General features: G+C 39.4%; 1 protein-coding gene across 1 annotated transcript; it reads left to right on the top strand.

The window, feature by feature from the left end:
• Positions 1-31,040: 31,040 nt before the first annotated feature.
• Positions 31,041-40,570, top strand: CD200R1L (CD200 receptor 1 like). Its single transcript, XM_054480830.1, is given in 5 exon segments — positions 31,041-31,089; positions 32,731-33,048; positions 33,172-33,420; positions 40,445-40,499; positions 40,501-40,570. Coding segments are annotated over 5 exon segments (741 nt in total).
• The last annotated feature ends 31,519 nt before the right edge of the window (positions 40,571-72,089 follow it).

Here is a 72,089-nt window from a genome sequence, read left to right as displayed (position 1 = left end):
TCATAATGACCATACAAATGAACTATGCTCTATTAATGGAATGGTGGTGACTAACATGTTAGCACTAATCACAAGGGCTGTTGACCGCTTAAAATGAGTATAATCATAACTGCAGTCAGAAATTTGGAGAACTGGGGTGGGAGATGTGGTGACAGTGTGGTAAAACCTGCCCTCTGCAGCTAATGGGTATGAAAAATGGCATTGCTAGTTTGGAAGTGTATTAGTTTGCTAGGGCAACTGTAATAAAGAGTATTAAGAAACTAAATGGCTTAAGCAACAGAAATGTATTGTTTCACTGTTCTGGAGGCTAGAAGTCTAAGATCAAGGCGTCAGCAGGGCTAGTTCATTCTGAGAACTGTTAATATAGTTGTTATTGCTGTTTTTAATGCTGTCTTGACTCAGTTTAGAGGTCCTGGTTGGCTACATGCCAGAAAGTTCCCCTTCTTGAGCACCCAAATGAGGCCAAACCTCAACCACTTCCTTTATCTGGGCTGTCATATCCATGGCCATTATCTCCCCAGACAGTCTGTTTAATTGAGAGACATAATGGTTTCCTTAAACAACTTTTTAAAAGTCCTCTCTGGCAAATAAACCCCTAAATGGGTCTATCTTGCCTCAGACTTTAATCTTCCTTAATTCAAGTCTCCTTAGCCAATTTATACCTCATACCAATTTTTAAAAAGTTTTCAATCACCCTTTCCTATATTTAATGGGGCTATGTCTCATATCCTAGTATATGATGACTCATTATATCTGAGACCCTTTAATAATGTCTTCCCCACCTCTGTCTTTAGGGATTTTTGATCCTGTCCACATCCCATAAGGGCTGGAAGCCAGATGGAAGACATATACTCTCCTGGGGCCTATTAATCATAGATTGCCCCAAGTGTCAGGTACCTACGCATCTGATAGGGGACCCATTTATGCCTGAACTTCCATCACCCAAAAAACCCTCCTTAATATTTGAGTCATAAGAGGTAATTAATCTAGGCTCTTTGTCTGTTTCCCTTCAGGGAACTGATACTAGTTTCCAAGGTTATTCTCACAGTGTGCATTGCCAAGAAGGGAGATAGAAAACTCTAGTTAGTAAATAAAAATCACATCTGGAGATAGTAATAAAATTAACCATATCCTATAATTATAAAACCAGACAACCCCTCCTTCGTGATAAAACATGCTGAAAAAATTAAAATCAGACAACAAAAGACTTTCAAGGGCAGCTGCACACCATTCTGTTGACTGTTGGTCTTGTTAATACTGGTTTGGTGCTTTTGGTAATGAAAAGACCTAAACCCTTCAAGTAAGCTATTGTTTCAACCAAACATGACAAATACTGAGGCCTACATGCCACTGAGTTTGGCTAATGCAAACCCTGTAGCCCCAAAACCTCACTGGCTTGCCCATCACCAACCAAACTGAAAACTGAGGCAAAGGTCCCATAGTAATTGGCTAAATGGAAGGGTGTCACTACGGTCTGCAGCTCCAATCTCAGGCACAGATACTTTGATTAGCAAACAACCTGTCCTCTATTAAAAACATGCACACAAGTCAGACCATATGATTGAAAATCTTTTTTTTTAACTTTCATTTTAGGTTAAGGAGTATGTGTGCAGGTTTGTTATATGTGAAAACTCATGCCATGGGGGTGTGTTGTACAGATTATTTCATTATCCAGATACTAAGCTTAATATTTAATAGTTATTTTTACTGCTCTTCTTCCTCCTCCCATCCTTAACCCTCAGGTCAGTCTCAGTGTCTGTTGTTCCCCTCTTTGTGCCCATGTGCTCTCATCATTTAGCTCCCACTTACAGGCGAGAACATGCAGTATTTGCTTTTCCATTTCTATGTTAGTTTGCTAAGGATAATGGCCTCTAGCTCCATTCATGTTCTTGCAAAGGATATAATCTCATTCTTCTTTATGGCTGCATAGTATTCCATGGTGTATATGTACCGCATTTTCTTTATCCAGTCTATCATTGATGGGCATTTAGGCTGATTTCAGAAGTCTTTGCTATAGTAAGTAGAGCTACAGTGAAAATACGTGTTCATGGGTCTTTATGATGAACATGTTATATTTACTTTATGTTCCTTTCGGTATATACCCAGTAATGGGATTGCTGGGTTGAATGGTAATGATGATTTTAGCTTTGTAGTGAATCACCACACTGCTTTCCATAATGGTTGAACTAATTTATAGTCCCACCAACAGTGTATAAACATTCCCTTTTCTCTGCAACCTCATGAGAATCTGTTATTTTTTGACTTTTTAATAGCCATTCTGACTGGTGTGAGATGGTATCTTATTGTGGTTTTGATTTGCATTTCTCTAATGATAAGTAGTATTGAGCTTTTTTTCAAATGCTTGTTGGCTGCATGTATGCCTTCTCTCTCTTCACGTCCTCTGCCCACTTTTAAATGAGGTTGTTTGTTTTTTGCTTGTTGAAGTACCTTATAGATGCTGGATATTAGACCTTTGTCGAATGCATAGTTTGAAAATATTTTCTTCCATTCTGTGGGTCATCTGTTTACTCTGTTGATAGTTTCTTTTGCTGTGCAGAAGCTCTTAAGTTTAAATAGATCCCATCTGTCAATTTTTGGTTTTGTTGCAACTGCTGTTGGTGTGTTTGTCATGAAATCGTTGCCAGCTCCTATGTCCAGAATGGTATTACCTAGGTTGTCTTCCAAGGTTTTTTATAGTTTCGGTTTTTACATTTAAGTCTTTATTCCATCTTGAGTTGATTTTTGTATGGGGTGTAAGGAAGAGGTCCACTTTCAATCTTTTGCTTATGGCTAGTCAGTTATCTCAGCACCATTTATTGGGTAGAGTCCTTTCCCTCATTGCTTATTTTTGGCAGCTTTGTCAAAGATCAGATGGTTGTAGATGAGCGGTCTTATTTCTGGGTTCTCTATTTTGTTCCATTGGTCTATGTGTCTGTTTTTATACCAGTACCATGCTGCTTTCATTATCGTAGTCTTGTGGTATAGTTTGAAGTCAGGTAGCATGATGTCTACCGTATTGTTCTTTTTTCTTAGGATTGCCTTGTGTATTTGGGTTATGTTTTGGTTCCATATGAGTTTCAAAATAGTTTTTTCTAGTTCAGTGAAGAACGTCATTGGTAGTTTGATAGAAAGATCGTTGAATCTATAAATTGCTTTGGGCAGTATAGTCATTATAATAATACTGATTATTACCCATTCTCTTATCCATGAGCATGGAATGTTTTTCCATTTGTTTGTGTCATCTCCAGTTTCTTTGAGTGGTGTTTTGGAACTCCCATTGCAGAGATCTTTCACCTCCCTGGGTAGCTGCATTCCTAGGTATTTTATTCTGTAGTGGCAATTGTGAATGGGATCACATTTCTGATTATGCCTCTTGGATTGGCTGTTGTTACTATATAGAAATACTAGTAATTTTCATATCCTGAAACTTTGCTGTTTATCAGTTGTTTATCAGCTTAAGGGTCTTTTGGGCTGAGACTGTGGGGTTTTCTAAATATAGAATAATGTCATCTACAAATAGGGATAGATTAACTTCCTCTCTTCCTATTTGGATGTCCTTTCTTTCTTTCTTTTTTTTTTTTTTTTTGAGATGGAGTCTCGCTCTGTCGCCCAGCCTGGAGTGCAGTGGCATGATCTCGGCTCACTGCAAGCTCCGCCTTCCGGGTTCACGCCATTCTCCTGCCTCAGCCTCCCAAGTAGCTGGGACTGCGGGCGCCTGCCACCATGCCTGGCTAATTTTTTTTGCATTTTTAGTAGAGACGGGGTTTCACCATGTTAGCCAGGATGGTCTTGATCTCCTGACCTCGTGATCTGCCTGCCTCGGCCTCCCAAAGTGCTGGGATTACAGGTGTGAGCCACTGCGCCCGGCCTATTTCTTTCTCTTGCCTGATTGCCTTGGCCAGGACTTCCAGTATTATGTTGAATAGGAGTGGTAAGAGAGGGCACCCTTATTTTGTGCCGGTTTTCAAGGGAAATGCTACCAGCTTTTACCCATTCGGTATGATGTTGGCTGTGGGTTAGTCATAGATGACTCTTATTATTTTGAGTATATTCCTTCAATACCTAATTTCTTCAGAGTTTTTAACATACAGCAATGTTGAATTTTATCAAAAGCCTTTTCTGTATCTATTGAGATGATCATGTGGCTTTTGTAATTAGTTCTGTTTATGTAATTAATCTTGTTTATTGTTTACTGTATGTTTTTTTTTTTTTTTTTTATCTGCAGTTTAATTTATTTTATTAAAAAATAATAAAAGCCTTGCTTTATCTTCCCTTTCCTTTTCTTTTATTTTTTTTTTTTATTTTTTTTTTTCTTTTATTATTATTATTATTATTATTATACTTTAGGTTTTATGGTACATGTGCGCAATGTGCAGGTAAGTTACACATGTATACATGTGCCATGCTGGTGCGCTGCACCCACCAACTCGTCATCTAGCATTAGGTATATCTCCCAATGCTATCCCTCCCCCCTCCCCCCACCCCACAACAGTCCCCAGAGTGTGATGTTCCCCTTCCTGTGTCCATGTGTTCCCATTGTTCAATTCCCACCTATGAGTGAGAATATGCGGTGTTTGGTTTTTTGTTCTTGCGATAGTTTACTGAGAATGATGATTTCCAATTTCATCCATGTCCCTACAAAGGACGTGAACTCATCATTTTTTATGGCTGCATAGTATTCCATGGTGTATATGTGCCACATTTTCTTAATCCAGTCTATCATTGTTGGACATTTGGGTTGGTTCCAAGTCTTTGCTATTGTGAATAATGCTGCAATAAACATACGTGTGCATGTGTCTTTATAGCAGCATGATTTATAGTCCTTTGGGTATATACCCAGTAATGGGATGGCTGGGTCGAATGGAATTTCTAGTTCTAGATCCCTGAGGAATCGCCACACTGACTTCCACAAGGGTTGAACTAGTTTACAGTCCCACCAACAGTGTAAAAGTGTTCCTATTTCTCCACATCCTCTCCAGCACCTGTTGTTTCCTGACTTTTTAATGATTGCCATTCTAACTGGTGTGAGATGGTATCTCATTGTGGTTTTGATTTGCATTTCTCTGATGGCCAGTGACGGTGAGCATTTTTTCATGTGTTTTTTGGCTGCATAAATGTCTTCTTTTGAGAAGTGTCTGTTCATGTCCTTGGCCCACTTTTTGATGGGGTTGTTTGTTTTTTTCTTGTAAATTTGTTGGAGTTCATTGTAGATCCTGGATATTAGCCCTTTGTCAGATGAGTAGGTTGCGAAAATTTTCTCCCATTTTGTAGGTTGCCTGTTCACTCTGATGGTAGTTTCTTTTGCTGTGCAGAAGCTCTTGAGTTTAATTAGATCCCATTTGTCAATTTTGGCTTTTGTTGCCATTGCTTTTGGTGTTTTAGACATGAAGTCCTTGCCCATGCCTATGTCCTGAATGGTAATGCCTAGGTTTTCTTCTAGGGTTTCTATGGTTTTAGGTCTAACATTTAAGTCTTTAATCCATCTTGAATTGATTTTTGTATAAGGTGTAAGGAAGGGATCCAGTTTCAGCTTTCTACATATGGCTAGCCAGTTTTCCCAGCACCATTTATTAAATAGGGAATCCTTTCCCCATTTCTTGTTTTTGTCAGGTTTGTCAAAGATCAGATACTTGTAGATATGTGGCATTATTTCTGACGGCTCTGTTCTGTTCCATTGATCTATATCTCTGTTTTGGTACCAGTACCATGCTGTTTTGGTTACTGTAGCCTTGTAGTATAGTTTGAAGTCAGGTAGTGTGATGCCTCCAACTTTGTTCTTTTGGCTTAGGATTGACTTGGCGATGCGGGCTCTTTTTTGGTTCCATATGAACTTTAAAGTAGTTTTTTCCAATTCTGTGAAGAAAGTCATTGGTAGCTTGATGGGGATGGCATTGAATCTGTAAATTACCTTGGGAAGGATGGCCATTTACCTTGCATCCCAGGGATAAAGCCTACTTGATCATGGTGGATTAGCTTTTTATTGTGCTGCTGTATTTGGTATGCTAGTATTTTGTTGGAGATTTTTGCATTTATGTTCATCAAGGATATTGTCCTGAAGTTTTCTTTTTCTGTTTTTCCATCCTGTCTGCCAGATTTTGGTATCAGGATGATGCTGGCCTCATAGAATAAGCTCGAGAGGAGTCCCTCCTCCTCAATGTTTTAGAATAATTTCAGTAGGAATGGTACCAGCTCTGTTTTGTTACATGGGGTAGAATTTGGCTTTGAATTCTTCTGGTCCAGGGCTTTTCCTGTTTTGTAGGCTACTTATTACTGATTTAATTTCAAAGCTTGTCATTGGTCTGTTTGGGAATTCCTTTTCTTCCTGGTTCAGTCTTGGGTGGGTGTATATGTCCAGGAATTTATCCATTTCTTCTAGATTTTCTAGTTTGTGTGCATAGAGGTGTTCATAGTCGTCTCTGATGGTTATTTGTGTTTCTATGGGGTCAGTGGTAATATTCCTTTTGTCCTTTTCGATTGTAATTTTTTGTGTCCCCAAGGCTATTTTCAGTTCAGCTCTGGTTTTGGTTATTTCTTGTCTTATGCTAGCTTTGGGGTTGGTTTGCTCCTGCTTCTCTAGTTCTTTTAGTTGTAATGTTCAGTTTTTGAATTGAGATCTTTCTAACTTTGTGATATGGGCATTTAGTGCTATAAATTTCCCTCTTAACACTGCCTTAACTGTGTCCCAGAGATTCTAGTATGTTGTAGTTTTGTTCTCATTAGTTTCAAAGAACATCTTGATTTCCACTGTAATTTCATTATTTACCCTAATGTCATTCAGGTGCAAGTTGTTTAATTTCCATGTAATTGTATGGTGGTGATTGATTTTCTCAGTCTTGAATTATATTTTTATTGTGCTGTGGTCTGAGAGTGGTTGGTATGATTTTGGTTCTTTTGCATTTGCTGAGGAATGTCTTATATCCAATTGTGTGGTTGATGTGCCAACTGGTAATGGGCAGAGTATATATTCTGTTGTTTTTTGGGGAAGCGTTCTGTAGATGTGTGTCAGGGTCATTTGGTTCAATATTGAGTTCAGGTCCTGAATATCTTTGTTAATTTTCTGCCTTGAGGATCTGTCTATTACTGTCAGTGGGTATTGAAGTCTCCCACTATTATTATTTGGGAGTCTAAGTCTCTTTGAAGGTCTTTAAGAACTTGCTTTATGAATCTGGGTTCTCCTGTGTTGAGTGCATGTATATTTAATATAGTTAGGTTAGTTAAGTCTTCTTGTTGAATTGAACCCTTTACCATTATGTAATGCCCTTCTTTGCCTTTTTAAATCTTTGGTGGTTTAAAGTCTGTTTTGTCTGAAATTAAGATCACAACCCCTGCTTCTTTTCTGTTTTCTGTTTGCTTGGTAGATTTTCCTCCACTCCTTTATTTTGGGCCTATGGATGTCATTGCATGTGAGATGGATCTCTTGAAGACAGCACACCATTGGGTGTTACTTCTTTATCCAGGTTGCCACTCCATACCTTTTAATTAGGACATTTAACCCATTTACATTCAAGGTTAGCATTGATATGTGTGGCTTTAATGCTGTCATTGTGTTATTAGGTTGTTATTATGCTGGTTTGTTTGTGCGGTTGCTTTATAGTGTCACTGGTCTGTGTACTTAAGTGTGTTTTTGTAGTGGCCGATAACCAGTCTTTTCTTTCCATATGTAGTGTTTCTTTTAGGGGCTCTTATAAGCCAGGTCTTGTGGTACCAGATTCTCCCAGAATTTGCTTGTCTAAAAAGGATCTTATTTCTCCTTTGCTTATGAAGGTTAGTTTGGCTGGATATGAAATTATTGGTTGGAATTTCTAAGAATGTTGGATATAGGCCCCCAATATTTTCTGGCTTGTAGGCTTTCTGCTGAGAGGTCTGCTGTTATTCTGATGGGCTTCCCTTTGTAGGTGACCAGTCCTTTCTCGCTAGCTGCCTTTAACATTTTTCTCTTTCATTTTGACCTTGGAGATTCTGATGATTTTGTGTCTTGAGGATGATCTTTATGTGAAGTGTTTTGTGGGGGTTCTCTGCATTCCTGAATTTGAATGTTGGTCTCTCTAGCTAGATTGGGTAAATTTTCATAGATGATGTCCTGAAAAATGTTTTCCAAGTTGCTTCTATTCTCCCCATCTCTTTCAGGGATGCCAGTGAATTGTAGATTTGGCCTCTCTACATAATCCCATTATGTAGAGGTTTGTTTGTTCCTTTTCATTCTCTCTATTTTTATTCTTGTCTGTCTTACTTTAAAAAGCCAGTCTTCAAGCTCTGAGTTTCTTTCCTCAGCTTTTCGTATTCTGCTCTTCATACTTACGAATGCATTATTAAATTATTTTAGGGTGGTTTCAGATCTATTAGGTTGGTTACATTCTTTTCTATACTGGCTATTTTGTCTGTCAGCTCCTGTACCATTTTATTGTGATCCTTAGTTTCCTTAGTTTGAGTTTCAACATTCTCCTGAATCTCAACAATCTTTGTTGTTATCCATATTCTGAATTCTCTTTCTGTCATTTGAGCCATCTCAGCTGAGTTAATAACTCTTCTTGAAGAGCTAGTATGATCATATGGAAGAAAGAAGATGCCCTGGCTTTTGTAGTTGTCAGAGTTCTTGTGCTGTTTTTTTCTCATCTTTGTGGACCAATGTTCCTTCAATCTTTGAAGCTGCTGTCCTTTGGATGGGCTTTCTTTTTCTTTTATCCTGTTTGATGATATTAGGGGTTTGTTTGTGGTATAAGGTGGGTTCAATCAACTGGCTTCATTTCTGGAATGTTTTAGAGGTCCAAGGCTCAGCTCAGGACCCCTGGACTTCATGCTGTAACTCTGGGGTTCTGGTATTGGGTCCTGGTTTTGTTCTTTGGCTTCTTGAGGTTAGGAAGGATCCTGCTGCACTGTAGGGGCCATGGTGCTCCAAGCTGGTCACAACACTCTAATGGTTACAACACCCTAATGGGTGGTGCCAGCCAAACCACTCCATAGGGCAGTAGCAGCGGGATCCATCCTGGTTCACATGTACCAGCAACAGTGACAGTGGCAGCATGTCAGGGTGCACACTCATGGGCTTTACCAGGGTGCTAGTTGGTGCCAGGCTGCCAGCCTCCATGTGGTTGTTTGCAGCAGTATGGTGGGATCATAGCTCAGGGGTGCAGGGCCCCTGCCAGTATCTGTGCACTCATTTGTGCCATTCATGATGTTAGCATGGGGACAGGTTTCTGGCAGATGCAGGACTGTGTGTGCCCTCTGCAAGAGTTCACACTGGCAGCCTTGGCTGCTCAGGACAGAGGTGGTTCTGCTTTTCTCCCCCCATAGTTTCTCTCTGGTGGCAGTGTCAGAACAGGGTAGTTGCAGGTGGGGGCAGGTCTAGTGTGCTCTGTGCCTGCCAATGCTCCAATGACAATGGCTGCTCAGCAAAGGGTAGGGGCGGGGTGCACTCACATTTGTAGCAGTGACAGGGCAGGGTGCATGTGCACACACATGGTAGTGTGTAAGGGAAGGGAAGGTCCCCTGGTGCACACGTGCACCAGCAAAGTAATGTTGGTGGGGGAGGGCTGGCAGCAAAGTGACACAAGTGAGCCTATGGATGGGGGAGGGTGCAGGCGAGCTGGGGTGTGTCTGCAGGGTCTGCTCTGCTGGAGCACTCTGCCAGTCAGGCATGGCCCACCAGTGCAGAAGTTATGATCTGAGCTGCCAAGAGGTACCTGGTACTTGGAGCCCTGGGAGAGGCCAGTAGACTGAGGGGTGCTCAGGTCAAACCAGCCCCATCTCATGGGCAAAACCACCCTGCACAGTTAAGGTCCCACAGTTACTCTAGGGCTAAAGTCTCCTGTGGCAACAAGTTGAGCCTAGGGGTATGGGTAACCCTGGCTGTGCTTCACTACAAATGCTCTAGAACCAAACTCTCTGGGCTTCGCACCAGCAGAAGCTCTGCTTCTATCACTTCTCTAAGCAGGTCTTTCTATCAGTTCAAGTGTCCTTGGTGGTCCAGGGGTCTTCTCCTGCTGGGATTCCAGAGGCCTATGGTGAAACTGGGTTGCTCCTTGCCTGTTTAACTCATCACCTTGCAGGAGTCACTGGGGGCCAGGAATGAGTTCTAGTGTTCCATAGCTCTGTGCAACATTCCCATCTTCCTCCCCCTTCAGCCCAGCATCTGCTTCTTCCCTCCATCCGCTCTCAATGCCTTCCCTCTGAAGAAGGGCTAGAAGTGTGCCAGCCTTTCCAATGTCCAGGTGTCTCAGTGGAAGATATTCCTCCTGGCTGTTTCTAGTTGGCCATCTTGGAAGAGAAATCCCTGATTGAAGATCTGTTTGCAGCACAACCTATTTCATAACTCAAAACCTTGGGCTGTTGGGAATTTTAAGTTCAGCCACACTTAATTGAGGCTGTAATTATGCCATTCAGTTCTAGTGCTTTGATACATAACAGCAGTGTCATGGATACTGACCTCACCTTTGCTAACTGTGCACCTCAAAGCTCCTTGACTTAAATGATATTTGCATATCAAGCCCCTAGGCCTAACATTGCCTTCATATTCCACATGTGGTTCAGCCTCGTTATAGTACCACAGAGCCACAAAAATAAGACCCACATCAACTCAAGTTTGTGATCATTTGAAAAGGATGTCCCACATCACAGTTCCAGTTTCAGTTTCACATCATAGATGATATTACTTTGGCCCAAGACTTTGACCTTGAAGATGAATTTGCCCTTTTCCCCAGAAACGACTTCACCCCGGACACTGAGACCACCACCCCAGCAACATCCATAGGCTGGCTTTCCTAAGGAGCTAAAAAATTGGACATAGGACATTTATCATTTTACTTCCTTTGTTATAAGAAATTGTTTCATTTCCTGAGTTCACCATTTGCTTAAACTCTTGTTCTTTGCCAAAATGTACCTCTTTATCCTTCCATGCCTAAAGGAAAATCTGGTAGAGTGTATTAGTCTTTGAGCCATTCTAATAATTAATGAGATTATTGCTTTCCCCAGGAAGCACCTGCCTCATATGGGTTCACCCCTTAGCCCCCTGGAGAGAGGACCTCCCATTGCCCATTACCTCCTCCAACACATTCCATTCCAGTTTGCCACCACAACATCTTGCCCTGCATCCATGACCCACAGCTGCTACCTCTTCCCCTAGGTTACAAACGTCATTAAGCTTTACATATACCTTACTTAACTAACTTCATACTCTCCAAAAATGTAATTGTTGGACCTGCCACCTTGAACCCTGGAATGTACCAAGAGATTACTATCACACACACAAAAATATAGCTCATGTTTTAACATACTTTAAGTCAATCAGTGTATTGTTAGAGATCTTGAAAATCCCAGATCTGTTTTCTTGGCTAAGGCCATACAATGTGAAACTTGGTTATGAACCAGCCTACAAGGACTCTTTATACTCCTACATGTTTTCCTCCTTTTTAAGGAGAAAATAATAAATTTTTTTTGTGTGTGTGCTATTTAGGGCAATGTATGCACTACTTTCTAAAACTCTGCTCTACAACTTAGGCCACTCAAATAATTCAAGTAATCAAGCTTAACACTAATGTGGAGATCAAGAAGTCAATTTTAATATAGTTTTCATTAAAAAAAAATGCCTTCTAGTCCCAGTTTTGAGCCCCTAACAGTTAGCTCCCCTTCTTGAATATCTGATTTAAGTCCCCCCAACCTCTTCCCTTATCTGGATCTCACACTGTATGTCACTATATACCTGCCCTAATTGCCCAGGCCCAAGTACCAGACAACTACAAACAGCCCCATGGACAGCTATGTCCCAGAGCTTGTGAAGTTATTCAAATTAGCTAAGGCACAGGGTTCTCAGGAAACCTAATTCTACTCCAATTACCATATATAAGGTACTCTCTACAGCTCCAGTGTGTTGTTACCTTGTCCCTGTGTGCAACCACTGTGTGGCCCTACATGGAAGTCTTCTCTTGTTTGGAGCTATAAGTAACAAAGAGGTTTGCCTTTCACCTATCCAAGAGTCTTCGTGTTGTGTCCTGTTATCAAAAGAATCTTTAATCTTATAAAACAGAAGGGTAGAATCTTTGCTTCTGTCTTAGTTTCCAGTGGTTTCCTAGCAACCTTTGGTTTTCCTTGGCTTGTCGAAGAAACATCACTCAGATCTCTGCCTTTTATCTTCACATGGTGTTCCTGTGTACGTGCCCAGTTTTCCTCTTTTTATAAGGACACCATAAGAAGCTAAGAAGTGCAAAAGAAGAAAAAAAGAATAAACCAAAGATGCCAGTCATATTGGATTAGGGACCAATCTATTTCAGCATGGCCAGATCTTAACTAATTATATCTCCAATGACCCTATTTCCAAATAAGGTCATCTTCTGAGGTACTGGGGATTCGAATTTCAACAAATAAATGTTGGGCGGGGGTTGCACTATTCAACCATGACTGAAAGTATTTATTAAAGACACACATATGACTATCTTATAACCCAACAATTTAATTCCTAGGTGTATATCCAAGAAAATGAATGTACACATAGACCAAAAATTATGTACAAAACAAGAATGTTCTTAGAAGTTTTATGTTAGCCCCAAACTGGGATAATGTAAATCTACAGAGAAATTGATGAATAAATTGTGATATAGTTATTAAAAATTTAATATACAGCATTAAAAATTGAACTTTGCAAAGAATTTCATGCATGTGAACTTCAAAAACTGTCAGAATGAATTAAAGCTATTAGAAGTCTGAGTAGTGTTTACTCAACTTCTCTGGAGGAGAGGATATTAGCAGAGAAGGAACAAAGGACACTTTGCAACAAAGGACACTTTGAATAATAATTATCAACACCTTGGTTTTGGAAGTAATTAGATAAGTGCATATATATGTAGAAATTCATCAAACTGTACACTCCAGATTTGTTCATTTTACCATATGTAATTTATACTCTCAAAATGCTACTTTTTAAATGAATTGTTATATAATTTATTTTGCTACTTCAATGTTGTGGGAGAAGAAATGAGTTGTAAGCATTGGCTTTTTTGCCTTTATTACTCAGTAAAACTCACTGATATTTCCCATCAGTGGTTAATCAGTCAAAAACATATAGAATGACAGCAAAAATTAAAGATAAGCAAGATAATGAAGAAATACGTTTTGCAATCCTGTTGAAGAGAGAATAAGCAAAAGTGACCAAGAGAAACAGATTCACCGAGTCTGTTGATTGATTTAAAGTGGATTTATGTTTAAGTAGAAAACCACTCCAAAAGCATACTTTAGGGAAGATGTCAGCTTCAAGATTACTGATCTCCATCATTATCATGGTGTCTGGTAAGTCTGATACTGTGACATTTTCAGCTGAAAATAAAGCTTTCTTTCAATGATTATGAGGATACTCTTGATCTACTTACTTATAAGGTGTTTCTTGACTTGTCCTAGCAGCAGTGATAAATGTGTACATTATCCAGCAAAACTCCTTCTGAGTTACCTTATCCCAATGGTGTACTGACTAGGTGACTAGCTGAATTCAGAGTAATTGGGAGCTGGGATTGAAGTGAAACTAAAATTTTGTGACCTAAAAGTGGTCCTGGGCTTCTTTTGTTGGTAGATTTTTAAAATTACTGATTCAATTTGAGAACTTGTTATTAGTTTGCTTAGGGTTTCAATTTCTCCTGATTCAAACTTGGGAGGTTGTGTATTTTCAGGAATTCATCAATCTCTTCTAGATTTTTCTAGTTTATGTGCATACAGGTGTTTATAATAGTCTCCGAGGACCTTTTGTATTTCTGTGAGATCAATTGTAATGTCACCTGTGTGATATCTGATTGTACTTATTTGAACCTCCTCTTTTTTTCTTTGTTAATCCAGCTAGTACTCTATTGACCTTGTTTGTCTTTTCAAGGAGTCACCTTTTGGTTTTGTTGATCCTTTGTATAGATTTTTGGATCTCAATTTCATTCAGTTCTGCTCTGATTTTAGTCGTTTATTTTCTTCTGCTGGCTTTGGGGTTAGTTTATTCTTGTTTTTCTAGTTCTTCTTCATCTTCTTCTTCTTTTTATTTATTTATTTACTTATTTATTTTTGAGATGGAGTTTAGCTCTTATTGCCCAGGCTGGAGTGCAGTGGTGCCATCTTGGCTCACTGCAACCTCTGCCTCCTGGGTTCAAGAGATTCTCCTGCCTCAGCCTCCTGAGTAGCTGGGATTATAGGCACCCACCACCACACCTGGCTAATTTTTGTATTATTAGTAGAGTCAGGGTTTTACCATACTGGCCAGGCTGGTCTTGAACTCCTGACATTGTGATCCACCCCCCTCAGCCTCCCAAAGTGCTGGGATTACAGGCGTGAGCCACCACGCCCAGCCTTTTCTAGTTCTTCTAAGTGTAACGTTAGATTGTTAATTTGAGATCTTTCTAACTTCTTGATGTAGGTGTTTAGCACTATAAACTTTTATCTTAATACTGTTTTTGCTGGATCTCAGGGATTTTTATATGTCATGCCTCTGTTTTAATTAATTTTGAACTTTTTTTATTTCTTCCTTAATTTTATTGTCTACCCAAAACTTATTGAGGATCAAGTTGTTTAATTTCCATGTAATTGTATAGTTTTCAGAGACATGCTTGATATTGATTTCTATTTTTATTCCACTGTGGTGTGAGAGTATGGTTGGTATGATTTTGACATTTTTTAATTTATTGATACTTGTTTTATGGTTGAGCATGTGGCTGACCTCAAAGCATGTTCCATATGTAGATGAGAAAAATGGATATTCTGTGGTTGTTGGGTGGAGTTGTCTGTAGATGTCTGTTAGGCCCAATTGATCAAATATTACATTTAAGACCAGAATTCCTTTCTTAGTTTTCTGCCTTGATGATCTAACGCTGTCTGTGGGATGTTGAAGTCTCTAACTATTATTAAGTGGCTAAGTCTTTCCATAGGATTAAAAATACTTTTTTTTCTTATTCTGAGTGCTCCAATGTCAGGCAAGTGTATATTTAGGATAGTTAATTCTTTTTTTGATTTGAACCCTTTATCATTATGTAACACTCTTCTTTATCCTTTTTTTATTGTTGTTCGTTTAAATCCTGTTTTGTCTGATATAAGAATAGTGACCCCTTCTCTTTTTTGTTTTCCATTTGTGTGATAGATCTTTTTCGACCCCTTTACTTTCAGCCTGTGTGTGTTGTTACATGTGAGGTAGGTCTCTGGAAGACAGCAGATGGTTAGGTCTTGTTCTTTTATCCAACTTGCCACTCTGTGCCTTTTAAGTGGCACATTTAGGTTGTTTAATTCCATATTAATATTGATATGTGAAGTTTTGACTCTGTTGTGATGTCATTAGCTGGTTGCTTTATAGTCTTGATTGTGTAGTTTCTTTATAGGGTTATGTCTTAAGTGTGTCTTTGTAGTAACAGGCATTGTTCTTAAATTTCCACGTTTAGAACTCCCTTAAGACCTCTGGTAAGGTTGGCCTAGTGGCAATGAATTCTCTCAGTGTTTGCTTGCTTAGGAAAGATTGTATTTCTCTTTGCTTATGAAGCTTAGTTTGGAGAGTATGAAATCCTTGGTTGGAATTTCTTTTCTCTAAGGATACTGAAAATAGACCCCAATCTCTTCTGGCTTATAAGCTTTCTGCTGAGATGTCTGCTCTTAATCTGATGGGGTTTCTTTGTAAGTGAGCTGGCCCTTTTCTCCAGCTGCTTTTAAGATTTTTTTATTTCACATTGACCTTGGAAAGTCTAATGACTATGTGTCTTGGAGATGGTCATCTTGTGTAATATCTTGCAGTTGTCTGAATTTCTCAAATTTGCACATTGACCTCTTTAGTGAGATTGGGTAAATTTTTGTTGACTATATCCTCAAATATGTTTTCTAAGTTGCTTACTCTCTCTTCCTGTCTAGGGCAAAGTTTAGGTTACCAGGAGGCCCACAACTCCTTGGAGACCCACTGGTCCTCTGAACTTGGCAGAGTCAGAGCAGGTTTAACAAAGATCACATGCTTCTGAGGGAACAGGACAAAAGGCAAAAGCAGAACTACAGATAAGGGTCCAACAAAGATCACAAGGCAAAGGGCAAAAGCAGAATTACGGATAAGGGTCTATGTTCAGCGCTGCATGTATTGTCTTGATAAACATCTTAAACAACAGAAAACAGGGTTTGAGAGCAGAGAACCGGTCTGACCACAAATTTACCAGGGCGGAGTTTTTCCCCCCCTAGTAAGCCTGAGAGTACTGCAGGAGACCAGACGTATCTCAGTCCTTATCTCAACCGCATAAGACAGACATTCCTGGAGCGGCCGTTTATAGACCTTCCCCCAGGAATGCATTCCTTTCCCAGGGTATTAATATTAATATTCCTTGCTAGGAAAAGATTTAGTGATATCTCTCCTACTTTCACATCCATTTATAGGCTCTCTGCAGGAAGAAAAATATGGCTTTTTTGCCCGACCCCGCAGGCAGTCAGACTTTACTTATGGTTGTCTTCCCTTGTTCCCTAAAAATCACTGTTATTCTGTTCTTTTTCAAGGTGCACTGATTTCATATTGTTCAAACACACATGTTTTACCGTCAATTTGTACAGTTAACACAATTATCACAGTGGTCCTGAGGTGATGTACATCCTCAGCTTACGAAGATAATAGGATTAAGAGATTAAAGTAAAGACAGGCATAAGAAATTATAAAAGTACTATTTGGGAACTGATAAATGTCCATGAAATCTTCACAATTTATGTTCCTCTGCTGTGGCTCCAGCTGGTCCCTCCATTCAGGGTCCCTGACTTCCCGCAACACTGGTGTGGTGCCTGTAGCCTGGGATTCTTTTCCTAGAACATGGTGGTGAAGACCACCTAGCTTGTGCTCTCCTGACCAGTTTTCCCTCTGGTGTTGGTCCCAGGAGCAGGCCCAACCAGCTAGTTTTGTCCCAAGCCTTCTATGTCCAGATCACTGAGGTGTTCCAGATGTTGTGGGCCATGGAGATCCCTTGGGCAGAAGCTGCAGCTGGCCAACAGGCTAAACCCTTATTCGATCAGTCTCACAGATAAAGGGATGCCCAACTACTATGCCAAACCACAAACCTACTCCTTACTCTTCTCAGTGTTCTGAGAGTGGGGGCTCCTCTCTGGCTTGAACTTAGGCCACAGATCTCATCTTGATGCCTCTGGGTGGTGTGCTTGAACCCTGGACTTTGGGATCGAGTGCATGGTTTTATCCTCTGACACCTCAGGATTGAGCACCAGGTGTTCCGAGGGTGCCAAACTGCTCCCAGACCACTGCAAAACACCCAGGTGGGGAAATGGAGGTGGTGTTGTGTGCACCCTATTTCAGGAGTGGCAAGGCATGGGCCTTGGGTGGGGCTGGTAGACAAGGGTATATTAGATATACCCTACTCCTGTGGGAAAGGCAGCCCTTCCTTCTGCCAGCCTGGCAGTCAGCAAGGGCTAGAATCACTCAGAAAAAGATGGCAAACCTTGGCGATGACTGCATATCGTTGTGTTTTGCTGCACCTGCCCCACAGGAGAAATCTTCTAGGCTCCACACAGGTTTGAGCTGTGCCTCTGCCTATTCTTTGGGCATTAAGTAACCATGTATTAGTTCATTCTCACATTGCTATGAAGAACTACCCAAGAATGGGTAATTTATAAAGAAAAAAGGTTTAATTGGCTCACAGTTCCACAGGCTGTACAGGAAGCATGGCTGAGGAGGCCTCAAAAAACTTACAATCATGGTGGAAATGTGAAGGGGAAGCAAGCATGTCTTCAAATGGCCAGCAGAAGGTGAGGAGGTGCTACACATTTTTAAACAAGCGGATCTTGTGAGAACTCTATCATGAGACAGCACTAGGGGGAGGGTGCTAAACCATTAGAAACCACCCCATGATCCAGTCACCCCCGACCAGGCCCCACTCAGGATCACAATTTACAATGAGATTTGGGTGGCGAGCCACACCATATCAAACCATCAATATATTTTTCCTCTTTTCTCTTGCTATCACTAACATACATTCCGTATCCCTGATTGGGATTAAGGAGCAGATCTGTGGTTATGAAATAGCTTTGGACTGTGTGATGCTAATAGCTCCTAAGAATCAAAACAACCATAATTACTTTTAAATAATAATGATAATAATAAATATAAAATATGTATATAATTTATATAATAATCACAGGCACAATCAGCATATTTTTTTCCAGGAAGAAATGACATTGTTCATGTACTAACACCCAGCAAACAATTTTTTTTTTCATTTATTTCCTTTTATTTAGTCCAGATAGTGACTATGACATGAGACCTTTTCTTTAAAATTACCATTATCTGCATAAGATTACCTAAATCCTTCCAGCTCTTCTAGATCAATGAAATTACAACTTCAAATCTACATGAAAGTCATATTCCTTACTTTTCTTTTTTTTTTCTTTTTATTATTATTATTATTATTATTATTATACTTTAGGCTCTATGGTACATGTGCACAATGTGCAGTTAAGTTACATATGTACACATGTGCCATGCTGGTGCGCTGCACCCACCAACTCATCATCTAGCATTAGGTATATCTCCCAATGCTATCCCTCCCCCCTCCCCCGACCCCACAACAGTCCCCGAAGTGTGATGTTCCCCTTCCTGTGTCCACGTGTTCTCATTGTTCAATTCCCACCTATGAGTGAGAATATGCGGTGTTTGGTTTTTTGTTCTTGCGATAGTTTACTGAGAATGATGATTTCCAATTTCATCCATGTCCCTACAAAGGACATGAACTCATCATTTTTTATGGCTGCATAGTATTCCATGGTGTATATGTGCCACATTTTCTTAATCCAGTCTATCATTGTTGGACATTTGGGTTGGTTCCACGTCTTTGCTATTGTGAATAATGCTGCAATAAACATACGTGTGCATGTGTCTTTATAGCAGCATGATTTATAGTCCTTTGAGTATATACCCAGTAATGGGATGGCTGGGTCAAATGGAATTTCTAGTTCCAGATCCCTGAGGAATCGCCACACTGACTTCCACAATGGTTGAACTAGTTTACAGTCCCACCAACAGTGTAAAATTGTCCCTATTTCTCCACATCCTCTCCAGCACCTGTTGTTTCCTGACTTTTTAATGATTGCCATTCTAACTGGTGTGAGATGGTATCTCATTGTGGTTTTGATTTGCATTTCTCTGATGGCCAGGCTACAGTAACCAAAACAGCATGGTACTGGTACCAAAACAGAGATATAGATCAATGGAACAGAACAGAGCCGTCAGAAATAATGCCACATATCTACAACTATCTGATCTTTGACAAACCTGAGAAAAACAAGAAATGGGGAAAGGATTCCCTATTTAATAAATGGTGCTGGGAAAACTGGCTAGCCATATGTAGAAAGCTGAAACTGGATCCCTTCCTTACACCTTATACAAAAATCAATTCAAGATGGATTAAAGACTTAAATGTTAGACCTAAAACCATAAAAATCCTAGAAGAAAACCTAGGCATTACCATTCAGGACAGAGGCATGGGCAAGGACTTCATGTCTAAAACACCAAAAGCAATGGCAACAAAAGCCAAAATTGACAAATGGGATCTAATTAAACTAAAGAGCTTCTGCACAGCAAAGGAAACTACCATCAGAGTGAACATGCAACCTACAAAATGGGAGAAAATTTTCGCAACCTACTCATCTGACAAAGGGCTAATATCCAGAATCTACAATGAACTCCAACAAATTTACAAGAAAAAAACAAACAACCCCATCAAAAAGTGGGCCCAGCAAACAATTTCAGTTTTTCTAGCTAGAATTCTAGCAAGAAGTGGGGAGAGTTTATATGCAGATTCTGGCACTTTTTTCCTCTGGCACTCTCATTTTTCCATATACTGAAGCAGTTCTGATATTTTATTTTTATTTAGTGTAGACCACAATTTGGTCCATGTTTAAGGTCACTAAACAAATGAATAGTGATACAGTTTGGGTCTGTGTCCTCACTAAATCTCAGATCTAATTGTAATCCCCAGTATGGTAGGTAGGGTCTTGTGGGAGGTGATTGGATCATGGAGGTGACATTCTTATGAATGTGTTACCACCATTACCTCAGTGCTGTTTGCATGATAGTGAGTGAGTGAGTTATGAGATCTGGTTGTTTAAAAGTGTGTAGCATCTCCCACCCACACCCCCTTTCTCCTGCTCTGGCCATGTGAACATGCCTGTTCTGGCTTTGCCTTCTGCCATGAGTAAAAGCTCCCTGAGGCCTTCCCAGAAGCAGATGCCACCATACATCCCATACAGCCTGAAGAACCATGAGCCAACTAAACCTCTTTTCTTTATAAATTACCCAGTCTCAAGTATTTCTTGATAGCAGTGCAAGAACTGGCCAACACACACAGAGCCCTTTCTAATGCCTGGAGCTACAGCACTGAATCTAGAATCTCTGCCTAAGTGGATTCATATCAATAATTCGGCCTCATTCAGCTTTGTCTTTTTCATTATTCCACATCCTTAATATTCATTCCTATACAGAATGTCCAGATTTATAACTGTATATATTGGAAAAATCATATAGATATTTTGGTGTGCGGTGTAACTTGTTGTGGGTCACACTGTACCTCACTCTTTGGGCCCTGCAGGGACTCAAGTCTAGTTTTAAGTCTGGAAGCAAAGAGGAGTGAGGGGGAAGACCCTGAGGAGAATAGAAAGTGTCTTTTAAGGCAACTAGTTGAAGAAAAATCATTATAGTTTCTTCAGGCAAAGCAGGGGATTAACCACTTCAAACAGGGATGGGAGGGCTGCTTCTATGGGCAAAGACTTAGGAGACTTTAGAGATTTTATGTGCTCAGTTTCCTCAGCTTTTGCCTATATGTTCACATTCCAATTTTCAGGAACCCTTTCTTTCCCAATCAAGAACCTCACTCCAGCAGAGGATACTCTGACAGGTTAGGAATTCAATTTGTGTTGTCATTCAGTCACTTATGGGATAAGTTTTGGTATCTGGAAACTTCAGCCTTGCTGAGAAGATGGGGGTTCTTTCATGGCAGACATAGAAACTTCCAGTTCATTCATATAGTTTAAGTTGAGAATGTGAAGCCCTGAACTCATCTTTTTCTTTATCCATTCGCACAGCAAATTAGGAGAAACCAGCCAATTTTGTTATATATAAATGTTCTAAAGTATCAAATACATGATCAATTGTGACATTTTTGCATATCTCTATTGTTACTTCATGCCATGGACTATCAGTGTGCCCTCTAGCACTAGAAATACAGTCATTAGTGCTTTTAAATCTCACTAGATTAGATGAACAATTTCAGAAAACCCCAAAACAATTCTGAAAATTCATCCTTAAGATTCTGTTTCTTGAGGACCACTTATGGTACCAAATCTGTATCAGTCAGGGTTCCACCAGAGAAACGTAATGAGTAGAAAGTATGTATATGTATGTGTGTATGTACGTGTGTGTGTGTGTATGTGTGTGTGTGTGTTATTTCAAGGAATTGATTATTGCAATTGTGGAAGCTGGTAAGTTTGAAATTTTTACGGTGGACTGGTAGCCTGCAAACTCTTGGGCAGAAACTAATGCAACTAATGCTGCAAGTCTTAGAGAGGAAATTTTTTTCTTACTCCGGAAAACCTCACTTTTTCTGTTAAGGCCTTTCAGCCGATTGAGTGAGGCCCATCTTCTTTATTGAGGATAATCTCCTTTACTTAAAGTCAACTGATTGTAGTTATTAATCACATGCAAAATACCTTCACAGCAATGCTTAAATTAGTGTTTGACTGAATGATTGAATACTATACTCTAGCCAACTTGACACATAAAACTAGCTATCACAGGAGGATACACATTTTTTTCAGGTGAACACGGAATATTTATCAAGGTAGACCATTAAATGAGCCATAAAACAAATCACAATAAATTTAAATTTATCTAAGTAATTATTTTTAAAAGGCTTTCTGTTATTGAGACCAGCAAATGATCTCGTGGTTTCCTGTTTCTTTGTCATTTTTTACCTTGAGAGGTTTCCCTTACCACTTTTTTTTTTTTTTTTTTTTTTTTTTTTTGCAAATTCAGCCATGCATTTGAAACAGGAATTGTTCTAGTTCATCCAATACTTCTAAATTTTTTCTTTGAAGTGGGGGAGGTTGTCTATCATTTCTATAATAGTTCTGGAAATGGAACTTTACTCCTGGGCCCTGCATTGAACTCTTCCACTGATTAGAAGTGGATGTGGCTGGCAAAAGACTGGTAGAGACTGATCTGTTATAATAACATTGAGTAAATCATTTATTCATAACTACAAAAGAAATGTCAAAATTCTGACATACATGCATTTATCTAGTTATGGTCTCATTGCTGATTTCTTTTATGTAGAGGTTTTTTTTGGTATGATTATTAATTAATTTAAGGAATTGAAATGTTTTCTGTGATCATCTTATATGAAATCAGGGGATTCTAGTCCATTTCAGTAAACAAAAGTTCTTAATTTTCTCCATATTTCTTCTTTAAATATTTTCTAGCTTCAGATAATAATTCCTGTCTGATGACACAACTGGAAATACAGAGCCAGAGAATATTTCTCAATGAAGGTAAAATGCTCACTTACTTAATAACCAGCTTGATGGGAGGATTGGATCATCAGCAGAAACATTTACATGATGATTTGTCCTGTGTGCAATTTTAACAGATATCTCTCTGCACACTATTGCTTGAAGACCAAGCAAGGACCTACTTATTCAATTTAATTCAACAACAACAAGCAAACATGTAGATTTCTTAGTAGCGCACAAAAATAGAAGCTAAAAAGAAGAAAACTTACAGCACCTTCAAGTAGTCTACATATTCTGGTCTTGGAATTAGACAAGGACACAGAATTACATTACAAGGTAGAATGAGAGGAGCACTACAATACAAAACCAGTGTATTACAGAGAGTGGCTTTTGCACAGGCTCTAGAAGGATTTCAGAAGTCACAAATTATTGGAAAAAAGAGGCCAGGGGATCATTGTGGACTAAAGTACAGGGTAGAAAGGCACATAAAATGTTCAGCCAATAGAAGCAGTCTGGGGTGGGAGGAGTTTAGTGTGCATGCTGGATAGCAGTGAGAGCAGAGCCTGTAAAGTCAAGTTGTACTCAAATAGCAGAAGGAAGTAGGAAAAGTAGTAATAAAGTCAAAAGAGGAACAGCATGAATTAAGAAGTGGTAAGCCAGAATTTATAAATAATTCCAAGAACTGATTTTTTTAATGGGATAAAGACTATTCTAAATGGGAAGTAAATAAAAAATAATACACAAAATGTGGGGAGAAAATCAACAATTAACAACAAATATCAAGAAACCAAAGAAATATGAGAATATTTTGTACAATTTCTCCCATTAAATTAGAAAACTTCCGTGAAATAAATGTTCCAGTGGAAAAGTAAATTAGCAACTGGCTAAAGATGAGATAGAAAACATGAATAGATAGAGAACCATAGAAGAAATTGAGAATCACTGCCAAAAAATGTGTGGCCTTAGATTGCTATGTAAGAGAAATAGTTTATATCACTTTTAAGCCTTTAAGGAACAGATAATTTTTATGTCATTTAGTTTTCCCATAGAATAGAGAAAGGAGAAATGTTTTCTAAATTTTACAAGTATAACTCAGATATCAAATCCTGACAAAGTTAGTATACAAAAAAATTTCTAAGCTAATTTCACTTGTAAATGCAGAGGCAAAGATTCCAAATATCAGCATATCAAATCAATAGTGCACTAAAAGAATTAAACCAACAACAAGGTAACATTTTTAGGAATGTAAAATAGTTGATATTAAATAATCTGCTAATATACTTTACCTAATTTTAGATTAAAGAGAAAAAAGAATCTCACAAACTGCTCAGTATATGTCAAAAAGGTGTTTGATAAATTTGTCACTTTTGACTTACAAAACATCCTAGTGAAATTAGGATCAAAGATACATCCACAGCAAGATTGAGTCTTAAGCATAGACCCCTAAGTGGTCAGAGGCCTGGTTGCCAGGCCCTTAAAAGACCTTCCTGATTTACGCATATTTAATGATTTACAATTAAAGCTGGTTATGAGAGTACAAAAGGCATATTTCTCCCTACTCCCATTATATAAAAACAGTCCTATTGATGCAGTGGCGGGCTGTCTGGAGTGGCCACTGCCATCACACCAGCTGCAGAAGGGAGGTGCGGGCGGTGGCAGCTGCAGAAGGGAGGTGCAGGCGGTGGCTGTGAGAGCAGCAGTGGTGGTGGTGGGACCTCCGTGCTCCGTGTCTGCGAGGCAGCTGACTGCACAATCCCCACTCTCGCATGGCCAGGCAGGACCCACTACCAGGCACTGAGCCTTTACTATGGCCTCAACCTCACTCCCTGCTTCATCCTGGGAGCCCGCAAGCACCTGGCTGAAGGCACAGTCAAGAAACACTGCTGTCCCTGGTTGCATTGGGTTCATTTGTGCAGGGTTGGCTGGGGCCACCATGCCACCTGCTCTTTGCCTACTGCTGCTGTGGGGAAAACACAGAGAGGGGGTGCAGCCAGAGCTGTGCATTCCATGAAGCCAACAGGAGCTGGGAACAAGTGGGAGCCCTGCCACTTCTAAGTTGGCGGGCAGGAGCCGCCCAAGCTGCGGGTGCAACCTGGGCACCCCTGTGCTCTTGGGAGCTGGGAACAGGCATTAGCCCTGCCTCCTTGGCCCCTTCCAGACTTTGGGCACCAACAAGCACAGGAGGAAGGCCGAGGGGGGTTGCTGAGGGCAGCTTGATGCTGGCCTGCAGGTGCCCCTCGGCATGAACAGCATGGGCACCATGAAGAGCAGCAGGAGGTAGAGAGGCTCCAGGGTAGAAAGGCGCAGGTCCCTGGTGAAGCCCCACCTTCAAGCCAGGAAGGCCTGAAGCCTTGGGGCTGGGCTACTGGTCCTGCAAACTGAGATCGCAACTTGTAGTGCTTTTTCTGAGCCCACCTATGGGCACCCATGGACCAACTGGCATGCACTTTCTTCCCTCTGGGACCCATAAAAGCCCTGGACTTAGAAATACTTGAAAAGATGGGACAACCAGTTGCAGAGAGGAGCTACCTTCTCTGCTGAGAGCTGAGTAGATAATGGGACAATCTGCCTGTAGAGAGGACCTGCCCACTATAGGGTTTCCTCTCTGCTAGAAGCTGAACACTCAATGGAATGACCTGCCTGCAGAGAGGAGCTACCCACTCTAGGGTTTCTTCTCTGCTAGGAACCAAACACTCATCAGGACACCCTGGCTGCAAAAAGGAGCTACCCACTCGGGTCTCCTCTGAGCTGTTCTATCGCCCAATAAAGCTCCTCTTAGCCTTGCTCGCCCTCCACTTGTCTGCGTACCTCATTCTTCCTGGTCACAGGACAAGAACTCAGGACCTGCCAAATGATAGGGTTAAAAGAGTTGTAACACAAACAGGGCTGAAACACGCCCCTTGCTTGCCACATTATGGGTGACAAGGAGAGAAGAGAGAAGGAGAGAAGAGCTGTGGCCCTTTGGGAAGCCTAGACCTGGGAGTTCCCTGAGCCAGGGCTGTGACACCCTTTTAGGGCTCTGCAGTTCCTGGTGTCTCCAAGCTTCTGGGCACCACCACGTTCCCCAGAAGCTGTTTATGGTATGCCTGTCAAGCTGCAGCCTTGCAGGGAGCTGGCATCCATGCCAGCACTTGGAGCTGCCCACTCCTCTGCAGGTAGTGTGCCTGGCTGTGTGCAGTGGTCGGATCCCATGCTCACTCACACATCTCTCATTGGTCTGCGCCTGGCTTGTCCTTGGCTGCTGTGGGATCCAGGCCAATAGCACCAGCCAAGTGCTGCCTGCCAGGCCAAACGGGTGGAATGAGCCCAGTGGATCACAGCAAAATTTGGGCAAAGGTGCCATTGGCCACAAAGGTTTCCAGCTGGCAAAGTGACATCCCAAAGATCCTGTAACACTATTGTCTCTTGATGATCAGGCTTAAATTACCCCTGCCAAAAGGCAACTCCATTTTGTGCCTACTGGTATACTAGGGGACAGCTATAGCTTAGAGGAACTCTTAGTGTGTCTCCTGGTAGAAGTATCTCCCCTATGAAACTCAAGATCCTAGACTCACAAATCTAAAATTACTGGGATTTGGAAGCACAAACTCTCTAAATGAGTCAATAAGAATGATGGTGAAGGGAAGTGGAGGTTGCAGTGAGCCGAGATTGTGCCACTGAACTACAGCCTGGACAACACAGCGAGACTCCGTCTCAAAAAAAAAAAAGAATGATGGTGAATGAGATTACCCCACTTCTACTCCTTGTCTCTCAGATCCAGTTTATTCTATGAACTGGGGAGCTAGGGACACAGCACCCTCCTAAAGGGTGGTGTCCCATCCTCATAAGATATCATTTCCAAACCTTAGTTGTGACTTCAAGAGGCTGTGCCAGTGCTCCATGAAGCTGGCAATTTCTGAATGCCTCCACATGCCTCTACCCCACACCTTCTTGTCCTCTACCTTCCAATTTTGGCTCTTCCAGGTCTCTGACCAAACAAGCCAAACCGTTTGCCACTGCTTATGAGTTTATCTCTTTTATTACTGAGTATTACATTTCTTACTTGAGTATTTTTCATCATCACTGTCTTTCAGGGCCAGACCAGAGTGGGGCTACAGTGCCGCAACAGTCCACTTTTGGCTTATATCACAGACTGAGGCAACCCATCCATAAGCTAAGCTTTGGGTTTTGGTCCTAGGGAACTCACAGGGAGGGCTTAGATATGAGCTGAGGGAGAGATGACAGTATAACAGTGGCATATGAAGTGGGGGCCTGGACCATTTGTTCACTAAAATGTACTGGTGTTCTCTTGAGTCTGGAGCCTGATCCCCAATGTAGCCATTTCTGTTTTACAATGGAATGCTACTGGGCCCACTTTACTTTATGATTTGGTGGGTCTAATAGTATGCAGCTTATAATGGGTTGTTTTAGGAGCCTGATAATTTCATATCCCATGATTAGATGCTCAGTCTTCACCAGGGGTCCTTAACATGCCACGAGCTATTTTTTAAAAGGCAACTAGTTATCTGCTTCAGATGACATAGATTTACCCCCAGAACACTAGGCCTGCACTGTGACTGTCTTACTGGACTTGTCTGAGGCTCCACATTTCATCTTTATCACAGAATCTTCTTGTATCACAGATCTGCCTGATTTTATGAACTTATCGTCAGGGCTGGTATACTGTGGCATGGACCTGTTACAGATTCCTTTCTTGGCCTGGAGCACACTTGGACTAGCATCCTATTAGAGGGTAAGAGCAGTAATCGCAAATATGCAGCAGGCTGCTTCCAAAACCAAGTGTTGTGCTACTCAGTGGTAGGAAGTAAGGTTAAATAATTTGTCCTTTTTTCGAGAGGAGATATATGGTAGGGTCCAGATCACTGGGCTACTAGAAACTTCACTAATGTGTCAAGCCCTGAATCTTTGTAGAATTGACTTCGCACCTCTGGAATGCATGTGATTAACTAAGATATTCATAATAACTCTCACTTTTTGCTCAGAAGATTTAATTGATATGATGTCATCAATATAGTAGACCAACATGATGGTCTTTGCAGAATGCCCAGATAGCCTAGATCTTTTTAGATTACATTGTACATGAAAGTAGAAATTAAGGCAAGACCATATTTATATACTCTTTACTGTCCTGTGGAATACAAACTTATTTTTGGTGTTCCTTCCTGACGAATATTGAAAATAATGCATTTACGAGATCAATAACTACATACTGCAACTGGAGTATCTCTAGTAAAGATAGCTTATCTGGCAGAGTAGCTGTGGTTGGGGCTGATACTTTGGTAATTTTGCATTGATCTACTATAATTCACCATCCAGTGTTTTGCAGGGATCTAACTGGTAAATTAAGTAGGAGACATGATGGGGACCACTATTTTAGTATACTTTAAGTCTCTGAGAGGAGACTCATACTTAGGTCTTCAATATTAATATTTATTTACTATCTTTGCCAAGGTGGGTGGTTTGGGGGATTTCTCTTGGTCTTTCCTATTATAATAGCTCTTACTTTACAGATCAAGGAATCAACAAGATGGTCTGCAAGCTGCTAAGCATGTTCATTCTAATTAAATGTTGAGCAACTGAAAAATCACCACTGGATACGTCTGTGGACTTTGAAGGTCCACTGTGATAGGAACCAGGCCCAGGATTTCTTTTATCACCTGACTCCGATATGTTTCTACTCTAACAGGAGGCCCTTAATATTCTTTGTGTTCTTGGGTATCAGGATCAATTCAGATTAGTATTCAAACAACCCTCAAAAGATCCTTATATTCCTTTATCCCCAGTTACGGTTACCTAAACACATGGTCATAGGTTCTTTGGTGAAGGACTAGGGGAATAACTATTGCAACAGTTCTCAAAGTGTGGTTTTCAGATGGCTGGGGATAACCAAGGCCCTTTCAGTGGGTCCCCTCGGTAAAAATGAGTTACAATAATAATAATAATGATAATACAGTAATGTTATTTGCCTTTCTACTGATATTCTCACTGATAGTGCAATTGAACTGTTGTTTAAAATTACTGGTGCCTTAGCATGAATGAAGTGCAGAGCACTGTATTAGTTTGCTAGGGCTGTTGTAACAAAGAACCACAAAGTGAGAAGTGGAGGCAATGGAAATCTATTGTGTGACAGTTCTAGAAACTACAACTCCGAGATCAAGGTGTTGGCAGGGCAATTCTCCCTCTGAAGGCACTACGAAAGGATCTGTTTCAAGCCCTTCTCCCAGCTTCTGGTATTACCTGGCTTGTGCAGCATACCTCCAATTTTTACATGGTGCTTTCCCTGTGTCCATATCTGTGTCCAGTTTGCTCTTTTTATGAAAACACCAATTGTACTGCATTAGGGGCTCACACCACTCAAGTATGACTTTATCTTAGCTAGTTATGCTTGTAATGATTTTATTTTCAAATAAGATCACATCTCTGAGGGTTAGGACTTCAACATGCAAATTTTCAGATATACAATTCAACCTATAAGAGGCACCCAGCTGTACCAATAGTCATTGCATTCTTCACTCACTCACGCACACACATACACATTGCCTAAGAATGTCTTTGATGATTCAGTAAAAATTATTAATGTATTAAATCTGAAGGCTTATATGCAGTATCTTTTAAGTATTTTACATGATGGAATTGGAAATACATTTAACACATTTTTGTTGCATAGCAAATCATGGTGATTATCCTGAGGAAATGCATTTATATCGAATGTCTGAGTTGCAAGCTGAAGACAATTAGTTAACCATAACTAAAATTATACAAAAATCATTGTAAAACAGAAATTAAAAGTTATGCCATCATTAGAGGAAAAAGCATGTTAACATCTTAAAAATTGTACTTATAAGCAACTAATAATGATTTCTCATTCATGAGATGGTTTGTCTAGTCAACTAGTTTGTATGAGGTAACCATGCCTCCCCCTATTCCTCCTTCCCCAACCAAGGAGATAGGTCCATGTGGGCATCTCACATGAGCTGGTCCAATTACACTCCTTTCTCCAAATGCTGGAGACAGCATCTTTAAATGAAATTTCTCTGCACATTTTTTTTTCCTTTTTAACCTAACTCCTCTAAGAGAGTGAAAGAAATGAACACAAAAATATCTCTCCTGTCTCCTCTCCAACCACTTTTTTATATCCAGGGTGGGTAAAATACTCATTAAGAAAAAGAAGGGTTTTATGGGACTTTAAATGAGACCCAATGGAAGAAATTGGCATGTAGAAATTTTTATCATTTTCATTTTCTTATTGTGTCCAGTTAGCACTTCACTGTCTTTACTGATGGATACAAAGGCTATGCTCTGTTGCTATCCCATCCTATTGACAAGTGTGATGGTAACAGCATGGGAAATACTCATCAGAAACAATTCTTCCTGCATCAAAGCCTACAGGAGAGAGAGAAATGAGACAATGCAAAAAAACAAACAAACAAACAAAAAAACTGCAATGACAAGAGTATAACATAGGACTCCAGTCCTGACTAGAATCTTTCCCTTCAGGTTGATCCCGTTGTCCTCACTCATTATGGGTATTACAGGTGAATAATGGTAACACCTGATGGGAATTTCCATCATGGATATCACCCAGGATGATGTCCACTGAAAGGGTCTTGATTATCCCCAGCCATATGAAAACCACGCTTTGAGAATTACTGCAACAGTCATTCCCCTAGGCCATCACCGAAGTACCTAATCCTAACCATACCAAGTGTTAGGTAAGGAACATCATATATTGTAGTATCGCACATCATCAGATTTGGACTGAAATAAGTGTCTCTCTAAATTTCATATTCTTTAAGATTGAAGCACTTTTTCCTTACCTCTCTGCAGTTCCCCCTGAAATGACCCTGTTTCTAAGCAGGCATAGAACTGTGGTGTGCAAGACAGTTGCAGCAAAGCCAGCTGCACAGATCTCCTGGACCCCACAGGGGGATTGTGTCACCGAGCAAGAATATTGGGGCAATGGCACAGTGACTGTTGGGAGTTCATGTCACTGGGAGGGCCACAATGTGCCTACCATGACCTCATGATAGGCACATTTGAGTAGCAACAAGAGTGTCTATAGAGCTACTTCCTGGTTAGTAATTATTCCAGTTTTGTGTTCATTTCTTTCACTCTTTTAGAGGAGTGAGGTTAAAAAGGAAAAAAAAAATGTGCAGAGAAATTTCATTTAATGATGCTGTCTCCAACATTTGGAGAAAGGAGTATAATTGGACCAGCTCATGTGAGATGCCTACATGGACCCATCTCCTTGGTTGGGGAAGGAGGAATAGGGGGGAGGCATGGTTACCTCATACAAACTAGTTGACTAAACAAAGCGTCTCATGAATGAGAAATCATTATTAATTGCTTATAAGTATAATTTTCAAGATGTTAACATGTTTTTTCCTCTAATGATGGCATAAATTCTAATTTCTGTTTTACAATTTTTAAAATAATTTTAGTTATGGTTAACTAATTGTCTTCATGTTGAGTAAGACTGTGGGGAAACACTTGTTTCCATTCTGAGTACATAAAATTGATTTCGCTTATTCTTCTCTAAATATTTTCTAGCTTCAAGTAGTTCATGTATGGATGGAAAGCAGATGACACAGAACTATTCAACAATTTTTGCAGAAGGTAATATGCTTCCTTAGTAGTGGCCAGCACTGAGGGATGGAAAGTTGAACTTCGGTAGAATCATTAGCTGATGGCCTGGCTGGAGGCCAGCCTTGTGACTACTTGAAGAACTTGTTGATCTGAGTGCTGTGGTACGAGGGACCCTGAATGTCCCAGTCTCTAGTTCTCCAAACAAGCCATGTTCTTTCTTACCTCTGAACATATGCTAAGGTGGAGTGCTGGAAAGAGCATGGATTTAATGACCTTTCAGGTCTGCATTAAAGTCCTACTTCTTTCTGCATCTGGTTATGTGATCATTATTTGACTGTGAAATATAAGGGTTAAAGTACCACATAAGAGACAGGTGACACCAAAACAGGAGAGGAGAGATATTAATTGTAGGGTGTAGCAAAAACAAACTTCATCCACATAAAGGTTTGCCCCTCTGCAACTGATTCTGCTTATGCTATAGTGATGAGATCTCTGACACTCACCTTTGTTACAGGTGAGTAGTGACAGATACTTCAGCAGAATACGTACCTCTTGCTAAACCCTGATCAGTTGTGGAAACATTGTGTTGGCTTATGAGATGCGTGAGAATCTATGTTGGAAGATGCTTGTAGGATGCAAGGCTTAATTTTTACTTTAAAAGATGGACAGAAAGGAGTTGACTTTTACATTTACACCTGATAATTGGATTGAATATACAGAAATAAAATCTATGAGGAAAGTTTACCACTGAACTCTCTGGGGTTGTATGTGTGACTAAACAAGAAAGAAGGAAAATATCCAAAGGCTGTGTTTGACAATGTCACAAATTTGCAATAAAACTTTTTCATGATAAATGTCCAAAGGAAAATAAAGCTTTTTAAAAATTATATGCCACACTAATTTTTAAACTAGAAATAAATATTTCTAAACATCTTATCACTAGGAATTTTTTTTTTTTTTACTTACATGGGATGGCTCAACTGGCAAAATTATAGATTTTTTAAAGATCTATGGATCTCACTGACTCTGTAATTCTCTAAATAAAACATGTAATTATCTAAATAAAACATGTCCAGCTAGCTCCACTTGAATGCCATATTAGTTACCTTTAATGAAAGAACCATAAACTTTCCACATTTATGTTTGTCTGAAATAACAACCTTAGAGACAGGTATTTAACTTTGATGTTACTGATTTTTCTTGTGCTCGCCAAAACGAAGGAGGGGACAATCACATCACTAGTTATTCCATTTTCTTTTCCAAGGCACATGAATTGTATGATAAATACGGTAGTCTCTACCACCTAAAGATTAGATTTAGAACATTGCCTTTGTTGTTTAAATTATAATTCTGTTTTCTTTTCTGTTTCTAGATATTAAAACTCCTGAATTAAAATCAGAATACTTTATTGTATTTCAGAATACAATGTTATGTATATTGTTTTTCTAATAATACATAATACTGGAGAAAGTTTGTTAATCTTTAGATTAGGTTAAACATATTATTTATATTTTTTGAATGTTATTTTCTTACCTAAGTCTAATATTTCTGGAATAAGATCAGCAAATTTATGTTCTAATACAACTTCATTTAATATACTGTGGATAAACATAACACATGAAGTTCCTTATCAAGGTTTTCTATATCGTTATCCTTTGTGCGTGTGTCCAGGTAACATTTCACAGCCTGTACTGATGGATACAAATGCTGTGCTTTGTTGCCCTCCTATCACATTAAGAAATTTGATCATAATAACATAGGAAATAATCCTGAGAGGCCAGCCTTCCTGCACAAAAGCCTACAAGAAAGAAACAAACGAGACCAAAGAAACCAACTGTACTGATGAGAGAATAACCTGGGTCTCTAGACCTGATCAGAATTCGGACCTTCAGATTCGTCCAGTGGCCATCACTCATGACGGGTATTACAGATGCATAGTGGTAACACCTGATGGGAATTTCCATCGTGGATATCACCTCCAAGTGTTAGGTAAGGAGCATCATATTTTGAGGTATTTCACATCACCAGATTTGTGACAGAAACAAATGTCTCTCTGAATTCCATATGCTTTATGTGAAAACTGAAGCATTTTTCCCCCTTTCCTCTCTGCAGTTACACCTGAAGTGACCCTGTTTCAAAGTAGGAATAGAACTGCAGTATGCAAGGCAGTTGCAAGGAAGCCAGCTGCCCAGATCTCCTGGATCCCAGAGGGATCTATTCTTGCCACTAAGCAAGAATACTGGAGCAATGGCACTGTGACTGTTAAGAATACATGCCACTGGGAGGGCCACAAGTCTACCGTGACCTGCCATGTCTCCCATTTGACTGACAACAAGAGTCTGTCCATAAAGTTGAATACAGGTAAGCGCCTGTTTCTTGTAGAGGAGTAAACTTGATGCTCAACTTTTTCTTCCGTAGAAAATAACGAATAACCAAACAGCAGGTAAGAAAATTTGAGCTCCTAGCTTGAAAATATTCTCTAAAATTGAGAAATGCATTACAACGGTAGAATCTATCTTTTAGTGGAACAGCCATAAAGATAGATTTTGTTAACTTAGTGATCTATAGGTCTTACTTTGAGATTAATTCTTGATATGAAATATCAAGGGTTTTAATCCTTGTTCAGTAGATAGCCCAGAATGACAGTTATTTTCTTCCTGATTTTATTTCTTGTAGTAGTTATTACTTTGTTACCTTGAGTAAGAGACAAGTAATTCTTCCCGTCTCATCATCCGAAAGCAATATATTAATTAATTCTCCAAATGTTTATTGAATGCTGTTTATAAGTTTGAAGCTGGTGATGCAAAGATGAAAAGATAAGGTCCACATCTTTATATTGTTTTGGGCAGGATAATCTGGTGTTTAGGAGCAAAGCCTTTCACATAACATCTTTTTGTTCACCAGCTATATGAACTTGAACAGTATTTAATATCTCTGTCTCATGGTTTCTTTATCTGTTAAATGAGGATAATAGGATCCATCTAATAGGATTATTGGGTTAATTAAATAAAATTACATATATATGAAAACATGCTGTACATTTAATTGTATTAATACACCTACTACATAATTGACACTCAACAAATGTTAGCCACTAGATTTCCTTATATTAATAATGTTGGCTATTATATATATCGTATTAATAAAAATTAGCTATTGTGATAATTATTACAACTAATATTAAATATAATCATATTAATTATTCCTCATAATATCTTTCATGTTTGTTCTTTTCTTTTTTGCATCAGCTTTATTGACATCTAATTTATATACCATACATTTCACCCATTTAAAACATGCAATTTAATGCTTGTGTGACCATTGCTACGATCAATTTTAGAACATACTTATCACCCCCAAAAGGAAACCATGTATTCGTTAGCTGTGTTTTCCATGATCAATCTCCTATAAAGTCTAGCCTCTTACTTCATATGTCTTATCTATAGGTCTGTCCATTTATCTTCAGTATTACCTGATCTTCCCTTCTGTAGTACCAACATTCAACCCAAATTCTAAACCTTTTTCCCCTTTATCTCCTTAGGAGCTTTGCTTCATTCTCCTCTCTCTTTTGTTTAGTTTTTTTGTTCCTTAAATTATTTTCCTAAAGCTGCTCATAAAACACGCCTATTTTTCTTCCGTATCCAAAAACTTGGTGTTATGACTTCCTCAAACATTTAAATCTTGGCTTCTACTCATATCCAAGAATTTTTTTAAAAGAGGAGCCTACACTTATTGTCTCTTCTATATCACCTCACATCTATTCCTTAACTCATTTGTGTCTCCCTGTGCAGAAAATGCTGACAAAAAGGATCTCCCAAGTGCCAAATAAAATATAAATGTTTCATTCTTTGTTCACTTAATTAGCTTCTTTGTCATATTTATTATAATTATTAATTTTAAATATCTAATAATATATAATTTTATATAGTATTTACTAATTTAAAATATTTTATTAGCTTTTTAATAATATATTTTATGATCCTGTACCCCATGCATGTGGGCCTCTTTGGGCTCTTCAAAAGTGTTAAGTGCTTGTATTCATTTGTTCCCTTTTACATGCAATTTCTTTTTTTTTTTTTTCTTTGTTTTTTGAGACGGAGTCTCGCTCTGTCGCCCAGGCTGGAGTGCAGTGGCGCAATCTCGGCTCACTGCAAGCTCTGCCTCCCGGGTTCACGCCATTCTCCTGCCTCAGCCTCCCGAGTAGCTGGGACTACAGGCACCCGCCACCAGCCCAGCTAATTTTTTAATATTTTTTAGTAGAGACGAGGTTTCACCGTGTTAGCCAGGATGGTCTCGATCTCCTAATCTCGTGATCCGCCCGCCTCGGCCTCCCAAAGTGCTGGAATTGCAGGCGTGAGCCACCGTACCCGGCCTTACATGCAGTTTCTACCTCTCCATAAGGCACTTCTTTCCCTATACTTTCTTCTTCCATTGCGTTTGATCAATTCCTGTTGAAGTTTTAAGACTCAGTTTGACATTGATCCTCTGGGATGATTTTCTCTTGCCTTGAATTTTGGTTAGCTATTCCTCCTTTGTGCTCACAGAATGCTTCATGGGTGCCTCTGTCAGAGCAGCTCCACAGCCCTGTAATTGACTGCTCGGCACTGTTTTCATTCACAATGCTTCTGACACAATGCTCCTTTCTGATGTGTTTTCCTCCTATTCTCACTTGGTTCTTTTCTTAACTTTCAGTCAACTTTTTCGTTTTCTCAAATAGATTTATTTCTTCTATTCATCTCACGAATGGACACATTTCTATGTATTCCATCTTTCTCCATCTTCTTATTCTACCTTTGTACTTGAGTAATCTCATCCATACCCATGGCTTCGACTACTGTGTAATTCTTGACTCTTGAGTCTATAGTTCTGCTCAGATTTCTCTCCTTGGCTACACAGTGACCAAAACCAACTTCCAAGTGGACAGCTTCACCTGCATGCATCACGGGCACCTCTACTTACATATTTTTGAAACCATTCTGCTCTACTCCTTCATGAGCCCTACATCTATATTTTATTTCTTGATAAATGACTCAAGCTAGAAACTTTAGAATATTCTACAACATTTCTCTTTCTTATTCCCCATATTCAATGCCAGTCATGATGTTTTGTTGATTTTACCTTAATTTTTTTTCTTACATCTGAGTCTTTTTCTTTCTCCCCACTGTCTTAGTTGGTCAAATAGTATCTCACATCAGGATTATTGCAATGTCCTTGTAACATTCTTCCTGGCCCCAGCTTAACTTCCTCCAATTTATCCCCTCTACTGTTTCTGGAGAGAACTTTCTAAAATGCCACTCTTCTACTTACGTAAACCCAGTGGCTTCTCTTTACTTCGTATCGAGCTAAACACTTTGACAAATCACAACCTGCTTCTCTCTTTAGCCTTGTGCTTCACTATTCTCCATCCTGTACCCCATGCATGTGGGCCTCTTTGGGCTCTTCAAAAGTGTTAAGTGCTTGTATTCCTCTGTTCCCTTTTACATGCAATTTCTACCTCTCCGTAAGGTACTTCTTTCCCTGTACTCTCTTCTTCCATTGCATTTGATCAGTTCCTGTTGAAGTTTTAAGACTTAGTTTGACATTGATCCTCTGGGATGATTTTCTCTTGCCTTGAAGTTCGATTAGCTATTCCTCCTCTGTGCTCACAGAATGCTTCACGCATGCCTCTGTCATAGCACCTCCACAGCCCTGTAATTGACACTTGGCACTGTTTTCATTCACAATGCTTCTGACACCAAATTTGTGTGAGTTTTTTTCCCCACACCAACTAATTCTCCAACTCTCTGGACACCACCTAGGTGTCCTACAATTCAATTCAGACACTAACTACCTGGAGTTAGCACAGACCCCACAGGTTAAAGGCTTAGTCTCATAAGACCTCCCTCACTTCAGACACCAGTCACAAGTCCCAGATTGCCACCTGAACTTCTAATCAAGTGGCTATAAATTCAGAGAATTCCCATGATTCCCTTGTCAGGTTTAATAATTTGCTAGAATGGCTCACAGAACTCATGTCAACCTGAAATAATCAAAAGGATCGGAATCCCGTTTAAAAGAGTTTATTTAAGCAAAAGTCTGAGAACAGCCATTCGGGTAACAGAGACTCCAAAGGAATGGGGTCAGTGCTTCAAACTTCAAACTTAAGGTCTTGCTTATATAGGCAGAAAACAAATTCAGTAGGATTATACCTTTTTTACATACAAAGCTGGTTTATGAGTTATAATGATTTAATTAATTAAAGTTAGTTTGTTTTCTTTTCTCTACAGTTTATTTTCATTTCCTTTCCAATTTTAAGAGTACAGTTAACATTTCATGCTAGGCAATGTGATAGTCATTGTACGAGAGAAGAAAGAAGGAAGTTAATGAATAATGAAGATCAACAGTTTAGAGGAAAGAGGTCTTCCCTGGCACCCTTTAATCATTTACAGCAGTTTACAAAACAATGTAGGCAAGGAAAAAGGCTAATGTACAATCAGGGAAACAAAAATTTTGGCTGCCTAGGTCATAGCTGCTTGTTTACATAACTCAGGTCCCATAATCACATTCCGTTAAGGCTCAACCTATTTTAAAGTTCCAACAGCTTAGATTTTTAAATTACACACTCAGGAATGCACTTTATTTACTATTACTAGTTTATTATAAACTGTCCAACTCAGGAACAGACAAAAAAAAAAAAAAAAAAAAGAGATGCATAGGGCAAGGTATGGAGGAAGGAGCTTCCGTGATGTCTCTGGGAGTGCCAACCTCCCAGCCCCTTGGTGTGTTCACCAGCTCAGAAAATCTCCCAACCCAGAAGCTCTCCAGACTCTGTCATGCAGAGTTTTTGTGGAGGCTCTATTACATAGGTATGATTGATTAAATTATTGGGCATTGGTTATTAGATTAATCTCTAGCCCCTCTCCCCTCCCAGGAGGTCAGTGGAAGGGGAGAGTGGTGGTATGGGGCTGAAAGTTTCAACCCTCTAACCATGTCTTGGTCTTTCTAATTACCAGCCCCATCCTGAAGCTGTCTTTGGGCTTCCAGCCACCACTCATCTCATTAGCATACAAAAGATGGATCACTGTGGAACTTCCAAGAAGTTTAGAAAAAATCCTTGGAAGTGTGCCGGGAACTGGGGGACAAAGACCAAATACACACATATTTCTTATCATATTACAACCACTGACTTCTGTGACTCTCAGCACAGTGTAAGGTCCTTGAGAGTTGGAACCACTTCTTTTATTTTTGTATTCCTAAAGTCTGGCACAGTTGCTAACACATACAAGTCATTGCAGAATTAGGTTCAAATCACTGTAGATTCATCTCTACATATTCCATTCTATGCTCCAAATATGACTTAGGTGAATTCATCTTTAAAACTTTTCTCAAATTATTTCTTTATCTTGAAAAGTCTTTCTTTTAACCTATTCAATCCTGCAGACTAGCAATGTCCAGTTCAAGTCCTGCTTCTCCCTGACCTCCGTGTTAGAGTTGATGAAATGTGTAATGTTCATCCAGCACTGTTTTCTTTCTTGTACATTTAACTAAAAAGTATCGGAGACAGGTCTCAATTAATTTAGAAGTTCATTTTGCCAAGGTTTAGGACAATTTGCACAGATCAAAACAAAACAAAACAAAAAAACACCACAGAATCTGAGAAACAGTCCGTCATCTGTGCCTTTCTCCAAAGATGACTTTGAGGGCTTCAATTTTTAAAGGGTAAAAGTGCGCTGGAGGGGAAAGAGGAAGGGTGTGGTAATTCACAAGTTGCAAGAGAAAAGGAGCAAGTAGGGGATTAGTCAATTATGATAAGGTGAACACAGAGTAGCTACCTGTGGAGAAATTTACGTTTTATCTGTAGCTATCTGCTTAGGAATAAAAGGAAAGGCAGTTGCTTGCATGACTCAGCTTTCAGCTTGATTTTTCCCATTTGGCATAGTGAATTGGGGTCTTGAGCTTTTATTTTTCTTTCATATAAGTTGTCTTTTCATTTGTATGAGTCTGACTTCTCCAGTTGGATTATGAGATATTTTGAGAACCGTAACCATATCATTTTCTTATTTCCTCACAATGCCTAGGATTGTCTGACATTTTTCTAGTTTAGTGTTTGAGCAGGTTATTTAATGGGATAGAATGACCTCTTGGAGCCAGGAGTCAGACTTGTATTTAGAGTTCACACATTCTTTAGGTGGCCAATTTCTTTTTTTCTTTTTTACTTTTCTTTTTTTTTTTTTTTTTGTTTGAGACAGAGTCTCACTCTGTCACCCAGGTTGGAGTGCAGTGGTGCGATCTCGGCTCACTGCAACCTCTGTCTCCTGGGTTCAAGAGATTCTCCTGCCTCAGCCTCCCGAGTAGCTGAGATTATAGGCCCATGCCACCACGCCTGGCTAATTTTTGTATTTTAGTAGAGACGTGGTTTCACCATGTTGGTCAGGCTGGTCTCGTATTCCTGACCTTAGGTGGTCCACCCACCTTGGCCTCCCAAAGTGCTGGGATTACAAGTGTGAGCCACCACACCCTGCCTAGGTGGTCAATTTCAAAGGGTAAAAGACTTCAGAATTATGCTTCTGGCTGGACATGGTGGCTCACGCCGGTAATCCCAGCACTTTGGGAGGCTGAGGCGGGCGGATCACCTGAGGTCAGGAGTTTGAGACCAGCCTGGCCAACATGACGAAACCCCATGTCTCCTAAAAATACAAAAATTAGCCAGGCATGGTGGTGCATGCCTGTAATCCTAGCTACTCCGGAGGCTGAGGTAGGAGAATCACTTGAACCCAGGAGGCGGAGGTTGCAGTGAGCCAAGATCGCGCCACTGCACTACAGCCTGAGAGACAATGCAGGACTCCGTCTCAAAAAATAAAAATAAAAAAAGAATGATGTTCCTAATTAGTTTGATTTATCCTTTCAATAATTCCTAGGGCCATTTCACAGGTAAATAAAAATGAAAGTAGGAGGACATAAAACACCTTGCTAAAGAGGTTACATCAACTTAGTAAGAAAATCACTTCACTGTGTGGTTAGTGTTATCAGATCAAACCCCCAATGTTAAGAGTAATGTTCTTTCAAATGCTAATATTTGCATAGGAAGTTGGAATATACTGGGGAAAGCTTGACATATTGCTTTTCTTATAAAATTGGAAAGTATTAGCAATGCGTAGTGTGCATTTATTTGTTCAGGAAATATTTGTCAGAAACCTATGATGTACAAAACACAAACATGGTTCCTAAACTCTGTCATGAAAGAATGATATATTAGTAACATTTGAGTTGTAATTTAGAAGGTTTTATGATTATGACAGTCTGTGAACTCTTAAGAATATTTTAAAATGTTCTTTAAAATGATTGACTCTGATTTGTAATTAGAAGAATACCTGAAATGATTTTTTACCCCTGTCTGTATTTAAAGGTCTCAGAACCTCAGGATCTCCAGCATTGTCCTTACTGATCATTCTTTATGTGAAACTCTCTTTTTGTGCTCATTCTGGTCACCACAGGATTTGTCTTCTTCCAGAGGATAAATCATGTCAGGTAGGAACTGAAGACTGAAAAGCATAAGACACAGTAGAAAAAAAAAGCATCATTGTAACATTTTGAGTTTACAATGTACTGGGAAAAGCTTGACACTTTTTTGGTATGTTGTATTCTCCCTCCAGCGCCTTCTTTAATGTGAAGGCATCATTAACAACTGAGAGCCCAGGCAGATGTGCCTGCAGCACTGGGGCAAGGACTTCATTGTGAAAGTGCTTCATTGTGGCTTTAGTCTAGGAGAGAAGTGGCCTAGCCCACATCTTGAGAATTTGGTGGGAGAAAGTTTCTGGGGCTTCTCAAGTGTTTACTTTCAAATTTCTCTATAAAGGGCTTGTGTTCATTCCTGTTTAATTATATATTTTATGGGGTTTTTCCTAAAGAATGAAAATTGAAAGAGCTGGATGTCAATTTATATTTGATGAGACATCACAAAAAAAGCAGCCATTTGCAATAAGCCTTCAGGTTCAAAGTCTAGCTTAACTTCTTTTGTGACTCAATGTGATAGTTACTAATATGGTTTGGTGCTGTGTCCCCACCCAAATTTCATCTCAAATTGTAATCCCCATGTGGTGAGGGAGGGACTTGGTGTAGGTGATTGGATCTTGGGGGCGGTTTCCCCCATGATGATCTTGTGATAGTTAGGGAGTTCTCACAAGAGCTGATGGTTTTATAAGTGGCAGTTTCCCCTGCTCACTCTCAAGTCTGCTGCCATGTAAGACATGCCTTGCTTCCCCTTCACCTTCTGCCATGATTGTAAGTTTCTTGAGGCCTCCTAAGCCGTGTGGAACTGTGAGGCAGTTAAAAGTCTTTTCTTCCTAAATTACCTGGTCTCAGTCTCGGGGAATTCTTTACAGCAGTGTGAAGATGGACTAATACAGTTACCAAGACCTGTTTCAGACTCTTAGCGTACAGTGTAAGTACACATGCAAAAGCTTCATGCCTGCCATCATAAATGCCTAGGATACTTTATCTACTTTCCCATTTTCCTTCGTAAATTTTTATTTGCAAATGTGAAACAACTGTTTTTCAAAATAGAGAGGAAGATAGCTCAGCAAGAGGCAAATAATGATGCTGGGCAGTTTTTCTGCACCCTTTGGGTTCTTTAAATGGTGCTTTCCTCACAGCTTCCTGGCTCCTCTGCACACCCAAATTGCTAACCAATGCTGCAATGGCAGGAGACACTGCAAACACTGTCTGCAAGTCAGCTAGTAGCTGACCTGCCATCCATTACTTGCTTGCTAGCAATTAGTGGGGCAGTAGTATTGCATGTTTGGACTGATTATTGAGTAAATGGCTGAGTCATTTTTAGCAGTATTTGTATTTTAGCAGAAATTGTAAGTTAATCTCAACTAAGGAAATGTCAGTGTCATTGAAGATGACTCTGAAGTTCCCCTTACCTTTTAGAGTTCTAATGTCTCAGTTGCCTTTCTTGTTTACACTCTAGATTGTAGCCATTGGATGGATTAATGATGCTAAGAGTAAGACATTGGTGAAATCCTTATATCTTCTAGGGCCACTGTAAACAGAGATCCTATATTCACTTGATACAGATGGTAATCCTATAGTAAAAAGTGATTTTTTATTTAAAAGAAGACATTTCTTATTTAAAGTAGAAGGTTGATATGTTTTGGCTGTATCCCCACCAAAATCTCAACTTGAATTGTATCTCCCAGAATTCTCACGTGTTGTGGGAGGGACCCAGAGGGAGGTAATTGAATCATGAGGGCTGGTCTTTCCCGTGCTAGTCTCATGATAGTGATAGGTTTATCTCAAGATCTGATAGGTTTATCAGGGGTTTCTGCTTTTGCTTCTTCCTCATTTTCTCTTGCTGCCACCATATAAGAAGTGACTTTCACCTACCCCCATGATTCTGGAGCCTCCCCAGCCATGTGGAACTGTAAGTCCAATTAAACCTCTTTTTGTTCCAAGTTTTGGGTATGTCTTTATCAGCAGCATGAAAACAAACTGGTGGTTTGGCCTATTACTTTTATTTTTAGCAAAGCCCTAAGGGAAAAAATGAATGCATAAATTGGATGATATTATATGCATATGGTTATTTAATTGCTGAAACAAACAGGCCCTACATCTCAGTGTATTCACTCCACAAAAATTTAATTCTTGCTCACATCACACTCTAGTGCAGTTGGTGGGGCTGAGGCAGGGCAGAGAAGAGAGGTGTTGCTTTAAGCTGTCATTTTATCTTATGGCTTTGCCCTTCTCAGAATATTTTCTAGTTCAGCTGGTGAATAGGAAACAGGGAGAGAGAATAGAGGATGTCATGTGGGAGGTGTTTATGGGCCAGGCCTTGAGTAGTAATCACTTCTGCTCACATTCCATTGGTTAGTTCTTAGTAGCATAGCTATATTAACATCCACAGAGGTTGGAAAATGTAGTCTAACTGCCTTGGAAGAAAAGGAATCAGGTTCACTGCAACATCTAGCCCAGTCTCTGCCCATAATAAAGAATAGAACAAATACTAAGATTAACACTTACCCTTTTTGTAATTGAACATAAGTAAAAAATAACTAAATTAGTAAATTATATATATACTATATATAATATGATGTAAACTCTTGTGTGCATTTCTTTTTTATTATAATTCCCTTATGTTTAAGACAGGGCATAGAATGGGAATCAGTCCATTAATACAATTTTATAACAGACTAAAAAAATACTGTGGCAGGGATTGCTTGTTACCTGGTTGTATTAATTTGTTCTCATGCTGCTAATAAAGTCATATCCAAGACCGGGTAATTTATAAAGGAAAAGGTTTAATTGACTCACAGTTCCACATGGCTGGGGAGGCCTCATAATCACGGTGGAAGGCAAGGAGGAATAAAGCTACGTCTTACATGGCGACAGGCAAAGAGAGAGTGTGTGCAAAGGATCTCCTGCTTATAAAACCATCAGATCTCATGACACTTATTCACTACCATGAGAACAGCATGGGAAAGACCTGCTCCCATGATTCAATTACCTCTCACCAGGTCCCTCCCATATGGGAGCTACAATTGGAATTGATTTCCATTGATTATGGAATTGATTATGGGAGCTACAATATGGAATTGATTTCCATAACACATGGGAACTATGGGAGCTACAATTCAAGATGAAATTTGGGTGAGGACACAGCCAAGCCATATCACTGGTGCAATGCTCATCCTCCCCTTTCTCCTTGTGGCAGATGAGTATATCCATGACTCTGAATCTTCACCTCTCCCTCTACCCATGTAATTTTTCAGTTGACTTTAGAGTTCTTTCCATACAGAGAGTACATATTTATCCATCCTATGCAGTTTGCTTTGGCCAATAAAATGAGGTGGAAGTGTTAGTGTATCTGTTTTGAGCACAGGTCTCAAGAACTTCTGTTCTACTTGTTACTCCATGAGAACATGCCTGGCCCATCCAGATGGAGGATGAGAACCATGTAGAGCATAGCTGTGTCCCCTCAGTCCCATCCCTACCTCTCTGTTGAGGCCAACCTAGAAGATGCAATAGTCAGTCATCCCCTGAACATATGAGAAAGTTCAGTCAAGATGAGAAGACCTGACCTCCACTTGATCCCAGGCATATAAGCAATTGTTGCCACAGAGGTTTTATGGTTGTTTGTTATACAGCATTCCTGGTGTCTTAGGTAATTGACACATTGATTAATAGCATAACTCCAATTTAATTTATTATTGGAATGTACTTAGCTAAAAGGCATTTCTCAGTTTCCTTTGCTGAGTATGCCTGCTTGCATAAGCTCTGGAAAATGAGATATAAATACAAATCTTGTGTAATATTTTCAGAAAAGCTCTTTAAAGAAGAAGGAAGGGTCTTCTTTTGCTTCTCCTCCTTGTCTCCTGGACTGCAACACTGGTGAGATGAGTGATGGTCCAGCAGTCAACTTGGGCCATGGATGATGTTAAGGATAGAAGCCACTCAGTAGGATAGAAGAAAAGAAAGATGGAAGAAGGATCCTGGGCTCGATGACCATGAAGTTTCCCTATAAACCCTCAACCACCTATTCATTGACTTCTTTTGTGTTACAGTGAATAAAATTTTGTTCATGCCAGTGTTATTTTTGGTTTTACTTTACACGTAGCTAAACTTAATCCTAATTGATACAAATACCTAGTTTGTTAATCTGAAGGTTTGTGTCAATCTTGCTACAAATTATTTTCTACTCATATCCATTTTCATGTCCAATTTTTGTTCTTCCTCTAGTGACAATGAAACAGATGTTCCTACTCATGTGCAATTGTTATGGTCTATTTTCATTCTGCCCATAGAGGTAATAAAAAGATGTAACTTCAGAAGATAGGAATCATAGGTATGAGTGTTATCTCTATGACAGTTCAAGAAAAATTGTTGGTCATATAAATGCAAGGGATGCTCTGGGCTTGTTGTGGGAAGGGCCTTGAGAACTTGGAGGTACATAAAAATGATCTAATAGCCAATCCCTAGATGTGTGAGAACATGTCTACATTATGGGATTCAGAAGGAAGATAAAGATATTGTTATGGGCTTTTAGAGAGAATGTGAGTAGGAGAAACAGGAGAACTGAAATCTATGAAATTTTATTTGTGTTAAATTTGTATTAATTCTTTTTTCCACTGGTTGAACTTTATTGTTTCTAGAAGAGATTTATGTGAATTCACGTTATTTCTTTATCCCATTCTCACTGCCATGATTAGATTGAAAGAGTGAAAAGCTACAGCTACTACCCCCATCCTCCCACTCCTATATGAAGATAAAAAAACTCCACATTTTTTTCTGAACACTCATATGTGCTCATATAGAGCTGACCTTTGAGCAACATGGGGGTTAAGTGTGCTAACTCCCCATGCAGTGGTAAACTTGCATATAACTTTCGACTCCCCCAAAACATAACTACTAATAGCCTACTGTTGACCAGAAGCCTTACTGATAACATAAACAGTGATTAACATATAGTTTGTATGTTATATGTATTGTTTACTGTATTCTTACAATAAAGAAAGCTAGAGAAAAGAAAATATTAAGAAAATCATAAGGAAGAGAAAATATATGTACTATTTATTAAGTGGAAGTAATCATCATAAAGGTCTTCATCCTTGTTGTCTTCACATTGAGTAGACTGAAGAGGAGGAGGAAGTAGAGAGGTTGGTTTTGCTGTCTCAGGGGATGCAGAAGTGGAAGAAATCCACATATAAGTAGATCTGTGCACTTTCAACTTGCTGTTCAAGGGTCAATGACATACATGCCCAACAAATTAACTGTGGTCCTAAATACAGGGAGACCGGGAGTAACTTTCAGCAGAACACAATTGAGAGCCACTAGATGGTGCTTCAACTTAAGTCTCTTAACATTTCAAAGCAAGCTGAGATCTACTAACCTTAAGCAATGTAATCCCACATTAAAAAAATTTTTTTTCCATACTTCTCCATTTACAAATTCTTTAGGTCTTCTTGGGTGGTTTTGGAACAATTACAGAAGGAGAATAAAATGGTTTAACTTGAAATTAAGGGGAAAAAATCTTTTTGGTTCCTAAACTTGAATTGTACTACCCTTTTCATTTAATGTTAGTAAAAAGCATTTTGTTTACCAAACAAGATAAAGGGATATTAATAGATTCACTTCGGGGAATGGGGAAATGTGAGGCTATCTTAGTGGTTAAACCAAGATTAGTACTTGTTTCTTAAACTGGAAAGTTGAGATCACCCAATCATAAAATGCAAATAGCTGCTTGCTCATGTTAATAGCTGCAGATGGTTAGGGCTACAAATGAAATTAACTGGCCTTCTTCACTTCCTAGATCCTTCTCCATATCTCCTCCCCCATCATCTTTTAGAGGCATGTGTGGTATTCTAAAGTTAAAAGGAAGCTACAGATAAATGAGGTCAACTTCCTCATTTTGAAAAAGAGGAAACTGAGACTCTCAGAAGTAAGTGACCATGGAGTGTTACTAAGAAGCCAGCTGGCCTACTTGGCTTGCTGCTGAGAGGAAGGCAGCCACCCTAAGGCCACAGTCAGACATGACACAACTAGGGGAAGAGGGCTGACCATCTCTTTCTTGGGCCCCATCTTAGTAATGAGGACTGAGAGCCCTTCACATGCTTTCCCTCCTGTCTGATTGGCCAAGACCGTATGACAATTCTTTAGCCAATCCCTGGCAAAGGGACTGAGATTTTGCTTATGTTTATTAGTCCTTTCATGCAGATGGCACTAAGATCAACACCTTTCACCAGACACACATCTTGTGGGAGAGGAGTGAGTGGGACTTGAACAAAATTGGGGCTTTGTTAAGAAGGAGAAATGAAGAATGCATGTGAAGCCTTGATGAGGGGGATGATAGTAGTCAAACTTAATTTTAGAAGGCACATAAGAACATTGAAGGTGGACGTAGGCAGGGAAGAAAGGCATGCTGGGAAGAGAAGACAGCATGGATGAAGGCAAAGTGGTGTAACAGGGTGTGTCTCTTTCAGGGCAATGGGGAAATTGTCCATATCATCTCCTCACACAAACTCTACATTTCATGAAGTCATCTGAGGACAGAAGACTGCTATTAAGAATGCCAGGAGAGTTTTGCAGGACAAGCAAATCTTGATCAATTTACAATGTTTTCTGAACAGAATGTCCAAATATTCTGACTGATTCACCCAACACTGATTTTAAGATTAAATAAGGAGCCAAGAACATTGGTTTATACAAAGTAGAGAACCAAAGAGAGGCTGGGGAGAGGCAGTGAGTCTGACAGAAGATGTCTCTAATCTCAGAAGGGTGGGACTTGGTTTCTGAGCTGGGTAAAGCTGGCAGAGTAGAGACACTTCTCCTTATTCTGGTTTTTCTTGATAAAATATGAAAATTATTCTTGCTCTTAACCTAGCTGAAGAGAGGGTTTGGGGAATAATCTTTATACCTTTCTAAATGTCCTTGTGAAAAGTGTCATAGAAACACAAAGTCTTATTATCCATCCTACCTGTTTCCAAATGCTCCTCATGCACACATTGGTGTGTCCCTCCCTAGAATGTCTCTTCTCTCTAAGACATGGGGGGCCAACACACAGATAAAACATTTTTAGTTGTAACTTCTTCAGTTTGAAGCTCCCACATATTGAGGAGAGAGCTCTTCAGAGTATAATAGTCACCAGGGAGGAAAGAAATAAGCATCTCTGCACAGGGGAAGGAGGTCATGGGGCTAATCAAGAGAATTTGTAAATGTGACAGGAGGGTGACAAAAAACATTCACAGGCTCACATTCAGAAAAAGTAAATTTAACAAGATAACACAAAAACAAGAGGAATCGTGAAGTTCAACCAAATGTTATGACTTTCAAGGGAAAACAATATGACTATCTTTCCAAATCACTGTCATGATTTGCCGTTCCTAAGCATGCCATCCTCCTGGGAAACAGGTTGTATGTGATTATGAGACTAATCATTTACTCTTGTTTCTTAACATAATAAAAATGCCTGACTACATCAAAACTTTTCAGTTTCTCCTTATTGTTATCTTTCTGAAAACAGACAGCAAGAGACCTGCTGAGGAGGGCAGTCTGTGGCTAAGATGAGAGTTTACTATACTTCTGAAGGACATTTTATCTACCATGCTGCTTCCTGGATGCAGTGAGGCCACAGAACCTGGAGAGGAAGCAGGTCTCCTCTGTCGTGGGCACTGTGTGGTCAGGTCATGCTGTTGGGAAGATTAATCTCAGATGTTACTGCCGAGCCTTGGAATGGACATAAACACTTCTGTGGACCTGAGTGAAGCCGTATGGGAGACAGGAGCCAGATTAGGTCTTTTGTGTGTGTGTCTCACTGCAGAGCTTACAGTTTATTTGCAATTCCTGCACTCCCAACTTTAAGGCTTTTTGCCTGAGGACACCATCTGCGACATAACACCTTCAAAAAAACTCTCCCACAAACTTTCCAATATTCCATGTAATGGAAAATTGCAACACAATTTACAAGACATTGAAAACCAAGGAGTGGCCCAAGATGTCAGCTCCAAGAAGCTACAGTAAATGTCTTGGGACCAAAAAGAATGATTAAGCAACTGGCATTCCAGCAACAAGCATCTGTCTTTTGTCACTCTCCCCAAAGCAACATAAAAATGTGCAGAGGAAGGCTGCTATTTCAGCAGGGGTAAAGGAGGTCAGCTGTTTGTAACATTTTCCACCATTCTCTCACAACTAAAACCCAAATCCTATTACTTTCCAACTGCCTATCAGGAGAGGGTGTTTGCTGATGCGGCCCAAGGATGCCTAATCGCTATCCCCAGTAACCCATGGCAGCCCTTGCATCCTGGAGGATGATTAAATGGCAGATCCTAGGGAGGAGTTGGATGTGAAACCTTAGCCCTATGCCAAACCGGGCTTAGGTTTTTACTTTTTTTTTTTTTTTTTGCTTTTTTTCAGATTTCTATCCAAAACATGCTTTCCTTGGCAGCCTCCCCAGAGGACTGTGAAGTCATAGTGCATAAATTATCCAACTCTTACCTCTGCAGGATGGTAAAACAGATTTAAGAAGACTTGCAAATTGCAACTGTTCTTGGGCAAGGGCTCTGGCCAGGTAGAAACCAGCAGATCCACTGGCAATGCACACACATACACACAGGCTGTGTGACAACCCATCTTCAGCTGCCATCGAACACTAGAGCAAGGCTATCTGTGTTCACCCAATCACTCCAGCTTTGTGCTTAACTTCTCACAGTTAATTGTTCTTTTCTTTAATGACTACTTTTCAAAAAGACTAGGAAGTGTGGAATTTATCAGTATTACTTGTTAATGGGTAAAACATTAAATAGTTGCATCCTACCTTTTCAGTCTGTTCTCTACCACACTCCTTTTATTCCTAACCACACACCCATTGTCCAGCTTTCTTAGAAATTTCTCTCTATCCTTTCCTTACTGCATATTCTGCCTTGGCTTGTGCTGTTTCTTCTAAGATGAAGGTCTTTACTCTCACCCGTGTCTTACAAAAGGCTGTTTTCTCTTCAGAGCTACTGCATCTGTGAAAAATTCCTTGGTGCCTGGTTCTGACTTAGGCATTGCTCTACCATAGCAATTCTTTTTATGGTATTTTCTGGATGATCAAGGCCCTAGGCTTTACAGGTATTTGTCTTCATGTGTCTCCACCACTAAGTTGTGAGATTCATGAGGGCAGACACCATATCTCATTTACTTTGATGTCTTTCAAATTGCCTAGCACAATGTCTTATATATAGGGAATACTTAACAAACATACGCTGAATTTGAATTTAAAAACTCAAGAACTGAGAAATATATGACCACTAAAGGGATACATGGATACATTCAGTGACATGAATAAATAAAGTTCTATATGACAAAGAATTAGATAATATATTTGCAACGTATGTAAGACAAATTGAATACATGAATGCCAACAAATCCAAAGAAAAAGACAGAAAATCCCATAAACACATGGGCAAAGGAAATAAAATGTCATTTTACAAGATAGGAAAAATGAATGTTTAATAAACATATGAAGTGATATTCAAACTAAAGAGTAATAAGAGAAGTGCCAGTTAAAAATAGCTGAGATATCGTTTTTTCATACATCACATTGGTAAAATTAATAATTTTGATAGTATTAACTATTAAAAGAGGTGTAGGGAACATGCAGTTTCTGATGGGAGTGAAAGTTAACATATCCATTTCAGAGAGCAGTTTGCAAATATGACCTAGTAATTCCACTTTTCAGTGTCTACTCAAAGTACTACTGTTTGTGTGCATGAGGAGGTAAATATTACAACATGACTTGTAATAGCCAAAAAAAAAAAATGGGAAATAAAACTCACTATCCTTTTTTAGGGAAACGTAATGCTATGAAACAGTGAAAAGCAATGAGTTTGCCTCAGCAGAGTGGCCTTCTCTGACTGAAATACCACTCCTGCCTATATCATTTCACCCACTTTTTTTGTCTTCATAGCACCTATCACTTCATGTTATTATATTAGTTATGCACATGCTTATTTGGCTATTATCTTTCTCCCTCTCTAAAATGTAAGACTGATGAGAATAGAGATGTAGCCCATTTCTCCAGTGGCATATAGGGAGCTCCCAGTAGATATTGTCTGGTGTACTATAGGGACTTAATACATTGTTATTGAATGAATAATGTTCAACTATATATAACAACATAGAAAACTCACCAAGGCATATTGGTAAGAAGAAAAAGAAATTTACAGAATAATTTGTATAGGATGATATAATTCATGTAGAATAAGTACAAAATGATTTCTTTTTGTAATATTATCCTAATAATTTCACTGTCTCCTTGTTCTCTCCTGTTTCTAATGTGGCTATTCTAGATGCATTACCTCAGCAGAAAGATGTAAGTGGACAAAAGGTGGAAATATCACTTACGTGTCTCTTCCTACCTCTGCTTTTTAAAAGCATCCAAGCTTTAGGGGAACAGAGGGAATTCTGAGTCTTCTCTCCCATCCTACCCCCGAGCCTGAAAGGCAAAACAAAACAAAAATTCTTTGAACTGAGATGATCGGACAAATGGAGCAAGCAATGGGACTGTGGATTCCTTTGAGTGAAGCTATCTCTCCCAGGCAGTACCCAGAAAGTGAAAGACCCCAGAGGGAGTTTTAGCAGATAAGAACCTGGATGGCACTGCAGGAATTTTCTTGCTATAATAGCACTACAGATGGAAGACTGATTTTTACTCTTCCAGCCTTAATGTGGCAAAGGTAGTCTCCAGTTCTAAACAGCTGAAAAGATGGGAACAAGAGTTTTCTTCCTAAATGCCTATGGTGCAGATGATTTAGAGGACCAGCTACTTTTCTAACCATTACCAAATTTAGATGCAACCATGATGGAAGGAAGAATAGAAGGGGTTGATGGACTGGGAGTAATTTTTTCATGAAGCTAGAATACATCCTCTAAATATTACTAATTTTTCTTACAAATCAGAGTTGAGGCTAAACTTTTACACCTGTATGTATATAGTTTAATATGAACCTGGAAAAATGTCTGGAAGGTTGCAAGCATTGACAGTGGGTGGTGGTGAAGAGGGGCTTGCTCTGTAATGTTTGAATTTTGTACCAAGAATGTATTCATGCATTCTGTGTTATTAAGAATAAGTATTTCCAAAAAGTGAAAAGTAAAACAATCCAACATACTTTCTTGCCAAAAGGTAGAGCAAGAGTTGCAGGGGTTGCTAAGGCCATGGAGAGGGACTGAGGTTAGAGCTGACAGGCTACTAAGAGTAGATCCAAATGAGGCTGGGATGCAGCTGGCCAAATACTGTTTGCAAAAAGCTGTGATTCTGCACTTTTGTTTCTTCTTCCTGTATTATTTCTCTGGCCTGCCTACAGATCTGTTTAGCAGCCTAAATATCAAAATTTATGAGAATTTGTAACTCAAAAATTAATCAAAGGCATATGAGGAGAAAGATGAAACATTAAATTCAAGTTCTGTCATGCCTATTCCTTCTTAATTATTTGGGAAAACAATATAAAAATCTGATATTTATGACCATCTCAGACTTTTATAGCTGGTTTCAATTCCAAGCATGTTAAATTGTGTGCAAGTTAAATTTTATTTTCTAAGTGTCATTGCTCTAACTAGTATTCACTTAAAATTAATTTTGTTTTTCATATCTTGACACCTGCTGTTCTTGAAGTTCATAAAAGGTTTGAAATTATTTTTTGTAACTTAATACAAATTTAAATGTAAAGCTACTGAAGGAAAATAACTTGGACTTTGTAAAACATTTCATTCTTAAATCACCAGTGCATGAGGATCTCAGACTCCAGGTGTACTGATGCTTATCTCTAATGGTTTCTCTTAGAGATGGTGCCTTTTACTCTTTATTTTTCCATACTGTGATTCAGCTTCTTCCTGTCAATTAACTTGTGCTTTTGAAGACAGATTCAATAGGCCAGAATGAGGTCATCCTCTCTCTTAGGTAGTTACTGTTGACAACAGTCGTTTGATGTGTTTGATTCTTCTATTATGACTTCAATTGCACCCATCATGATGTAGTATGCACATAGAAGATCCTGATTTAAGTACAAAACACATTTATTAAGGAATATAAGGTAGCTCATGGAATCTCCGTGGTTGTAGCTTACTCTACTGTCACTATGGCCACTGGGCATTGGACACTGCTCCACCTCTCATTGTCCACCTGTTTGCATCACTAGCTCTTGCTTGATTCAAAATCCTAGGTTGGCAAGTGCACATCTTGCCTTTTCTGGGTCCAGGATGAAAGAAAATGCTCAGCCTCTCACCAAGACCCAGAAGGTAGAGAATTCATAAATAGTGAAGGGGAGTTCAAAGGCCAAGAGGGTCTTAAAAACTCACTATTGTCTATCACAAGGATTAAAGTGGAATCTTTTTGCACCTACTGACCCTGAGAGGCTTATAAAACACTTGGCTCGCTTAATATTGGGTTTTAAATTTCTACCTAAATGTATTAGTTTTATATTGCTCCATAACAAATTAACTAAAAATTTAGCAGCTTAAAATAAAAGTAAGCATTGTTTCACACAGTTTCTATGGGTCAGGAATTCAGTGACAGCTTAGCTGTATGGTTCTGGTTCGAGCTCTCATGACATGGCAGTAAAAATGTCAGCTGGGGCTGCAGTCATCCGAAAGCTCGATTTGGCTTTCAGGATTCACTTCAAAGACAGCTTATTCACATGCTGACAGTTGATGCCTAGGGTTGGCAGGAAACTTCCTCTCCTTGCCACACAGACTTCTCCATAGGGCTGTTTGAATGCTCTCATGGGGCTCTCATGATGTGGAAGCTGTCAGTGATCCAAGAGAGAGGAAAGTAGAAGCTGTAATATTTTTTTAAATGACATTTCAACCAGGTGCCGTGGCTTACACCTATAATCCCAGCACTTTGGGAGGCTGAGCCAGGAGGATTGCTTGAGCCCAAGAGTTTGAGACCAGCTTGGGCAATATAGTGAGACCTCATCTCTATAAAAATTAAAAAGGAAAAATTATCCGGGCATGGTGGTGCATGCCTATAGGCCTGGCTACGCAGGAGGCTGAGGTGGGAAGATCGCTTGAGCCCAGGAGGCAGAGGCTGCAGTGAGCCGAGATTGTGCCACTGCACTCCAGCCTGGGTGACAAAGTGAGACACTATCTCAAAAGCAAAAAACAAAAAACAAACAAAAAACCACGCCATTTCTATATCTGTACAGTATTCTACTGGTAACACAAGTCATTCCTAATCAGTGTAGAAAAGAATTACATTGGAGCATGAACACCAGGAGGAGAGGATCACTGGAAGCTGGCAGACTTAAGCCAAAGCAAAATAGAAATTTGTGGATTATCTAGTTCATTTCACAAAGGTAGTGGATTCAAATGGATCCACTACCCATGTGACTCTGGGATATATAGACACAAAGGAGGTTATCATAATCACTTAATTTGAAGCTCAAAAGCTTTGTTGAATACATTAAATTATAATGATTAAACAAAACCCAGAAATTCAAATGTGTCACAAAAAGAGTCAAGAATTTTTTTCAACTAAAGCCAATTTGGAATTTCTTTATTGAAAGATACTTCCTGATCCTCTTCCAAAAATTGTCAGAATAAAATGAGAAATTAGAAAATTAAGATGTGCTCTTTTTCAGCATCATTTGGCTGTTTGGAAAGTTTTTAAAGTATTTTAAAGTATTAGATTCTTTTCATCTAGAATTGCGTTTCATCATGCCGTTTTAGACAACGATGCTTAGAAGATAAAGATCATTGTTTTGCATGCTTTAGGACAAGTCTTAGTCTTTTTCTTGTTTAATCTCTTGAGTTTAACTCAGTTTCTTCTCATTCTGCTGCTGCTCTCACAAGATCAACTGAGAAATGGGGAGAAATTTGACAGGGTTCTCTTTCTTGGCTGTAAGTAAAATTATTTGTATATATGCCTGTCTTAGTCTGTTTGGGCTGCTATAAGTGCTATAACAGAATACCATAAACTGTGTGGCTATAAACAACAGAAATTTATTTCTCACAGTTCTGGGGGCTGGGAAGCCCAAGAGCAAGAATCCAGCAGGTTCAGTGTCTGAGGGCTTGCTTCCTGGTTCAGGAGCAGCCATCTTCTTGCTGTGTCCTCTCCAGGAGAAGGGGCAATGGGGCTCTACAGAGTCTCTTTTATAAGAGACTCTGCTCTCATAACCTAGTCACCTCCCAAAGGCCCTACCTCCTAACACTATCACAATGGAGGTTAGGATTTCAACACATGAATTTTAGGGGGACACAAACAGCCTACAGCATGTGTCTCTTTGGGTTTAAATAAATAACATCACATTTAAGATGAAAAGAAGAAAAGAAAGAAAATCCTTTCCAATGACTAAATTCTTGGGGGCAGAGACAATGGTTTACCATCTGATGTGAGAGGCGTTCTAGTCCAGGAAAAGCTGAGGAATTTGCTGAGTTCAATGGTATGTCAATCATTTCAGCACTGCAAATGGGCTACAAACTAAGGGTTGAGGCAAGATATAGTAGAAGGTCCTGTGAAATTTGATAGTTACAGAGTTATAAGGAGATGCCTTTGAACCAAGAGGAACATTTAGCTGGAACCTGTGCCAGCTGTATGCTGGAGCCAGCTCTTGATAGGTTGAAAGATTTAGTATTAAATATTCAGGATATTTGTAAGCTGATAATTAAACCATTGGTAGCTGGAAGTAGGACGTAGTAAGAATACTTACACCACACTGCAAATCAGGGTTCCCTTTTTACCCATCACAATAAAGAAGCAACTAATCAACATATCACAGGACCTGTAGAAGGTATATGATGGGGATGTCCTAGAAGATGGTCCTATGGTCTACAGTTTACAACAAGCTAGTGGTGGGAGTAGTGGTGGGGAAAGCTGAACATCACTGGAGACAAAGCTGGCTCGGCCAACTGAAGGCAATGCTCACAGGACAGAGAAAATTTGTCCAGGGAGAAATTCAGGGATTAAAGCCAAGAACACTTTTTTTAAAGTAAGAAAGATGACCACAGACCGGAGTTGGATGGTATATAGCTTAAAAGAGCAATTTGGGATTTAAAAAGGAGACTGGAGCCAATACTTATAGAGGCATCTGCTTCATATACTTTAATCATTTCATCAATCTGCTGAGGCAGGTAGGTGTTAAAGTTTTAATCTATTTTACAGTCAAGAACATTGAAACTCCAATTATTAAGTGGTGGAGTCAAGATCCTAACTCAGGATTGTTCCACAACATCATTACCTCTTAGATCTTATTTTTGTAGAAAGTAGAAAAGGGGAAGAAAGAAAAAGAGGAAGAAAGAAAAGAAGAAGAAGAAGAAGGAGAAGGAGAAGGAGAAGGAGGAGGAGGAGAAGGAGAAAGAGGAGAAGGAGAAGGAGGAGGAGGAGAAGGAGAAGGAGGAGGAGAAGAAGAAGAAGAGGAAGAAGAAGAGGAAGAAGAAGAGGAAGAAGAAGAAGAGGAAGAAGAGGAAGAAGAGGAAGAAGAAGAAGAAGAAGAAGAAGAAGAAGAAGGAGAAGATGAAGAAGAAGTAGTAGTGGAATTGTTCTAGGACCAGAAGTCTTCAGAAGGAGCAGGAAAGTGTCTGCAAAATTAGTGAATAATGACATAAAATTCACTGGAGGAATATCTGAGAAGAAGGAAACTTCTTCACCCAAAGAGGAAGACAGGGTGACCTAAGAAATGGGTCTTGTAACTAAGTTTCTGCTGCAGAGTCAGGAAAGTGTGTGTGCAGATAGGAGAACTGCAGTCTCAGAGGGAACAAAGGAACATTTTTATAAATTAGACCAAAGCTATCATGTATAGTTGAGAGGTCCATACAGCTATTCTACATTCCTGCTGAAGGGCCTGAAGAAAATTGGTGGGGATTTTTCACTGGCTTGAGACTGACTGAAGGGAAAGTGTGCTCCCCTTCAACTTCACCTTACTCCTATTACCTTTTTTGGGACCTCCAGTTCTTCAAGCAGGTACTCTTTGAGCATGAAGAAGGGGCATTGAGGAATGCTATTATGTATTCCTGGAGGGCAGGAGGTTGGCCTTCTTATCTGGTATGTTTCTTAACAGCATGACATATTGGATGAACAAAAATTATGTTTAAAATAAATATGTTGAACAGACAACTAAAGTCTCTTCTAAAAATAAAATTGGCTTCAGGTTCTATAGTTCTACCTCTGTGGTCTCATTGCACAAACATATGTTTTAGATCTTAGGCTATTAAAGACATCTGTCCTGACCTATTATTTATAACCAATGGAAATTAAAAATGCAACCCAAAAGCTTAAAGAATTTGCCTGAGGACTATAAATGGAGCACATGCAAGCTGTTAGATGGCCAAGTTGAGGACCCAGAAATAAGCACCAATTATTCAATCAGATGACGTGGTTCATGACCCCATAGGGGACTCTTTCCTTCCTCCTATGTAACTCAAAGGATCTGAGACTGTGGGCCCAGACTAAGTTAGAACTTCAAGTGTTGTTTTCTTCTTTTTTTTCATTCTGGCTCAAAATCCAGAGGATGTTGAAGCATGGGCAGCCTCCTATCTCTCTTTCCAGGAGTAGCTACAACTCTTTTGAAGTTTGTGATGCAGGTTAAACTGTTCTTTTCCTTTGCCTAGGCAAAGAAAAGTACTATTAGGTGAAATGAGACAGCTGTTGAAATTCAGTATTCATATGTTTCCTAGCTCAGAATGCTGAAAAACAAAGTATGAAAGATTCCAATCAAAGGAAGAGCTTGAATCACCTTCTGTTCCAGATGGGGCCTCACAATAGTTACAACCGCTTGTTCTGGACACATTTGTCCATCCTTGCTTACAGAAGCAGCACCATCCATGAAATGCTTGAGATATCCAGGAGGTGAGCATTGGATAAACAGAATATATTCATTATTGTAACTGAGAATGCTTTTATTCCCCCTGTCTCTCCCACAGAGTTGGTATAAACATATAAAAGACTCTTGAGTTTGAACTAGTATGTGCCCAGTCTCAACTTTAACAATTTATTTCCCTTTATTTCATAATTAAAAAACTGAAAAAAGCTAAAGGTCTGACAATGGTTCTAAATTTTTTTCCTCTTTCAGGACAGTGATAGGGAAAAAAACCCACTAGAATTTGTTTATGAAATACTGCCATTATAGAAACCTAACTGTCTAAAAACCAGAAGATCTGTGTTCTAATACTAGGTTTTAGGTACTTAGCTTTCCCACACCTTAATTTACTCATCTGTAAAAGGAGGAGTTTAGATTAGATAATCTTACCTAAGTTACTTCTCCTCTAAGATCCTATGTTTCTGTGGCATCTGGGTATAACTGCAGAACTTTAGAAGAAAAGTCTGTACCCAAAGGTTTGGGTTTTAGATCTGACTTTGTACGTTTTGTGGTTTTATTTCCTCATTTCTAAGAAATGGAGAATAGTGTCTATCATTTGGTGACAAGTGTAATGTGAGATTAGATATTTCCTTGTGTAAGTAATTTGCAAGTAAAATGGTCTATACAAATGGAAAAAAGTCCCCTTCCCAAGATATTACAGCATATTAAAAAGCTAGATTAATTAAGCAAATGTGGCATCTATGCAGGAAAATGCAAATAGATTCAAAGAATAAAGTCTAGAGAAGACTTATGTATATATTGACAGGTAGTTTATTGAAGAAAAATACACATAAGCAATACACTTGTGAAAAGGTAATATATATTTCTACTAATCTAATAAATACAAATAAAAGCCACAATAAGATAATATTTTGTTCTCATTAAGAAAAATGAAATATTTGGTATCGAATCTTGGTGAAGGTACAGGGAAATGGGTTCCATGATGCACTGCTGATGAGGGTATAAACTGGGACAGGCATGTGGAAAGGTAATTTGTCAGGGTTATAGCTTTTAATGTGTATATCCTAAGATCAGTAATTACTTTTTTCATATCTATACATGTACCTAAGAAGGCATGAACAAATATATTCATTGCAACAGTATCTATAAGAGCAAAATATTTGAAATGACTCACTTGTAACTCAGTAGGAAGGTGGTTAAACAAAAGGTAGCACATTCCAGCCTGACCAACATGATGAAACCCATCTCTACTAAAAATACAAAAGTTAGCCGGGCTGTAGTGGCATGGTGTCTATAATCCTAGCAGTGAGCCTAGGTCGCGCCACTGCACTCCAGCCTGGGTGACAGAGGGAGACCTTGTCTTTAAAAAAAAAAAAAAAAAGTAGCACATTCATGCTATAGAGTGCTACACAACAGTTAAAAAGAAGGAGGTGGGTATCTGCAAACTGACATGGAATTCCCCCTTAATACACACTGCAGAGTAAAAAGCTAGTCATGGAATAATTTGTATTATTTATGTACAAATACACACTCATGAAACTATATATTTCTATAGCACATATATGTGCTAAGAAATTCAGAGAAAAGAGTTCTGGAAGGATGTACAATGAACTGGTAATAGTAGCCACCTTTAAGAACGGGAGTAGTGATTAGGAGACATAAACTTCATCCATAGAACTTATTTTTTTAGTGAGATTGTATTCATGTATAACGTAAACATTAAAGAAAGTTTTTTTTGTTGTTTTTTAAAGGGAGATAAGACAATAAAGTTGGATATTTCCCATTCAGCCAAACTAAAATCTAACAAGAATTATTTTCCTCCAAGCCACATTATGTAAATTTCCATGGATATCCCATGTGCTAGAATACCACCCAACTCACTGAGTCTGAACCCTTCAAGAACTCAGGCTGTTACAGGCCTTATCTTTTGATTTACCTAACAATGAAGCCAAGTGGCTATAACATTTTATTTCTAGAGTATTCGGAAACTGTTACTCAGATTCTGAGTAAAGGTAGTTCTGGGATTTAAACTATTATGGAATTATTTCATCTGATTGAACTTGCAAGCATAAGGTCACAGAAGACAGTGGCATTTCTCCAGAGATAAATAATTATCCTAATCATTACTGTTACTAGTATTCTGTTGTGGAGTTGCTGTTTGCCTTTACATATAAAGTGGTCCCTTAGAGAAGACTAGAATTCCAAAGCCCAGCTAGAATTCTTCCACTGAATTTTTAAAAGACTATCTATTCCATCAGAAGTTAGTAATTTAAGAAAACACAAATACATGCTTAACAATGGTAATCACTTTTAGAGACAGAAGGCCTGCAGAATGTGAAGGTTGGGGATACACAAAGACGAAATTTGTTAGCCTTCAACAATCCTAGAAAGTAGAGAGAGAAGATACTATGATGCCCCATTTTGTACATTAGGAAAATAAGACTCATTATGTCACATTGAAAGATTGTATCAAAACATCTCATGTATCCCATAAATATATACAGCTACTGTGTACCTACAAAAAATAAATAAATAAGACTCAGAAAAGGTGAGAAATTTGTTCAGAGCCACCCAGCCGGTAGCAAGTTCAATTTAGTTTTTTCCTTGGCTGCAAATCTAAAACTTTTTTCTATTCCATTATGTCCCCTACCATCTTGAAATTTGGATATAAAATTTGAAGACACATGTCCAAGTTGATCTACTGTCAGCTGATATTTTACCTAATATCTTTGAGTGCTTACTAGGCATCTGGCTCCATTCCAGAGTCTTTCATAATATTCCCTTAAATCTTATCAAAACTCTGTGAGTTACAGTATTATAATCCCTGCTTCACAAATGAAGAAATGGAGGCCTAGAAACTAAACAGTTTACTCATGCCACCTCACCAGGAAGTAGTGGAGTAAATATTCAAACCTACAACTCTGGCTCAACTAAGTGCTTTTCCTTCTAACATTGGTATTTTAATATTCTCAAGGAAGAGCTCTCATCAGCAGACAATACAAACCTTGAATAAGGTTTACCCCCAAACAGACACATGCCCTTCAGTCTAGGTTAACTGCATTTTGTAGGACACTTGTCAAGCAAATCAGTGTAGCTTGGAATGTTTTTATATGTGGCTGGGAGCCATCTGGTCATATTAGAAAAACAAACCATTTCTAAATAATGTCATGTGTGAGCCAACAAGAGATCCATTCTTTCACTTCTTCTCAGGGGGCCTCCTAACCTCCTCTACTGGAATGAGTGTTAAGGCTCTCCTTATACTGACCCAGAGTAATTTGTTTTAGTAATGTCTGAGCACTATGAGGTAATGGTCTTAATGACCTCCACTAGTGCTTTTAAGGGAGGAAGAACCATGAATAAGTAGAACATTTTAATATTTTTCTTTTTTTCTACGTTTAAAAATAACTAGAAAATTGACTGTCTAACAGTGAATTAGGATGCATGTCACCATAAACCTCAGGAAAGGGAATTTGAAAGAATATATTTAGTTACAGGGCAAATTTGAAAATGGCAGGCATCTTAGAGAAAAAAAGAGGAAGAAAGAGAATAAGAACACACTACTTTCCTAGACTGCTAACTTGTATGAATTATGACAACATTGTTTATGGGTGTTTACGTATACCAGGCATTTGATAGGAAGTAAATAATTCCATCCTCATAAAAACCCAGTGAAGTAGGTTTGTCTTATTAGTTCCATATTATAGATGAAGAAGCCGAAGCTAGAAAGTGGCAAGGCTATAATTCAAACCCAAATCTATCTCTGCCTTTAAAAGTTAGTTCTCCTTTTCACACCAGCTCCCATGCTGAGGGCAGAGCATGGAATCCACACTAGTGGGTTCCTGAGTATTGTTGAAAAAGGACCTCAGGGTAAAAATTTGGGAGAGTTTCTCATTCTTCCCGAATGGGCTTTGGAATTGTCTTCATTCTTCTATCTGAAAAGGAAGTTCTTGGGAGCTCAGTCACAGCCATGGTCAAAAGGAAGAGATGCATTCTGAAGCTGACAAGCAGCCCTTCACTTTGCCCACTTGGAGAGAGGGTGTTGGTCTCTGGGGGTACCTTTAAAAATTTATAAAATGTAATTGCTTCTCTTTTGGATATAAGCCATTTTAATTGGGTAAGATGATATTTCATTATAGCTTTAGTTTTGATTTTCTTTTATCTGATCAATAATGTTGAGCACTTTTTAAATTTGTTTTTCTTTTTTTTTTTTTTTTTTGAGCCAGAGTCTTGCTCTGTTGCCCAGGCTGGAGTGCAGTGGCAGGATCTCAGCTCACTGCAACCTCTGCCTCCCCACCTCAAGTGATTCTCCTGCCTCAGCTTCCTGAGTAGTTGGGACTACAGGCATGCACCACCACACCTGGCTAATTTTGTATTTTTAGTAGAGACAGGGTTTTACCCTGTTGGCAAGACTGTTCTCAAACTCCTGACCTCAAATGATCCGCTTGCCTAGGCCTTCCAAAGTGCTGGGATTACAGGTGTGAGCCACCGCACCCGGCCTGTTGAGCACATTTTCATATGCCTGTTTGCCATTTGTTTGTCTTCTTTTGAGAAATATCTATTTAAATCTTTTGCCCATTTTTTTAATCAAATTAGATTTTTTCTCATAGAGTTGTTTTGAAAAAAAAAAAAAGTAAACGGAAAAGAGAAATACATCATCCACTTCTCAGCTTAAGAAACAAAACTTGACAAACCCAGTTAAAGCCCTCTGTGTGCCCCTCCCTGATTTCATCTCCTTTCTCCCTTGTAGAGATAACCATGGTCCTGAACTCAAGGTGTGTCATTGTCTTGAAATTCTCTATAGCTTCCACAAATATTTGTATTCTTATAAAATATATTTTTAAATTTTGCATATTTTAAATTTTGTATAAATGGTTTCATATTTATTCATTCTCCTGAAATTTATGGTTTTTACTTCTCATCATATCCAAAGTATTTATCCATGTTACTGTGTGTAGCCGTACTTCTTTCATTTTCATTGCTAAATAATATTCCATTGTTTGAATATATCACCATTTGTTTAGATATTCTACCATTGATGGATATTCTCCATAATTTTTCTATGATATATAATGCTGCTAATCCTACATGTCTTGTTATATATATGTCAAGAGTTTGTCTTGTAAATATAGCTATATTTACTAAAATTGAGTTTTCTTTCCTAACAATTTTATTTCAAGGATTATCTCTATAAAAAACTCTTGAGGCTGGGCACAGTGGCTCATGCCTGTAATCCCAGCACTTTGGAAGGCTGAGGCAGGTGGATCACCTGAGGTCAGGAGTTTGAGCCCAGCCTGACCTGATCAACATGGTGAAACCCTGTCTCTACTAAAAATACAAAATTAGCCGGGTGTGGTGGTGCATACCTGTAATCCCAGCTACTTGGGAGGCTGAGGCAGGAGAATCACTTGAACCTGGGAGGCGGAGGTTGCAGTGAGCCAAGATCGAGCCATTGCACTCCAGCCTGGGCAACAAGAATGAACCTCCTTCTCAAAAAAACAAAAACAAAAACAAAACAAAACTAAACAACAACAAAAAACTCTTGACATGTACATAGTGAGATGTAAAATGTTGTAACTCCTAGTTCTCCCAACTGGCTATGTCAATTTATACTTTAATTTTATTTTGTAGAGACAGAATCTTGCTGTGTTGCCCAGTCTGGTCTCACACTCCTGGCCTCAAGCAATCCTCCTGCTTTGGCCTCCCAATGCACTGGGATTACAGGCATGAGCCATAGCACCTGGCTTACACTTTAATGGTTTTATTCTTTAATATCATCTCCAATACTTGGTTTTGTTAGACTTTTTATCTTTTGCTACTCTGAAGGACTGAAAGAGCATCTCATGATATTAAAATACATATCTTTGATTATCAGTCAGGTTGAGTGGCTTTTCATTTGTTCATAAGCCATTTTTTTCTTGTGCTATCATTTGTCACTGTTCATATTTATGTTTCCTATTGATTTATGGTTGTTCTTTATATATTCAGGCTATAATTTTTTGTCTATGTATGCATTGCAAGTAACTTCTATCTGTAATCGTTTTTGTATCTTGACTTTAGCATTAGCAATGCCAAGTAGACAAAACTAATCACTATTTTACAATTTTTGGTGCAATCATTTTTACTTTTCAAGAACATTACAATGGGATTTGTATGAAGACTATTGTGATTTAAAATTATCAATGTCACTGGTACTTGTAGTGAAACTTCCATAGAGGTCTCCATTTCAGATACATTTGAACTTCCATGTAATTTTCCTTTAGGACAAAATACTCATGTAATCAGCTCAAGTGAAGTTTTTACATGTGAATAATTTGGATATAATTTTATGTGACTTTTTTTCTCTTGTTTCAGAAGATGAGAGGAATTGTGTTTTTAGCAAGGCATTTAAATATTAGTATGTTTTAAAACAAATGTAACCAGCTAAAAACTGGACTGTGCTTGTTGGGGTGAGTTCCCTTCAAAGCAAAGATCAAAATTAAAGTTGCCTTCTAATTTACAAGGACAGTTCTTCACAACTTGGTTCTTGGTCATCTAGTGCTAACTACCATCTATCCTGTGTGGATAATTTAACCTTTCCCTAGTGTAAAATTTAGAGGCAATATAGCATAGTGGCTAAGGCTTTGTGATCGGAAAGCTCCATCACTTTCCACAGGTTCTTTTTGATGAAATTACTTAAAATACTTAAACCCCAGTTTCTGAATCTGAAAATACGACAAATGCTGCCTTTGTCATGAGCCTTTCTTGGTGGTTAAATTAGATGACATCTGTATTCTACCTGCACATTCAATTAACAGTAGTTACTATTACATGGTTGTAATGAAACCCTCATCCAATTGAAAATATGCTTTCAAAATGCTATAGCTTCTCAAAAGAAACATGCTTCTTTTTATTCTCTTTACAGGCACTTGTTGAGGACTAAGGATTTCTCTAAAAAAGGTACAGTTCTGTGAAAGGGAATGAAAATTAACTTTTTCTTTCTTGATCTTCAAATGGAACTGTTGGTTTTGTTGGGCAACTCAGCTACACAAGAACATAGTGTGTTAGGCTGGGCCTTAAAGGCCAACAGAACTTGAAAATATGACCCATTCATGTTGGGATGATAGAGACCTAGCCCATGTTGCCCCTGGCAGAACATTTTGTTTGGCCACAATGTTTTTCAAAGCTACAGAACACTCTAGTTGTTCTGTTGTATACAATGTACTTATTCTTTGGATTTACCCTGCTCTATATTAAAGCTTATTTGTCTATCCCATGGACGCCTCTAATACACGCACACACAAACACCCCCTTTGCACACACTAATGCTTAAATTGAACTAATGACCTATACACAGAAAGCAGCTCTTGGTAACATAATTAAGAGAGACTGGTTTAGACTTCCTTTGCCAATTTTGATCTACTGGTTTCTCCCAGAGACACATAATTTGCTTAGAATTTCATAAATACATGTCTGGTTTTTCTAATAGGGATTCAGACTCTCTTAATGTTAGAAAGTTTCAGTCTTAAACCACCTATGTTAAACTAACAAATAAACCTAAACATGCTTTGGTGAAATATACATCTGAAAAGGCTACAAATGGGTAAAGAGAATCAGAAATCTTGGATTGGAATCCTTGGGATTCTATATCATTTACTAGCTGTGGGACCTGAAATGAGTCACTTAATCCCTCTGAGCCTCAGTTTACCTCATTTATAAAGTGAGGATGCTAAAAGAAGTATAAAAACAGAGAGTGAAGACTTGGGCTGCTGGTTATTTGATGAAAGTGAATGCAGGAAAATGCCCTATGAAAACTATATAGTTTGCACTTTTCCAGAATATATCTCTTAGTTTGCACATGAAAATCTATATCCTTTTAAAAGACTTCTAACTTGTTATCCTTAGAAGGATAACAAGGGATTTCTGCAGAACCCCGCTGATATCACAAGTCTCACAGGCACTGAGGCAGTAGATAAAGGTATCTGGTTCTGAAGGTCATCTCGCAGGTCACCTAGGCCCAGTAAAGAGGGAAACAGAAGCGGCTCCTTGACCTCATTTTCCCTGCTCTGGGCCCATCTGTAAACAAGTGGCTTGAGGGAAGTATGAGGTCTGCTTGTTGCCAGGGGTTCTGTTGCTTCCTCTTAACAGAGAAAGCTCTTTCTGCTATTTTCAAAGGCAGCTGCTTCTGGCAGGAGCCAGGTAGGACAGGGCTGCCTTTGGCTCACTAACGTCAGAATCATTGCTGACATGCGCCTGAAGGGTAGGGTCTAGGGCAGGAGAATGTCTTCTCAATGTTTACCTCTCAGAGGTCATTTAAGTCCATGTCCTGGCAGGCAGGTCTCATCTCTTATGGGGTGGAGACTGGAGTGGGCAGGGAAACTGAACTCAAGAGGGAAGGTCAGTTAATCCCTCCTTAAAAAGAAGGAAGGACATTGTGATCAGAGATTCCAAGATTGTTGTGGGTGCTGTCACCTTCAAGGTTGATCATCTCAGTTCGGAATTTTCTGCTGAGGAGAAATGAAAGCTCCACAAGCATTGCTATGTAATGAGAAATGTGTCTCCAAGAATAACATGCCTAAACTCAAGGTTTTTCTTAAGTGGATTGTGTTTCAATCGGGTGTAGCCTTTCTGGGGAGGGGCTGTGGTATGACCTGCAGGAACTAGAGGACTCACTTTAAAGGGCCCATTCTGTTGAGTTCAAATAGGGCTACTTTTAGCAGTAGTTGCTGCTTCTAGAATAACTTGTTAAATATGTATTTGAGTGTTTTGTTGAGATATCATTGTTTTCTTTTTGCCTTGTGTTTTCCTTTCCTTCTCCCAGGAAGGTAGCTTTGCCCTCTGAGCCTTTCCTTTGCCCTAAGAGAGGTTTATGTGGTGGGCATAGGAAGCAAAAATTACTATAAACCATGGGTCTTTCTGGCTCTTATGTTCCCAATAACTGAGCCCTTTGAGTGGATTGTACCAGGGAGATGGGGGAGAAATAAGTGTTTTTTGAGAAGGGCGACTCCTTAAGACTGGAGTGAATGGAAATCTGCATGGAGAGTGGGGGCATGTGCTCCCTGCACCATGAAGAGACTCAGGGATGAGACAAGACTGAAAAAAGCTGAAGCTAAGGTGGCTGGATGCCAGCACAGGGCTCTGCCCACAGACAGCAGGGGATTCTACAGAGACACCAGACTCTACAGTATCCTGGAACAACGAAACCTGGACAATGAGCATGTATCATCATCAGGATGAACTGAAGGCCTCCCTTCAGTTCTCCCTCTATTTCCTACATTCTAGTTGGAGCCTGAGTCTCTCAGATTATAGGTGGAGCCAGAAGGGAAGATTCCTCCCCACCAACCCCAGTAATGAGAGGTTGAATTTTTCCACACCTTAGAAGGCAGGAGGCTTGTGGGGCAGGAAAAATTTTTCCTGTACCCTCATAGGTTTAGTACTTGGTGCCTTCCCAATTAAACTGGCAAAAACAAATTGGCAAGAGACAAGACAAATTTTATGCATGAATGTACACAGAAGTTTGTAGAAAAATATGACTCAAGGAAGTGGTTAAAGTTGAGGGCTTATGTACCATCTTTAGTAGGGGAAGGGGAGTGGGACAAAGGGCATTTACAGGAAAACAAGACTTTTAGGAAAGGTAAACTGGGCTTTAAAAGAATGGATGGGAGATAAAGATAGTTTTCTGGCAATGTCTGTTTAGAGAAATTCTTATCCTGGTGCCAACTTCTCCTCTCTAGCCATAGGAGTCAATCTTCCCTGGTTAACTCTCAAGGAGGGGATTTATAATCATTGAATTCTTTTGGGAGGCTCTGCTTTTAAAAAGACAGCTAAGGAGAGCTCAAGAAAAAAATCTCTTCACAATGATATATTCAGCATTTTTTCACACTCAAATTTAGACTAAATTTGAAGAAAGTAAAGAAATGAGATACTTCTCTTACACCCAACTTTATGGAGTAAGAGGTTCATATAGGCTACAAATGCACAGGACCCTGGGAGCTAAAATACACAAAATAGATTCAATGGGTGACAATTTAGTGCAGAGTTTTTCATCAGGATAGACTCACATTGGAACTAATTTCCTAAAAATAAGGCAGATGAGCGGAAAATTTTGAAAAGATTAAAAAAGAGCAAGAGATGAAGACTCACTGGTAGCAGTTGGTTAAAACATTGAGCCATTTTTATGGGACTCTGGTATATGACTTTTTCTATTTATCTATAGCCCAACGTTCTCCACAAGTCTCTTTATCCTTCAAAATCAAATAATCATTAGCACCTGGAGAAAAAAAGTACTGATAAGTGCATAATAATTCCTGTGTGTGTACTTGTTCTCTCTTCCAACCTTCAAAGGACAGTGTGCATAAAATTCTTCTTTTAAAAAATACCTTCCATAACTGGGTGATACCATACGGTAAATTATTATTTTTGCAGTTTTCATTCTCTTTTCAATTTTTAAAAATTTTTATGTTTTTTAGAGACAAGGTCTCATACTGTCGCCTAGGCTGAAGTGCAGTGGTGCCATCATAGCTCACTTACTACAGCCTTGAACTCCTGGTCTCAAGCAACCTTCTTGCTTCAGCCTCCCTGATAGCTAGTACTACAGGTGTGTGCCACCATGCCAGGCTAATTTTATTTTTGTAGAGATGAGGTCTCTTTATACTGCTCAGGCTGGTCTTGAACTCTTGGCCTCAAGTGATCCTCTTGCCTAGCCCAAAGTGCTCCCAAAAGTGCTGGAATTATAGGCATGAGTCACTACACTCAGCCTCATCCTTTTTTTTTTTAATGTTTTGTCTCTGCTACATCTTTACCAGTATTGGATTATCCTAGCTTTCTGATGCTCCTGAATATAGTCTTTTTTTCATCCCCTTGCTAACTTCAACACTTTTGCATTTCCCTAAACCACTAGCAACAGAAGAATTATTGAACAATACGTTATTTACTGAAACTCTGTTAAGGATGAGAGGTGATACCATTTTTCTTACATGCTCCACAGCAAACTCTTTCAAAACACTGTTAAATACCTCTCTTTCTCAAAGTTCTCATTATGGCCACTCAGCAAATGGGGTGTTTCCTTTTTGCTTTTTCCAAGCATGGTCCAGTTTCCTCTATTTTGCTGAGTAATTCAGTTCTTCTCCTAAATTTGCATTCCCTGCTTAGCTAGGTGCTCAACAAAGCAAAAAGATCTACAATATATTTGACTCCCTCCTCCTCTTAGAAGGAAGTTTAGTGACTGTTACTACTTGAAAATGGACTTGAATATCTCACTCTGCCCTATTTTCATCTCATCTCTGCTATGTAGTTGATCAAAGTGTGTTTCCCCAAATATACAGAGCAATTTCTCTTAGAAGAGTGTTGGTAAATGTAATTTTCTATGCCTAATTCCCTAATAATATGTCTGCTTTTCAGGGCCATTGGCTGTTAGCAGATTCTAGGAACACCAAGATGTTGGAAAGTTCAGCAGTCAAGTGTGTTAGAAAAGATGCTCCTCCCCTCAGGGTGACCAGAAACTTCTGATTTTCTTAAATTTGGAAATGGCCTGAATAATAGTGAGAGACAGGACAAGCTGGATTTCCTAGGCCAACTAGGAATCCCTAACCTAGCTGGGAACGTGACTGCATCCACCTTTTTTTTTTTTTTTTTTTTTTTTGAGATGGAGTCTTGCTCTGTTGCCCAGGCTGGAGTGCAGTGGCACAATCTTGGCTCACTGCAAGCTCCACCTCCTGGGTTCATGCCATTCTCCTGCCTCAGCCTCCCAAGTAGCTGGGACTACAGGAACCCGCCACCATGCCCGGCTAATTTTTTGTATTTTTTAGTAGAGACGGGGTTTCACCATGTTAGCCAGGATGGTCTCGATCTCCTGACCTCGTGATCCGCCCGCCTCAGCCTCCCAAAGTGCTGGGATTACAGGCGTGAGCCACCACGCCCAGCCGGCATCCACCTTTAAACACGGGGCTTGCAATTTAGCTCATACCCGACCAATCAGGTAGTAAAGAGAGCTCACTAAAATGCTAATTAGGCTAAAACAGGCGGTAAAGAAATAGCCAATCATCTATCGCCTGAGAGCACAGGGGGAGCGACAATAATTGGGATATAAACCCAGGCATTGGAGCCAGCAAGGGCAACCCCCTTTGGGTCCCCTCCCATTTTATGGGAGCTGTTTTCACTCTATTAAATCTTGCAACTGCACACTCTTCTGGTCTGTGTTTGTTATGGCTCTAGTTGAGATTTCCCTGGCCGTCCACCACTGCTGTTTGCCATCATCAGAGACCTGATGCTGTCTTCCACCCCTCCAAATCCAGCAGGGTGTCCCCTGTGCTCCTGATCCAGCAAGGCACCCATTGCTGCTCCTGATAGGGCTAAACGCTCGCCATTGTTCCTGCACAGCTGAGTGCCTGGGTTTGTCCTAATAGAGCTGAACACTAATCGCTGGGTTCCACCGTTCTCTTCCGTGACCCACAGTTTCTAATAGAGCTATAACAGTCACCACATGGTCCAAGATTCTATTCCTTGGAATCCCTGAGACAAAGAACCCCCAGGTCAGAGAACAAGAGGCTTGCCGCCATCTTGGAAGCGGCCCGTCACCATCTTGGAAGTTCTAAGGAAAAGGAACACTCCCCTGTCCGCCGCCGCTGCCCGCTCCATAGCAATAGGAAATAAAAGTGACTATGAAATAATTCTGTTTTGGCTACTATTGCTTCATAACAAATTACCCTAAAACTTAGTGGCTTAAAACAACCGTTTTAAAACAACCATTTTATTTTGCTAATAATTCTTTGGGGCTAGAAATGTGGGAAGAGCTTGGCTGGGTATTTCTGGCATGAGATCTCTCAAGCAGTTGGAGTCAGATGTCAGGGGGCTGCTGTCCTCTGAAGATTAGACTGGTCTAGACATTCAAGACAACTCTCCCACTGTTGGTGTTGACTGTTGGCTAGGAATGACACTGGGCTGTCAAGTACAGTACCCACTTAATGGCCTTTCCATGGAGTTTGGCTTCCTGACATCATGGTGACCTCAGGGTAGTTGAACTTCTTACACGGCAGCTCCGGACTCCAAGTGTAAACATTCTAGCAAACAAGGCAAAAACTACATTATCTATTATGACCCAGTCTCTGAAGTCACACAGCATCACTTCTGCCGTATTCTACTAGTAGGAGTAGCCATATGCTTTTTCCGGATTCAAACTGAGGAGAATTAGACTCCCTTCAAGATATGGGAGTGGTGAGATCACATAATAAGAGCAGGAAAGATGGAAATATTGTTGCAACCATTTTGGAAAATGCAATATCTCCCTTTATGTGGAGGTAACAGCCAGAGGCAACTATGTGGGTGAACAAAAATCCAATGTAGAATAGGGTTATCAATGTCCTTTCAAAAGAAACAATTCCACAACCTTCTGCCATTGCCACCATCTCCTACCAGATCATTCATCATTGCGTCAAAGGAAACACACCTGAGGAGACGTGGCTTGAATTTCTTTCTTTTTTTTTTTTGTGACAGAATCTCACTCTGTTGCCCAGGCTGGAATGCAGTGGCACAATCTCAGCTCACTGCAAGCTCTGCCTCTGGGTTCAAGCCATTCTCCTGCCTCAGCCTCCCGAGTAGCTGGGACCACAGGCACCCGCCACCACGCCCGGCTAATTTTTTGTATTTTTAGTGGAGATGGGGTTTCACTGTGTTAGCCAGGATGGTCTTGATCTCCTGACCTCGTGATCGGCCCGCCTCAGCCTCCCAAAGTGCTGGGATTACAGGCATGAGCCACCACACCTGGCCCGTGGCTTGAATTTCTATGACTGTTAGTAGAAGGAGAGTGTCTGAAGGTATATAATAGGTTTCCTCCTTGGGATTTAAGTTCACAATTTTACATGGAAATATAATAATTTTGTTTTAGTTAAAAATGTTGATTGAACCTAATCATACCTGGGCCTGGACAATCTATTCCACTGGTTTGGCCTACTGAGGACTATGGCAGTATTAGATCTTTAGTCTATGGAAACCTACACAGTGGAGACATGCCACCCTATTTATATCTTTCTCCAGCTACTCTGTTACCAAGCCCACACAATACCAAATGTTCAGATTGGGCTGAACTAATTATGTATCAAGAAAATAATTTAGATTTGGTGCTATAAAGATTTCTAATGGGTTTGTTTCATACTACAAAGGGGTATAGAATGTCCTCACTAGTTTATCCACTGAAAAACTTCAGGCATCATTGATTAACAAGTAGACTCTATGGCTATGGTACATTAAATGGCAAAACGTGTATGTGAATATAGAGTGCCTTTTCTTCTGGTGAAATTTCAGAATTTCCTTTTATTATATTCTAACTTCTGAGTTACAGGGATCAACACTGTTTAGTATTAGAAATTTATTTTTTCCTAAATGAAAATATAATACCAAGCCACACTGAGCAGACTGTTTATATTTCTGCATAACTGAAGAGTTCAACTTTATTTAATGGGATCTTTGGGTTCAGCATAGTGGGAAAAACAGGATACCATATCTCGCAGAGCCATGTGGCAGTCTTGCAAAATAAACTCCCGATAAAGCTGTAATCCCTTTATTGGGTTAACTGTGATTAGATTTGAGACAGTGGAAAACACCACAGAGGCTTTGCATCTAAAATGGATGATACCTTTATTATGCACATATTCTCAGGGGGACTGCGGGGAGAGACATCATGCTTTTCGCTAAATGCATCATTTCAGCAATGCTTTAAATTTGAATCAGATGTACCTCAAATTCTGAGATTTGAAATGCTGGTCTTATCCTCACTCCTCTGAGCATCAAATGCAT

The sequence above is a fragment of the Pongo pygmaeus genome, chromosome 2 (genome assembly GCF_028885625.2).
Source record: "Pongo pygmaeus isolate AG05252 chromosome 2, NHGRI_mPonPyg2-v2.0_pri, whole genome shotgun sequence".
In the NCBI taxonomy this organism is placed as follows: domain Eukaryota; kingdom Metazoa; phylum Chordata; class Mammalia; order Primates; family Hominidae; genus Pongo; species Pongo pygmaeus.
Note: the sequence above shows the minus strand (reverse complement) of the source record. Positions and strands in the feature narration are given on the sequence as shown.